This window comes from Dioscorea cayenensis, chromosome 17 (genome assembly GCF_009730915.1).
Source record: "Dioscorea cayenensis subsp. rotundata cultivar TDr96_F1 chromosome 17, TDr96_F1_v2_PseudoChromosome.rev07_lg8_w22 25.fasta, whole genome shotgun sequence".
Lineage (NCBI taxonomy): Eukaryota > Viridiplantae > Streptophyta > Magnoliopsida > Dioscoreales > Dioscoreaceae > Dioscorea > Dioscorea cayenensis.
This window is the reverse complement of record NC_052487.1, coordinates 4508248-4580336: the sequence shown is the minus strand read 5'-3', so window position 1 is coordinate 4580336 and position 72089 is coordinate 4508248. Positions and strand designations below refer to the sequence as shown.

At 33.8% G+C, this 72089-nt stretch overlaps 7 protein-coding genes across 11 annotated transcripts; 4 read left to right on the top strand and 3 right to left on the bottom strand.

Moving 5' to 3' along the window:
• Positions 1 to 8173: 8173 nt before the first annotated feature.
• On the top strand, positions 8174 to 9323 carry LOC120281041 (protein MAIN-LIKE 1-like). The gene is made up of 5 exons (XM_039287985.1): positions 8174 to 8182; positions 8281 to 8815; positions 8926 to 8983; positions 9067 to 9160; positions 9246 to 9323. Exons 1-5 carry the CDS (start codon positions 8174 to 8176, stop codon positions 9321 to 9323), a joined length of 774 nt encoding a protein of 257 aa, XP_039143919.1.
• Positions 9324 to 13347: 4024 nt separating this feature from the next.
• LOC120281040 (zinc finger BED domain-containing protein RICESLEEPER 2-like) lies at positions 13348 to 21640 on the top strand. Its single transcript, XM_039287984.1, has 7 exons — positions 13348 to 13408; positions 13557 to 13706; positions 13782 to 13815; positions 19341 to 19722; positions 19833 to 20541; positions 20605 to 20682; positions 21588 to 21640. Exons 1-7 carry the CDS (start codon positions 13348 to 13350, stop codon positions 21638 to 21640), a joined length of 1467 nt encoding a protein of 488 aa, XP_039143918.1.
• Positions 21641 to 22722: 1082 nt separating this feature from the next.
• Positions 22723 to 26920, top strand: LOC120280086 (plastid division protein PDV1). Its single transcript, XM_039286817.1, has 2 exons — positions 22723 to 23106; positions 26154 to 26920. Exons 1-2 carry the CDS (start codon positions 22795 to 22797, stop codon positions 26655 to 26657), a joined length of 816 nt encoding a protein of 271 aa, XP_039142751.1. The 5' UTR covers positions 22723 to 22794; the 3' UTR covers positions 26658 to 26920.
• A 3421-nt stretch (positions 26921 to 30341) lies between these two features.
• LOC120280270 (ethylene-responsive transcription factor CRF1-like) lies at positions 30342 to 31880 on the bottom strand. The gene has a single exon (XM_039287047.1). It carries the CDS (start codon positions 31524 to 31526, stop codon positions 30597 to 30599), a length of 930 nt encoding a protein of 309 aa, XP_039142981.1. The 5' UTR covers positions 31527 to 31880; the 3' UTR covers positions 30342 to 30596.
• A 7994-nt stretch (positions 31881 to 39874) lies between these two features.
• Positions 39875 to 43282, bottom strand: LOC120280041 (vacuolar protein sorting-associated protein 25-like). Of its 2 annotated transcripts, none has more exons than XM_039286740.1 (8): positions 43136 to 43282; positions 42902 to 42985; positions 41944 to 42083; positions 41574 to 41627; positions 41365 to 41453; positions 41205 to 41280; positions 40695 to 40830; positions 39875 to 40583 (listed from the first exon to the last, which is right to left on the bottom strand). In XM_039286740.1, the coding sequence occupies exons 2-7, from the start codon at positions 42958 to 42960 to the stop codon at positions 40709 to 40711; spliced, it is 540 nt and encodes a 179-aa protein (XP_039142674.1). In that variant the 5' UTR covers positions 42961 to 42985; positions 43136 to 43282; the 3' UTR covers positions 39875 to 40583; positions 40695 to 40708. The 2 variants fall into 2 exon arrangements, with proteins under 2 accessions (XP_039142674.1, XP_039142675.1); XM_039286741.1 differs by having other exon boundaries at positions 43127 to 43281.
• Positions 43283 to 45841: 2559 nt separating this feature from the next.
• On the bottom strand, positions 45842 to 49197 carry LOC120281315 (NDR1/HIN1-like protein 6). Its single transcript, XM_039288170.1, has 3 exons — positions 49051 to 49197; positions 48052 to 48925; positions 45842 to 46246 (listed from the first exon to the last, which is right to left on the bottom strand). The coding sequence occupies exons 2-3, from the start codon at positions 48864 to 48866 to the stop codon at positions 46231 to 46233; spliced, it is 831 nt and encodes a 276-aa protein (XP_039144104.1). The 5' UTR covers positions 48867 to 48925; positions 49051 to 49197; the 3' UTR covers positions 45842 to 46230.
• Positions 49198 to 59766: 10569 nt separating this feature from the next.
• Positions 59767 to 63739, top strand: LOC120280921. 4 transcript variants are annotated; one of them, XM_039287892.1, is made up of 5 exons: positions 59922 to 59962; positions 61302 to 61362; positions 61465 to 61520; positions 61619 to 63078; positions 63167 to 63739. In XM_039287892.1, exons 3-5 carry the CDS (start codon positions 61510 to 61512, stop codon positions 63565 to 63567), a joined length of 1872 nt encoding a protein of 623 aa, XP_039143826.1. In that variant the 5' UTR covers positions 59922 to 59962; positions 61302 to 61362; positions 61465 to 61509; the 3' UTR covers positions 63568 to 63739. The 4 variants fall into 4 exon arrangements, with proteins under 4 accessions (XP_039143827.1, XP_039143824.1, XP_039143826.1 ...); XM_039287893.1 differs by lacking the exon at positions 59922 to 59962 and adding an exon at positions 59767 to 59844 and having other exon boundaries at positions 61465 to 63078; positions 63160 to 63326; XM_039287890.1 differs by lacking the exon at positions 59922 to 59962 and adding an exon at positions 59769 to 59844 and having other exon boundaries at positions 61465 to 63078.
• Positions 63740 to 72089: the final 8350 nt, after the last annotated feature.

Genomic DNA, 72089 nt, shown 5'->3' with positions numbered 1-72089 from the left:
CTTCATCATTACCAGATGATTTCTTATATCTTCTTTCTTCTTCATATACTACACCCTCCTCATAGCGGACTATGCCATTGTCCATTTCAAAGACTATCAAACCATCATCGATCATCTCTCACATGATCCAGAAACATGCTCTTCTCTCATTCTTTCCTGTGTTTCTTATGGATAGGCGTTGGCACTCGGGTATGTTTGATAGGACAGTGTTGTCTCTAACTGTATTTTGACACCAAGAGTCTCATCTGCAAGATCTTTGAGTTCTCTTCTTCGACCTTGCCTAACTCTGTAGAGGCTGATATGCTGATATATCCTGTATGTCCCTATTTGGATGTAAATCATGGCCAATGAGGACCCTTCCCTTGATCATGTTTGTTACTTCCTTTTGTACAACCCAAAACTTTTTTTTTACATGCAGCAACCTGAGGCATGCACGAGCATTTCAATACACGTCAATCCAAAGTGCTTGAAAAGAATATCATCAAAATTCCTCCCGCCAAGAGACCGATCATGTGCATGTGACAAAAGTTTTAGCTGACCTTCTTGAAATTCGCAATACAAACTTGCATGCTTGCATGGCCGACATCAACTAATGCAACATTGACCCGGTCTTATAGATACTATAAGCCAAAGCTGTAGCAGTTATCTCATGAAATAGCTGCAAAGGATGCAACCTAGCAATAGTGGCAGCATTGATAACGGCTCTGCTCACTGTTTTGTCGCTTGATAGCTTCATGTTTGCTGGCTACCAGCCCAATTCATACTTTCTCTTCTTCCTCTATGTCTTCTTCTTGCCACCAATGGCGTGGTGCTTCAAGTATCCTCATGGCTTTGAGGACCTTTCCTCCTATCTTCTCTATGACAGTGGAGACTTGACCAAAAAGTTTTGCAATAGGCTTATCAACCACCAAGATGGTTTGATCTACAGACTGCGCTTCAACAACACCTAATGATGAGATGCTAGTCGACATTGGCTAGAGCCTCAAGCCGCGCCACGACAGCCTCCAAGCGGGCCACCAAGTCCTTCTTAGTCGGAAATGATAGGATGAGCTTCATGGCAACTCCTACGATCTCATTGGTTGGATTCCCTGTCAAACTTTTTTTTCCGCATGCTTTGCGGTAGAGGATTTGTCTCTTCTAATGGCATTTCATTTGCAACAATTAAATGAGGGCTTGCCATTATGATCTCCAATGGCAAAGCAGCAATCACACAAGCAGCTTACATCTTTATTCCCAAAGGTTCTTCAACTACCTTTGGCTTTTACTTGCCAGCTACCCCCATATCTTTTCCTTCTTCTTCTATTTTGTCTTCTTTCAGCCTTCTTCCTCAAAAACATTTCCCCCATCATCAGTTTTTTTTTATGTGAGAAAGGCTTCTTAGAGGCTTTCCTTGGGATAATATCATCAAAAGAATTCCCCCAATATGTCAACAGAGAGTATCATTAGGGAATGAATGACTTAATGACACAATGGAAGATTGTGTGGTCATAGTAGCCCTTGGAGACACAACTGGGAGAAGTTGCGGATGGCTTTGGGAGTTTCTTTGGGCCAAATCTTAATGTCGATAGGCCCGTTGTCATCTTGAGCACTACTTTCCCCTTCGTCGGTGGCTCCAAGGTGTACATCATCGACATGGTTGATGCTCACGAGAACTCCAATAAATGACGATGATCTCTCTCTTTCTCTTCATCTCATTTGGGCTTCACTGTCATCATCGGTTGGGCAACGATGGGCTTCAACTTGGCCTTGTCTTTTGGCTTTGCCGCAATCTTAATCTTCATGACAATTGCCTTTGATTTTGGCTTCGGCTTCATCGGAGCAAAGTAACAACTGCGCCTTCAATATTTTCTCAATGGCAGCGAGAAAGCAACGGCGACAAGACGGCTAGGAACGGTGGCAATAACGGCGACAACAACATTAGCAAGCAACCTTGGCAATGAGCAGCAGCAATGTTGGCAGCAACGACAACAGCGGTGACATCGACGGCAGTAGCGACAGTGGTGACGGCGATGACAATGACTTATATATATAGATGTTTGGTAGGGAAAGAAGGAAAAGGCCTTCTTCTTCTACTTTCTTTGCCTTCTTTTTTCTTTTTTTTCCGCCTTCTTCTTTCTTTTTCCTTGCTTGGGTTCGGCTGGTCCTCCTTTCCCTTCTGTCACGCTCCAGCCCCAAAGCCGAGCCCACTGACAGATAGGCCGCATCCAATGGGACTGGGTTCCACTGGGTGACAGGCCTCAGATTTCAGATATAGTCAGAGTCAACCCCAACATACAAAATAAGAAATAATAAAAAATGATACATAAATACAACACAGACTTACAGATATAAGAATCCAAAGTACAAATACAGGTTTTCAAAAATTTTCAAGAAAATGACAACCCTAGTGTAACCTTCCTAGCACTGGCTGAAGATCATAGTCATAAGCACAACAACCTTAGAGTCCAATACCTGAAAAGATAGAAGAAGAAAGGCTGAGTAACTTGGTTACTCAGTGAGTGGGGTAAAAACAAGAGAAAAACTCATAAATACCAACAAAATACAGAAAATGGTTATTTAAACCTTTCCAAAACATTATATTTTTCCAATTACACTAAAACAGGAAATTTCAGAAGTGTGGTTCAATAAATAAATAAATAAATGGAAAATAACAGAATAATAATGGAATGGAAATACAGAAAATGCTCATAATACAGATAGAATAATAATGGAATGGAAATACAGAAAATCCTCAGAATATAGAAATAATCAGAAATACAGAAAATACGTGAAAATCAGAAGTGTATATCTCCTTGACTAATAATAGAATCAACAGCTCGAGGCTGGATCTTCGACTGTGAAATTGGAACAAAACAGACAGAATATCAACAGTCGAAGTTGGATCTTCGACTGCAGTCGGAACAGACACGTAAGTCCGGTAGTGCTATTATAGAGAACATGTGCACATGGCTAGGACTTACTCCCTCTAACTGGGCGAGCCAGGAATGGAGATGTAATAAAAACCGCAGAAATACCGAGTACAGATAGATAAAATACAGAATAATTAATGCAAGAACAAAATAAATAAATAAATAAATAATCATACACCAAAAACACATAGTACAAGTTCAGAAATTTCTAAATTTCACAAGTTCACATATACTAAGAAATACTAATAAATTCCAAGATTTCACTTTGGGAACAAATAACTAGATAAACATAATAAATTATATAAAAAGTAAGCAAAATGATACAATAAATCATTTAAACAAAACATCATAGTCGAAATACAGAGTATTCGCAAATTTTTCCCAAATAGTCACACTAACAGAAATACAGAATTATTTCATAATCCCACTTTAGTGAAGAAAACCAGACAAATTTTTAAGATAACAAATAATTAACAATAGTAGTAATCCGGAAAAGGAATAAAATAAAATACTGAGTGTATGATCCATGATAATATGAAAGTACGTTCAAGGGACATGGTAGCCACATTGAGCAAACCAAAATACCAATGGAAGTACTTCCATCATTCTATAACAAAATAAGCCTATAAAGCCTAGAACATCAAAGTCCTTCCATCAAACTTCAATCACAATAATTAGCTCATAATTAACCTCAATGCCAAGGCCATAAACACCAACACACAAGTAAATTGGCTGGGTGTGCTACAATGATAGCTACAGTAACATTGACCCTTAATTCCTCACATACATACATATATCATCAATCATGTCTCTCTTCTATTTTTATACACTAGCATGCTCAACAATTCCATATTGAGAGTATTACATTGGCAATGGCTATAATTACATATCCAATCCACAACCATGGTTTTTCCCATCATTTCAATTTTATCAACAATGCATCTTATCATAATTGTCAATTTAAAACAAGTTATCAATTCAAAGACATAAACCTAGTTTTCCCCCTCCATTATTAAACTAACCTTGAAACATCATGCAACATCAACTATTGTATGCTATATAATACATTTAACACAATTCTAATTTAACATTATATCAAGATTACCTCCAAAATCAAAGATGCAATAACACTAAGGCATAATCACCACCTTTTCAATTCTTTACCGGGCATAATTATCATGTCACCTCACCCTTAAAATTTCTATGCATAATTGTCATGTCACCACCTTCTAATCTACATCCTAAGGGAGTTTGCTATGAGCTTTGTCTTGTATTTTTTGTATTCTATGCTTTCTTGTTTGTTGTAAAAAATGGTGTTTTGCTCTATTGTAATTGGGTTTCTCACTTGGCGTTTGGTTGGATGTAGTTAAAAATGTAGTGGATGTATTTACAAATCCTTCTATTTGAAAATTCATAAGAGTCAAATCTAGTGTTTGGTTAGATGTATTTGCAATGTTGGATCATATAATTTTGTGTTTGGCTGGAGAGATTTGCAAATTTGGATTTGGAAAACATGTGGTTGGTTTGATGTATTTTTACCTGGATTACATGTTATGGTCACCTGTAAGGGTTCTACCTTACATGCTCGGCATAGGGTGGTCCCTGGCCGAGGGAGATGGCTAATGAAGCCAAGGTTGGCCAAATTCCAAGTCCAAATAGGCGTTGTCCGTCCGATCATCCGATGCGCGGGTTGAGTCTGCGCATGACCGAGAATTCTAGCCGGGGGTGCCGAGTGAGCGGGTGCGGGGGCATGGTGTCGCGCATTGCCGAGGGCTCGCTAGGCAGCGCGCATGGCGTGATGCGCGTGGCCGAGGAATCTCGATCAATGGGTGGGTGATCGTGTGATCACGGTCTGGGGGCCGAGAATTGGCTAAGTATGGGTCAATTAGCCGGATCAGCGTAAGCACAGATGGTACGGTCGATCAAGGGACTTGTACGGTCGGTCAACTGATCGGGTGGGCGGAGCGGAGCTCTTAGCCCAGCTGTGGGCAGGATAGCATGTGGGCGCTGGGTCAGTGCCGAGCGCCTTTACCGAGAGGAATGCGCGGTAGAATACCGGACCGCCGTGCGCGCTACCAAGGCTGGATGAGCGCACCGGCTAGGGATGACCGGGAGAGGGCTGGCTGGATTATCAGTCCCATTGGTTGACACTGTAGAGCGATCCGGGTGTGTATAGTGAATAGTGTTGTGTGTTATTGGCACTGTAGCACTGTAGCACTGTGCTTGTCTTGATGTGACATGTGACTTATTCTTAGCCTCTTATTGAGATCCGGTTGATCTCATCCTCTCGTTGGTTTTCCCTATATATATGGCTCTCATTCCCTTAGAGAAGGGGGGGAGAGAAGAACTCTTGGTGAGTTTTCCTCTTGGTTGTGGGCTGGTTCCTCTTCATCCTTGGTGGGGTGGAGATCTTGGCTTTGCTATCCATGTTCATGGTGTAATCTTGGTTTCAATATAGAGAGTTTATGTTTTTCTCTCTAATCTCCTTGTTTGTGTGCATGGTTGTTTGTATCTTGTTCGTTGTAGCTCATCCTTGGCCGTAGGCTGGCTCGGCGCCTTGGTGGTGTGACGAGCGCCGCGCGGTGATCGTTAGGGCGATCGGGAAGGCCGTGACAAGGTCACCCATGGTGAGGTTATTCCACCCTGATATAATAAATAATTAATATATATTATAAAATATACATTTTATTTTATGTAAATATGAATTCAAATTTCAAATATTATGAGTAATAAATATAATTATTATATACATAATTTATTATAATAAAATATAATATATTAATTATTTATTCAAATATTTAATTTAATATAATATATCAATTATATATAATACTACTAATAAATATTAATTTCACTATAATTATATTTTATTTAATATTTTATAAAATAGTCACTAGTTTTATAAAATTAATATACACTTGTCATATTTGCTTTAATGAAAAAGAGAAAATTTTATTTTAAAACATAACAACATGAAAAAACTAAAATGCTGAAATTCTATATGATGAGAATGGGTATATAAGCAAAATGATGTTGTATATAATCATTGATAATTTGAGAAGAATATATTTTAAAAAATAATAATTTATTGGAGTTCCAAATTATGGAGTTGGAACTATGCCCAATTTAGATGTAGTTCCAAATTCATCCAAAACTATTGATAAAGTAATTCCAACTACAACACTTTTTTAAAATCCCCCGAACCAAACAGTTGATTTAGATGAATCATGTAATTTTAACTTTAATGACTTTCAAATCCTCCAAAACAAAGCCTCAAAGTATTCGTTTTAAAAAGAATTTGTTATCAAACCCCAAAATCTATGTAAAAATACATATATATTAAAATATTAATTGTACGTCTATTTACGTCTTTGGCTATTTAAAAAAAAAACACTTATCATCTATTTATTAAAAATAATTTTAAAAATCCATACTATTAATGAGAAAATTTTGTATCAACAATGAGAAGCATAAAAGATAAATGTTTGTAAGAATTATCATTTTCCATAAGGCAGATTGGTACTAATATGATGGATAGTGCATTCTTGTCTTTGTATTTTTATTTTTATAAAAAAAAAACATTATGACAGCCTTTGCGCGGTGTGTTTAAATTTTAGTTTACCCTACACTGCTTCCGTGGCATATTACATTATGTTTATATATTTTTAAAAAAAATTATTCAATATTGAGGTGAACACATTTGGCTTATTTTTTTTAAATATTACAAAAAAATTACTAGTGGAAAACGGTAAACCTTTCCCCGTTTTCAGCTTTTTATTTTTTATTTTTTTAATTAAAAATTATGAAAACGGGAGAAACTCTCCCGTTTTCAATTTTTTTAAAATGTTTTTAATAAAAAAAATGAAAACGGGAGAGTAACTCCCGTTTTCGTTTTTTTTTTTTAAAAAAAAAAAGTCTCAGACGGATTCTTTGTTCTTGGTTGGTGTTGGTTGATGTTAACTTTTTAAATATTCTCATTCCTTAGCATTTTCACAAATGCTTTTATTGAAAAGCAAAAACAAGAACACCAACTATATTAGCCTTTAGTAACGGATATAAATATATCCGTTGAATTATTTTATTATTATTATTTTTATATAATACCCACTTCCCACTTCCCACTTCATACTATCTCCCCCTCCATTCTCATTTTCTCTTCAAGTTCTAATTGTGCGGGTGTTTTCTATTTACACGTGTACGGGATTTCTGTTGATAATTTTTTATGGTGTTCTTAAGATTACAGAGTGATCACATTTCATCCATTTTGTCGGAAAAGGTAATATTTTGTATACTTAGATAACTTTGAAATTAATTATTTATTAATAATTATATTAAGGCATTAGTTTCACATAATAACTTTTTATGTCATAATTATTAATCGTATTAATAATTATCTTATTAGCGGCCGAAGCATGTTTAATTAGATAACACACTATATTTTTAGGATAATTTTTTTATTAATAATTGTATTAATAATTGTTAACCTCGAAGCATGTTTACTTAGATAACCTGGTATATTATTTGGTTATTTTTTATTAATACTTGTATTAAATCATTATTTTATATTAATGATTGTATTATATCATAATTATTAATCGTATTAATAATTATCTTATTAGCACCTCAATCATGTTTAATTAGATAACCCACTATATTTATAGGGTAATTTTTATATTATTAATAATCGTATTATGTCATTAAGTTTTATGAATAATTTTATTATGTCATAATTAATTATTGTATTAATAATTGTTATATTAACCTCGAAGAATGTTTATTTAGATAACCTAGTATATTATTTGGTTATTTTTTATTAATAATTGTATTAAGTCATTATTTTATATTAATAATTGTATTATATCATAATTATTAATCGTATTAATAATTATCTTATTAGCACCCCAATCATGTTTAATTAGATAACCCACTATATTTTTAAGTAATTTTGTTTATTATTAATAATTGTATTATGTCATTAGGTTTTATGAATAATTTTATTATGTCATAATTAATTATTGTATTAATAATTGTTATATTAACCTTGAAACATGTTTATTTAGATAACCTAATATATTATTAGGCTTTTTTTTTATCAATAATAGTATTAAGTCATTATTTTAGATAACCTAGTATATTATTAGGTTAATTTTTTATTATATTAATAATTGTTATATTATGGCTGAAGCATGTTTATTTAGATAACCTAGTATATTATTAGCACACCAATGTTTATGGTTTACTCTTCAATCATATTTAATTTTTCGATGGCATATGTTCGGATTTATGATTTTTTCGTGTCTTATATTATTTCAAGTCAACCTATTTTATTTTTCCATTAATATGAAATTGATTAATATATAACTTTCTACAGCCTGATCGGGTTCTTAGGTGTAGACATGTGTCTATCGCAGAGCCTCCTCCACAAATCATAGGCCTTTTAAGAGAAGCTGGGTTCTATCATGCGGCTCAAATTCTTAATTACCCAATTGATGCCGCTCTTGTGAGCGCATTAGTGGAGAGATGGCGGACTGAAAAACACACATTCCACCTTACATGCGGTGAGACAACAATCACGTTGAAAGATGTGGCACTATTACTTGGCTTACCGATTAACGGCCACGAAGTCATCGGTCAGACTTCCGGCTTAGGAAGTGCTGTCTGTGCAGAGTTGCTCGGAGTGGTCCCACCGGCAGAGCAAAGGAAAGGTCAGAGTATAACTCTAACGTGGCTTGAGGAAACATTTGGCATGCTGTCATACGATGCAGGTCAACGACAGATAAAATGTTATGCACGTGCCTATATCCTAAGGCTTATCAGTTGTGTCCTCATGCCAGATTTGTCTCAGAATAGGGTTCATCTGAAGTGGTTACCACTTCTGAGGGATTTTACAGAAGCAGAAAGATACTGTTAGGGTTCAGCATGTCTAGCAACCCTGTACAGGTCTTTATGCCGTGCATCCAACAAGGATATGAAAAATATCAGTGGATCTATGATATTACTTCAATCATGGGCATAGTACAGGATTTCAAGTATATCCCCTCAAACCCGTGCTATCGTATCATTTCCTCTGGCTCGTAGGTGAGAGCAAATTAAATTGATAATTCATTTTACACTTAATTATAATACATTGAAATTATAATTCATTCTCATTTTTCAGGTGGGCGCACATTGAAGTGGATGATGATAGCCGTAGCAACAAGCACAATGTGAAGATATATAGGCAGCTACTAGATCGGTTGGAGATACAACAGGTAATGTTGTTAAAAAAACTGATAATTCATACACATATTTTAGGTATTAATAATCATTGATTATTTGGTAAATAATTTTGAACAGTTTATATGGCGGCCTTATGATTCGAATGAGATAATTGCACAAGTGCCACATGACATTTTCGCAGACAGACCTTTATAGACTGCGTTTACATCATTGATTTGCTTCTAAGTTGTTGAGTGGCACCAAACAGATCGAGTGATAAGACAATTTGGCTTCGCCCAAGGTATTCCTCTCTATCCAGTTTGTATTGAACCGACCCATGATCATGATCTTCGTGGTAGAATTGACACAGATTGGGCATTGATGCACGGAAGATGGATTGGATACTGGAGAGATAGAGAGTCACGTTGCCTCAGCCTCCATGTTCCTGCCGGGAATAACGCAATGTCGGTGGAATATTATGACTGGTATACTACTAATACCATACTATTTTTTTATCGACTGATCGGGACTCGCTGGATCCTCGCATCGAGAGGGAACACTCTTCCAGACGCCCCTTAGAGCGCTTTCCAACAGATGGTTGTAGATGTGCCACGCACCGAGTCCTCCTGTACGACGACGTCGTCGGCATAGTTCTCGGGTCGAACACGACGACGCACATATTCCTCAACACCCACATCACGAAGGGTACCAGTCATTTCACTCATCAGATGATATCAACGTTACTCGATCATCTCATCTCCATGGATTTCCTCCAGTTGAGCCCAGCAGATACTCGGTTGATTTCGGGATGGATTTTGTGCGGAATTTATTTGAATATCAACCTCATCATCCACCTATGGAACGCGGACAATCTAGTCATTCAACTTCATTTCGGCAACAAGACTGGGAATCACCCCCAGACCCTTCTTACTTTTGTCGCGAACCCTCGAACACTCCGACCTCGATGAATACGCGATTCGGATGAATCATCTGATGATGACCCGCCACGAGAGCAAGCACGAAGACCCTAGGCCACGGGGACCGCCTCGACAGAGATATTCACCCACCTCAATGTTTTTATCGAGAGGTGGCAGCAGACTGTAGAGTAGACTCTTGTATTAGTTGTTGTTTTTTTCTTTATTGTCTCAGCAGAAAACTATCTCGTAGTATTATTTTTGCTTGGTGTTCTATGTTGTGTATTTTTTTAAATTTACTTTTTTTCTTTGCATTTGTCTTGTCTTCATATACTTTTAAGAAAAGGCTTTTAATGATAACTCATTGCATGTTATAATTATATGAAAGGCTTACATCATTAAAACATTACAACGAAAAAGACATTTAGACTATATTACGACCGAGTACTTGAACCGGCAATGTTGGGACAATTTCGGCGACTATGTCCTTTGTTGCGACATAAACCACAATGTTTTCGCTAAACACCTTCCCTAATATCCATCTCGTTATGAATCCTTGTAGATTTTGGTCTTCCTTTCGTCGGTCTTCTCATCGTAATATTAGGACGTAGACGTGGACCATTATAAGGGTTCCAATATCCCTCATTTGATACTGGCTCAAACTCTTTACGATATACATTAAAAACTGTTTGAAGCCTATACACGTTGTCAACATACTCCTCCCAATGTAGACGAATATGCGAGCATGCTGCAAGGACATGTCTGAAAAGCACCACAGTCGCACCAATGTGATCTTAGGTTGATACGAAAAGTGCTAGCTTGTCTCCCACATTGCGGGGGTGAAATCTCATCTACCATGAATGACTTCTCTTCACGGTCAAATTGATGAACGTAAATGTTGGACGCTGCTTGTTGATTTTCTTGGATTGCCTTCATTAGTGATTCCTAGAAGATAAGGCCTAATGCGATCTGAGCTTGCGCTTGTACACATTTCCTCACAAACAACTCCGCAAGTCGGAAGTACGTTGATTTAACCATAGCTGTTATAGGAAGGTTTCTTGTTCCTTTAAGCACTGAATTAACACATTCTGCGAGATTGGTTGTCATGTGACCATATCTTCTCCCTTCTTTATCGAACTCTTGAGCCCACTTCTCCCGCGGTATGTTATCCAACCATCTCGTCGCCTCTTCATCGTTGTCCCGTAGTAAACCATAGCAGTAGTTAAAATCTTGAATGGTTTTCAAATACCCTGCAACAGTGAACTTAAAAAGTTAAGATAACTTTAATAATTAACAACAATGTAAAAGTTAGATTAAAAAAAAAAGTTAATCTTGTAACTTGCCAATATTGACAATTATCCGTTGCATTTCTTTGTTTCTGAAACGACGCATGAAATTGGCCGAGATATGTCTAATGCAATAAACATGGTACGCATGAGGAGCACTCATCTCACGGCCAAGTGATCTAAAAGCTGATTTGATAGATTCATGGCGATCGATATAAAAGCATATTCCTTGTTGTGGTGTTACACTAGAACGTAAGTTGCGCAAGAAGAAAGTCCATCCACCCAACGCTTTCTCCTTCCACGATGGCAAAAACCAATCGGCAGGGATATTTTTTTATTACCGTCTTGTGCGATTGCCAACAACAAAGTGCCTTTTATATTTGCCATAAATATGGGTGCCATCTATCCGGATGACCGGTTTGTAATATTTGAAAGCCTCCACGCAGCGGGAAGCTCCAGAAAAACTCTATGAAAGATTCGAGCATCACGTACCAGGTAAGGTCCATTGTATGCTGGCTGGGTCTCAAGATCAACTATTGTCCCAGGAACAAACTGTTGCAACACTGATAGCCATCTTGGTACTTCGTTGTAGGACTCCTCCCAATTGCCAAATGCTGCTTCAACCGCTTTTTGCTTAGCTGTCCATACTTTCCTATATGTCGGTGTGTATCCGTATCGATTTTTGATCTTCGCTATTAAAACCGATACATTGATGCTTGGCTACTGTTGGACTAGTGCTTGTATTTGATGACAAATCATGTTTGAATCCAGCTTCAAATGATCCTACGAGATCATTGTTGATGAACACGTGTGAGGCCTAGTGTACTTTGTAATTTCCCAAAGCTGTCTTCGCTTGCTATAGGATGCGCGAACCCTCCAATTACACCCATCACCATATGACTTACATTTACCGGAGTATCGAGTCGGATCAGACTCAACAACTTTGTATTCGACAGATTTAAGTAAGCAGTAATGCTTAATTGTGGTCACAGCATCATCTTTACTTCGAAACCTCATGCCTACATGAAGATCTCCATTTGTCGTTGCTCCAGTTAATGTGTCGGCATACAATAAAGGGTACTCTGGAAATTCTTGTGCGGATATTGCTTCCAAATAAAGGGTTCGCATATGTGTTGGAGGCTCCATTAGTGCCATCATGAAATTATGGCTGGTCATTGGAACGTCTTCAAGATTGCATTCTTCTAACTGAATGTCATCAACACTTGCTTCAATGTCTTCCCCAAAGCTATCACCATCGTCGTCCTCATCATCTCCACTGGATCGGCCATACTAACCAAATTCGGTTTCATGAGTATCATGAAAAGAACTTGTTCAGCCTTGTAGATGTTGTGAATTAGTAAAATAATTATTGGATGGTGGATCATCTTATGCCCTCCACTCCGTACAGAGCCATTCAGGTTCATTAACTTGGCATGGTGATGAAATCCTCTCCCGTCTCAAATTGAGTTGAACTTCGTCATTTGGGGCGGTTTGTTGTTGGGAAGGAGCACTCTCGAAAGTTGCAGCGCTGAACTCCACGTACAATTTAATAATGCCAATATCTGGATTTCTTTTGTGGCAGTCGAACATCATCCGAACATCTCGGTCATTACGCAATTTGAATGACTGATAGCAAATCTTATCGGATCCTGAAGAAATTGGGAGCCGGTATTTGATATATGAAACTCCTTGGTTGTCAGCAGTCTCAATGCTTTTCTTTAAATTTTCGTAAGAGATGTCGTCTTCGACATAAAAATATGATTGATCCTCCGACGAAAATATAATTGTGTCTTCACTAGCAATGATTGAACCATTGTAGTAAACCAATACAAGTGAAGTCTCTGCCATTGTTGAAGATAAGAAAATAAGTATGGGTGAGTGAGTGAGTGAGTAAATAGTGTGCAAGAGTGAAAATGGGCTACTAATGTTGGTTTATATGAAGAACTCAAACTTTGAAAATTTCATTTATGAACATTGCAGGTTTGACTGTCATACTTTGTCCTAATCACTGAGTGGTGCAGGTTTGACCGGTGTACTTTTATGCTCGACCGCGCAGGGTTTGACCGTCTCCGCTTTGTCCCAATCACTCGAGTGGTGCGAGGTTTGACCCGTGCCGTCTTGGCCGAGTGCGAGGTTTGACTGTCCTACTTTGTCCCAATCACTAAGTGATGCAAGTTTGACCGGCTTACTTTGTGCTGACTTGTGCATGTTTGACTGTCATACTTTGTCTTAATCACTGAGTGGTGCAGGTTTGACCGGTGTACTTCATGCTGAGTGGTGCAGGTTTGAATGTCCTGCTTTGTCCCAATCACTGAGTGGTTCAGGTTTGACCGGCGTACTTCGTGTTGACTGGTGTATGTTTGACTATCCTGCTTTGTCCCAATCACTGAGTGGTGCAGGTTTGACCGGCGTACTTCGTGCTGACTAGTGCAAGTATGATTGTCCTGTTTTGTCCCAATCACTGAGTGGTGCAGGTTTGACCAGCGTACTTGTTGCTGACTGGTGCAGGTTTGACTGTCCTACTTTGTGCTAATTACTGATCGGTGTAGGTTTGACCAACTTACTTTGAACTAATTACTGACCTGTGGAAGTTTGACCAACGTACTTTGTGCTAATCACTGACATGTGCAAGTTTGACTGCCCTACTTTGTCCTAATTAATTACTGATACAAGTTTGACCAAACTACTTTATACCAATTACTGACCTGTGCAGGTTTAACCGACCTACTTTGTGCTAAATACTGACCGGTGCAGGTTTGACAGTCTTACTTTGTGCTAATTACTAACGGTGTAGGTTTAACCATCCTACTTTGTACTAACTACTTACCGTTGTATATTTAACCATCCTATTTTGTATTAATTAATTACTGGTGCAACTTTGACCGTTTTATTTCTAATATTTTTCCGAGATTCATAGTTTTTTTTTTAAATAAAAGATTAATATATATATATCAACAATTATTTTTTAATTAAAAAATTAATCATATAAAAAGCATTCTTTTAAAACCTAACAGCCAGCACTAGAGTTTTAAAATAAAAAAAAATAAAAAAACAAAAACGGGAGAGTTTCTCCCGTTTTCATAATTTTTTAATTAAGAAAAATGAAAATGGGAGAAACTCTCCCGTTTTTTATATTTTAAAAATAAAAATAAAAAGTCGAAAAGCGGGAAAAAGGTTTACCGTTTTTCCACCAACGTCATGTATTTTTGGTAAATAATCCCAAACATGCGTAATTTAGTAAATTTTTTTGTAATATTTTTAAAAAAAGCCAAACACATTTCAACACGGTAATAATGTCGTGAGTCTGGCCATGACTAATGTGTGTATGTGTGGCATATGGCACATTAACCGCTTAATTAATATTGAAAATATATATATATATATATATATATATATATATATATATATATATATATATATATATTTCTTATAACCAACCAATGCAATGTAACTTATTATGTCAGCTGCAATTTGGTCTTTTTAAGTTTTTAATTTAAATTTTTTTATTAAATTTACGAAAAACTATAGAATTTTTTTAATTTTTAAACTTATATAAAAAAAATTTTAAATGGTTTGGAAATTTTAGATTTTATGAAAATTAAAAATATTTAAAAAATAAAAATACTTCTAAAATTTTTATAAATAAAAAATTGAGTTTTACCCAAATAGCCTGCACTTACATGGCGAACTATGCGAACACATCAGCCATAAAAAAAATAAAAAATACTTTTTTTTTTGTGATGATCGATGCGAGATTGTGAGGTACCACATATCACGTGGAAATATTATAGTGGAAATTGCTAAAAAAACACTCCCCAAAGTTCTGATATGCACATATTCTCCCCTAAATTTGAATATCCATAAAAACCCCTTCCTTTTAAATACAGATGATTTTTTAAACCTCCCCCACCCAAGCATCTAACAGTGATTGATAAAGTTAATTTGGAATTTTTTTGGACGAAATTGTCCCTTGCATGGGAAGTTGTAGCAAGTGTGACAGGGTTTGACTATAATGCCTTTGGGTGCAATGAGTTTCTATTTAAAACATGAGGCTTCTGTTTAAAATATGAGGTTCTATTTAAAAAATAAGTTTTCTGTTTAAGAAATGAGTGCATGCATTACTCTTCATGCTAACCTAAATTCTTTTGTTTGAAGTTATAATGTAATCATGCTAACCTAAATTTTTTTCCCACAAACTTATTAAATTGTTAATGTAAATATCGTTATCTCCATATAATAAAGAACGATCATCTTTATGCTTGTTTGTCTTTGTTTAACTATCGATGTTTCTGTTTAATATATTGCGTTTACGTTTAAAAAAGTGCTTGAATATCGTTGTTTCTATTTAAATATGTACAAGTGGCCAAGATTAATTAGTTTTTATACCAGGATTAATTTGTCACGTAAATATTGGTTTTTCTGTTTAAATATCAATGTTTCTGTTTAAAAAATGAGTTTTCTGTTTAAAAAAATGAGATTTCTGTTTAAGAAATGAGTTTTCTGTTTACGAAATGAGGTTTCTGTTAGATTTCTGTTTAAAGAAATAAGCTCTGTTTAAGAAATGAGTTCTCTGTTTAAAAAATGAGTACATGCATTACTTTTCATGCTAACCTAAATTCTTTTGTTTGTAGTTATAAGTTTGTTTGTAGTTATAATGTAATCATGCTAACCTAAATTTTTTTCCCATAAACTTATTAAATTTTTAATGTAAATATTGTTATCTCCATATAATAAAGAACGGTCATCTTTATGCTTGTTTGTCTTTGTTTAACTATCGATGTTTTTGTTTAATATATTGCGTTTACGTTTAAAAAAGTGCTTAAATATCGTTGTTTCTATTTTAAATATGTACGAGTGGCCAAGATTAATTGGTTTTTATACCCAGGATTAATTTGTCATGTAAATATTGGTTTTTCTGTTTAAATATCAATGTTTCTATTTAAAAAATGAGTTTTCTGTTTAAGAAATGAGTTTTTTGTTTAAGAAATGAGATTTCTGTTAGGTTTCTATTTAAGAAATGAGTTTTCTGTTTAAAAAATGAGGTTTCTGTTTAAAGAAATGAGCTCTCTGTTTAAGAAATGAGTGCATGTATTACTCTTCATGCTAACCTAAATTCTTTTGATTGTAGTTATAAGTTTGTTTGTAGTTATAATGTAATCATGCTAACCTAAATTCTTTTTCACAAACTTATTAAATTTTTAATGTAAATATCGTTATCTCCATATAATAAAGAATGACCGTCTTTATGCTTGGTTGTCTTTGTTTAACTATCGATGTTTCTGTTTAATATATTATGTTTAAATATCAATGTTTCTGTTTAAAAAATGAGTTTTCTGTTTAACAAAATGAGGTTTCTGTTTAAAAAATGAGTTTTCTGTTTAAGAAATGAGGTTTCTATTTAAAAAATGAGCTCTCTGTTTAAGAAATGAGTTCTCTGTTTAAGAAATGAGTACATGTAAAAATGAATGCAAAAAGAATGAAAAAATGTATGCAAAAAGGTTTACGGGCAATTATGGAATTTCATAATGCAGGGGGCAAAAAAGAAGTGAAACAATAAAGGAAGGGCTGTCTGAGGTATTCAAAACTCACAGGGGCTGTTTGGGAAGTTTTGAAATTCTTGAGGGGTAAACAGTAATTTTCCCTATATTATATGTAAACACCATTTAAGAGGTAAAAAAGTCTTTATTTGTTTGAGCTTAATAATGCACTTCAATCAAAAGAAAAGTGATATGGCACATGCCACATATTATATGGATATATTATTTATATCACATATTATACGTAAACTCTCTAGTCTAGTCATATAACTTTAAAAAAAATAAGAGATATTTCTTACATAAAACTCCCACAAAAGACTCACAAAGTAAATTGTAATATGAAAGATTCAAACTTGAGACCTCTCAATCACAAACATGGTCTTGCACATAGTTTCTCTTTTAATTTTATTAAATATTATAATTTTATAAACTTTATTATTATGAACCGAATTAAAACTAGAAAACATTTAATTTTTCACTAGCATATCACTTTATTGAATTAACTATGATTTTACCGATAACGACAACATAAGTTGAACAAAAATCACCCATAAACATCATTAAAAATCTAATTACGCAAACATTAAACGTTAAATGTTTGAAACAATTATTGATGAAGTTATTTTAATGCGATTTCAAAATATGCAAAAAAGAAAGATCCAACTCTATCTTGCAATACAGTAGTAATTAGCAATATTTATATTTTATATATTTTTAAATATTAATTATTAGGTATAATATCCGAATTGGTCCCTTTACTTTTCTCTTTTTTTCCTTTTGGTCCCTCTATTCAAAATTGCTCCTAACTAGTCCTTGTACTCTTGAAAATGGGACCATTTAGTCCCTCTACATTTGAAAATTGACCAACTAGTCCCTATATTTTCAAGAGTAGAGGGACTAGTTGGGAAAAGATTAAGAGTAGAGGGACTAAATGAATATATTTTTAAAAGTAGAGAGACTAGTTGAGAGAATTTCTGAATAGAGTGACCAAAAGGGAAGAGAGAATAGTAGAGGGACCAATTCAGATATTATACATAATTATTACTAGGGGTGTATTTGAGCCGAGCTGTTCGTGAGCTGCTCGGTGTTCGGCTCGGTAAGGGCTCGTTCATGTTCGGCTCGTATTGTAAACGAGCCAAGCTTGAACTTGATTCTCAAGCTCGATTAATAAACGAGCCAAGCTTGATCAGCCAAAAGCTCGGCTCGTTTTGGCTCATGAACATAGCTCACGAACACAGCTCGTGAACAAGCTCGTGAACAAGCTCGTATATATATATATATATATATATATATATTAATATATATACATGTATATCACATATGTTGTTGTTGTTGTTGTTGTTGTTGTTATTATTATTATTATTATTATATACATGTATATTAAGGTGTATATGTGACTATGTCATTATTGGCATCATCATTATGATTATGATTATGATTATGATTCTTATTCTTATTATTATTATCATCAATATTATTACTTGACTCACATACTTGTAAATTGTAATATTTAATTAATAAGATTTCGGTTTATATCATATAACAATATGTATAAACATACAATGATGAGTAACAACTTAAAATAATAAGTATGTACAGTATATGATGTAATACTTTAAACGGAAATGGCAAATGATAAATAAAAGCATAAATTAAAGTTATTTGGCTTAATTATTTAAGTTTCTAACTTTCTATGTATTGTTTGGTCAATACTACTTGTTATTCTAATAAGTTGGCGTATAGTTATTTAAGTGTTTTATGTATTATTTTGTTATTCCTGCTTATTATTCAGAGTTAGTGCTTAGTTATTTAAATTTTTGTTTATTATTTGGCTTTTCAATTTAAAGTATTACATCATATATTGTACGTACATACTGATCTTTGATGTATTAAAGATTATTTAAATAAGATATGACTAACGTATTGAGTATGTGAAGTTTGTGATGTTTGCCACCTTTGTCAAAAAAATAAAATTAAGGATATCCCATACATAATAATAACAACAACAACAACAACAACAACAACAACAACAACAACAACAACAACAATAATAATAATGATAATAATAATAATTATATATTTAAATGATGTATGCCCCTGATGATACATGGACGTGTCGCATGCGGGAGTCCGAGGGCGCGAGCGCCTCGGCAGGGGTCCCATAATGGAATTTTTAATTTTTTTTTACAAAAAACCAAAAAAAAATACAAAATCAGAACAAACCAAACCCTAGCATCTTTCTTTTCTTTCATCAACCCTTTCAACCTAAGCCGCCACACCAGTCCACCACCCACCCACGACCTGCTCTTGCGTTCTTCATCATCGGCCAGCCTTCATCCCAACGAGCTTCTCATTCCGAAAAAAAGAAAAGGTAAGTCTACCTTCTTCATTCTCTTCTTCTTTCATCTTTCTTTTTTTCATCTCCGATTTTTATTTTTCGGATTTTGCGGAATGTCTACTCCTCGCATCAATTGATGAATCATCTGCTAATGTTAGTCCCATTGGAAGTGTGGGAAATTTTGATAATGTTGTTAATGAGGCTAACATTGAAGTTAATGAATCTCCCATCGATGTTGAAGATAATGAAGTAGAAGAGAATCCATTTGCAGCCAAGAAAAGAAAGAAGACCTCCAAAGTTTGGGATGAATTCAAAGAAGTTACTCTCTCAGATGGAACAAAAAAGGCAGAATGTATTCATTGTAGGCATCAACTTGGCCTATTGAATTCTGGAACAACAACTCAGTTTATCCGCCATTTGAAGGTGTGTGTGAGACGACAATTAGCATTGAAGGGACAAAGGCAGCTGACTTTCTCAACAAATTTGGCAAAATCTGAAAGTGTGAATGCAATTCAAACCTGGAAATATGACCAAGCAAAGGTGCGGCAAGTTTATGCTCATATGGTTTTAGTGCATGATTTAACATTTTCATTTGTTGAGAATAAAGTTTTTAATCATTTTATGAGAACTGTTAGCCCTAATTGGGAAAGAATAAGTACAAGCCTGTCAAAAAAGACTGTATATCTGCTTATGACATTGAGAAAAAAAGAGTAACTTCATTGTTGAAAGAAGTTGATCGAGTTAGTATCACTACTGATTTGTGGACATCTACGGTGCAAGATGTAGAGTATATGGTTGTCACTTGTCATTTTGTGGATTATGATTGGAAATTGCAAAAACGTATGTTATGTTTTCGTTCTATTGTCCCTCCACACACTGGTGTTGCTGTTTGTGATGAGTTAGCAAGATGCATAGCTGATTGGGGTCTTGGGAAAAAGTTGATGAGCGTCTCAGTTAATAATGCAAGTTATAATGATGTTCCTGTGAATTTGTTGAAAGCTAATCTGAATTTGAACAATCAAAATGCACTTGTGATTGATGGGAAATTATTTCATGTGAGGTGTTGTGCACATATTTTAAATCTCTTGGTTCAAGATGGGCTTGGTGAAATTAGTGATATAGTTTGCAATGTGCGTGCAAGTGTGAAGCATATTAGTAAAAGTGTGTCTCGTCTTACTATGTTTAGTGACATTACTAAGCAATTAAATCTGTCAAATAAAAAGCTTGTTCTTGATGTTTGCACAAGATGGAATGCTACATATTACATGCTTCAAGCCGCTCTAGATTTGAAGGATGTCTTTCCTAGATATCAACTAAGAGATTCAAACTACCATTACTTGCCATCCGAAGAAGATTGGAGTAAAGTCCAAACTATTTGCACATTTCTTAAAGAATTTCATTATGTTACAAATGTTATTTCAGGTTGTGAGTATCCTACTTCAAATTTGTTTCTCCTTGAACTCACAACTGTGAAGAAAGCTTTGTCTAAACATGTGGAAGGTGATAATGATTTTATGAGACAAATGGCAGCAAGAATGATTAGAAAGTTTGATAAATATTGGGGGACAATAATTTGTTGATATCAATTGCAGCTATTTTAGATCCAAGGAATAAAATGACTTTAGTTGAGTGGGCTTTCCCTTTTTTTCTATTCAGTGGATGATGTTCCAAACAAAATGAGTTTTGTTTGATCATCACTTTACAAGCTTTATAATGAGTATGTGGAAGCTTTCAAGGCCAAGAGTGACATGGATACTTAAAGTCAACTTTCTGCTCCTACAACTTCTTCTTCATCCAGTGCTAGTGTTGGTAGATCAAGAGGAAGGACTGAATTTGATAATTTCATTAGAAATGTGGGTTCTTTTCAATTGATAAAGTCATAATTAGATGTGTACTTGGAAGAAGGTGTTCACATACACAATGAGAGCATTGATCCTCCATTTGATTTCTTGGAGTGGTGGAAAGCTAATTATTTGAAGTTTCGGGTTTTGTCAAAGATGGCTTGTGATGTTCTATCCATACTAATAACCACAGTACCTTCTGAGTCGGCTTTTAGTACGGCCAAAAGAGTTATTGAGTCGCATCGTGCTTCATTAGCACCGGCTACGGTTGAAGCATTGATGTGTGGTGGAGATTGGTTGAGAGCTTATTATGGGATCCAAAGAAAAGAAAAAGTAAGTAAAAATAATTTATGTTTCCTATTTTTTTTAAGTTAATTATATGTAAGACCATTTTTAATATTTTTTACATTTTGTAGGAGAAGAAGGAAGTCCTTGAATTTCTTTTAAAATGAAGGCATCTTTGACAAGAAGACTATTAGTAATCAATATCGGTACGAGTACTACATTTTGTTTTGAATTTTACATTTTCTATTTGTGATTAACACTATTTTATCTTTTTTTTAGGTAATTATGCTTTTGTCAAGATGCTTAGAGTTGTGAGTTTGTTGGGAGGATGATGAGTTTGCTTAGAAGAAAGGCTCAAGTGTTCTTATGCTTTGTTATTTAAGTGATTATGGACAAAATGCTTGTTATTTCAATATGGATGAATTACTTGTATTGGATTTTATGTTGTTGTTTTATCTCAAGATTGTATTTGAATTTGTCATTTCATATTTTTAGTTTATTTATTGCAAATTTGCAATTGGTGATTTATTTTGATGTAAAAAATGCATAAGTATATTATTTGTGAACATATAGGTTCTATTCTTCATAAACGAGCTTTTCAAACGAGCTTCATGAACGAGCTTCTAAACGAGCATTTAGCGAACATGAGCTCAAACGAGCTTCTAAACGAGCAGTTAAATGAACTCGAGCTTGAACGAACTAATAAACAAGCTTTCTCGAGTCGAGCTTGAGCCGAGCTCGAGTTCAATAATTCCTCAAACGAGCCGAGCTCAAACAATATTTAAAGCTCGATTCAAGCCACGAGCCGAGCTCGAGCTCATCTTTTTAGTCACAAGCCGAGCTTGAACACATCAAAGCTCGGCTCGGCTCGAATACACCCATAATTATTACAATCTTGAGTTTGAATGAATATAAATTTTTTAATATTTATAATTTTTAAAAATTAAAGATACCATTTCTTTAATTTTGCCCCTGATTCCACCCCTTGTTCATAATGGTGCATTGTATAAACCAAAAGTTTGTGCTTAATATAATTAAAAAGTCTGGCCACACAACTGTGCCATATGAATTACTTACCATTTTTAAAATTAAAAAAAATCACGGGTTCCAACTTCCAAATACAATATTTAGAACAAATGTTGATCTTTAAAAGATAAATATCAATTCTTTCTTCTTATTCATTCATGATTTGATCAACAAAAAGCAAGAACCAGCCAAAATTATAGAAATAAAATATTATTTTTTATTAGATAAAGCACATAATAATTTATTTATATTACAAGGCCATACACACACACACACACGTTGAGGCTGTTCACAAATATAATAAAATAATATTTAATTTTCAAAATTCAAAAAATATTTAATATTAATAAAAAAAGGGGCGTATAATTAGCAAAGTCGATGTGTTTCCTTGATTTTTGCTTTCCCTCTCTTTTTCCCCTGCGGAACCCTCTCGGAGCTCCAGAAACCCTAGTTTCTCTCAATGGGATGGGAGATGGAAATGGAGGAGATCGAGGCCGTCTTGGAGAGGATCTGGGACCTCCACGACAAGATCAGCGATGCTATCCACGCTATTTCCAGGTCTCACTTCCTCCGCTCCGTGAAAACCCTTGGAAAGCCCGAGATGAAGCACCGGGAGACGGAGGAGGCTGCCGGAGGAGATGATGACAGGGGTGGGTTTGTTTTCGTTAAGGGCTTTGGTGTTGCTGATGATGCTGCTTTGGCTGAGGCCAGGAGCCTCAATAACATTAGGAATGCGCTTGAGAGCCTTGAAGACCAGCTTGAGTTCTTTCATGTGCGTTCTTTTCTTTTCTTTCTTTTTTCTTTTTTGAAATTATTCGATTTGAGAATTTTGATGATGATTGCTTTGTTTGATGAATTTACACATTTGGGTAAAAATGGTTTTTGTTAATAATTTTGTGATTTTTTGGGAATTACTGTGATGTGAATTCGAATTTGGTGGCTGTGATTAGGTTTTAATTGATTAATTTTCTAGAGGATAGATTTTGAAAGTGCTGTATGGCAACTGGAATTATGGATTTTTGGTTTTAAGAGTGGAAGAGTCTTTTGTATTGAGTTGTACTGAAGTGCTGATGAGAACAATGAGTTTAGCTTTAAACCATATTTTACATGGCTAAAAGGGTGCATGGTATTGGATGATACATTTATGACATGGTAAAACCTTTGTTTTGATTTTGATGGACAAAACCTTTTTATTGATTTTGTGAATATTATGAGATGTTGAGCGTTAGATGATTAGATTTGAATTAGGAAAAGGGATTTTGAGGTTATGTGACTAGGATGGGATTGTAAAGATGAAATTGAGCTATATATAGGTAGAAGGAATGTATAGCGTATTAGAGTTCTGTCATTTTGCGGATTATTCAACAACTCAAATATTTGATATATCGTAGCATCTGGGATAGCGTATACCACCATTTTGGTGACTACAATCTCTGTACTCACATTTGTAATGCATTAATCACTTCAATAGACAGCTGTGTTACTTGATGGAGTGCTTAGCTCTCTGATGATGTTTTGATATTAAGATTGAAGCATTGCTTGTTCTTAAGCTCTAGTATGAGCAACTAGGGAGAAGAAGCAGAATGTAGAAACTAAATGGGCAGATGGAGGCAGGTTCTGTGCCAAATTAGGATATTATAGCTGGCCAAAATTGATAGATGGGTTATGAGTATTTGAAAGAATATGCCTTAGAATAAAAGCATAATGTTTTTTGTCTATGTGATCTATAATTTTGTACATCCGCTTGTGTCCTTGTTGAGTTCATCTTTTCTAGTCTGGTTGGTTTGCTTTCATGCGCCTGATGATTATGTTATGTTCATTGCTTATTTCACGCTTTGAGGCAAATCTTTAAGCATGCAGCACCTTTTATTTTTTGCATGCTAATCATTGTTATTTGTTCAAGGAAGAAAAAATCCACACTTATAAGATGAGCATATGATTCTTCAATTAAACTATGGGGATGGGGATGTGTTCTTGGGTCTTTGTATGATTCAGAAATGGCTTTGAACCTAAAGAGAAAAATCAATATTGTAGCAAGGTGATGGGATAAGGGGTATTACAGAAGTTTTGGATAAAATTGAGTCTGCCATAGATGAGGATCTTGTCTTGTGCAAAATGATATTAACAACAACAGGGTAAGTATATAAGTAAGTATATAACTGGGGTACACTAATAAGTAGTTCAAGTATAGCATGAAATAAGTATACCAGAGTTTCATTGAAGGTATCAACCTATGGGCAAAAACAAAAATGATGGACGTCTTTATGTAGGAGTGGAACTTTTTTTTTTAATTAAAAAAATGGTGATTTAATGTGTTTGGAAAAAAAACAAACTTTTTATACTTAGTAATTGAGATTTAAGATTGTTGGGTCAATTGTGATTGTTTCCTTTTAATCATTGATCATAACCAATATTTTCAACCTGAAGATGGACACTTCTTATATGTGTATATGTTACTCTACAATAAAATAAAGGTGTCTGGCGTGTGTGATCTTGATGAGTCCTTGCATTGTCAGGTAATTTGAACTCCTTAGAGTTGGGAACTTGATCAACAGTCTTTAGTCCATTTGTTGCACGATGAAAGGAAATCTTGTCAACTCTTAAATCTGGCAATCTTATTCAAGTAATTTTAACTTAGGAATTTGGTAGCTACCTTATTTGGCTCAACTTCAAAACTTGAAATTTTGTCATCTAAAGATAAATGATTCATCCAAGCATTAAGACTAGGAAAGTTTGCTCTGCAAGGGTGGACAATTCTGGCCTAGCAGCCTTAGTGTGGTAGACTACTTTGCTTTGCAAAGAGAGGAACACTTATCTTGGAAATTTCACCCATACCCATTTTAGTTTTATTTTCCTTATTCTTCTTATACTTCTTTTTCATCATGAGAACCCTCATTGAATACCTATCCAAGCATGTTGACTTAAATTCCTAACTATTTGGCAATTATCTGATTTCTCATGACCCCTCTATGCTTCATAGTTTGTTCTTTTAATATCATATAATAGGTTTTTCCTGATGAATTAATGCATTGTGGCAATGTTAAATCTCAGGATGGCCTGACTTCCATTTTCTCTTCTCTTGCATTCTACTTAGTTTTTCCTTTATCTCTTTGCTTAAGATAGGACTTTGATCGTGAGTTTTTTAGAAATCATATGCATTTGTAATGTTAGTTGATTACATGCTTATAAATGCATACTTGCACACTTACATAGAAAGTATTGTTTGGAGAAAGAAATAAATGTGAGTAAATCACAAAAATCACCTGAGCTATCTTTTTGAAAAAGCAAATAATAACAAAACAAGAAAAAAAAATCTATGTCGTTCAGAACATTTTTTAGTTCCTGATATTTTCAAACCTACAACTTATTCTTTGAAGTTATCAATGCACTACACATTTGAGTCCCTAGGTCTATTAGATATTAATTTTCCACTGACCCAAGCCTGTAACATGAATAAATTTCACTCCGAGTTTATTTGAATAAATTAATGAAATGTTTCCTTTGGAGTAAAGGTTCCATTAAATGTAAATTGTGGGCACATATAGGATCATATGGATTTTTGACTTATGGTGTTTTTTATTCCATTTTGTGATTTTCTCTTATGAAATTGATGAAACTTATCTGTAAGATGAATTCTAAGGAAATAAATTCCTTTTTCTTTCATGTTCTCTGATTATGCACAGTGATCATGACCTTCAGAACAATTTGGTGTTAAGTGTTAGGTCATTTATCATGTTGGACCTATATTTAATGTGATACTTGAATATTGATAAACTGTAATTCTAATCCTCGAAGTTGATCATTTAATGTTGTTTACAGACCGTACAATCTCAACAACGAGCAGAACGAGATGCAGCCGTGGCAAGGTTAGAACAGAGTCGTATTGTTCTTGCCATGAGACTGGCTGAGCATCAGGGGAAGAAGTACAAAGTCATCGAAGAAGCTCGAGCATTTGTTGGTTATGTGCATGAGACAACTGGTCACTTTGTTGCACCTGAGAACCTGTTTGAGATACCAAGAAACAATGACAACCACGATGAAAAGCAATCGAATTTCTTGATGCAAATGTTGATGTCCAGTCTATCAATAGCAAAACGGACCTTCAGATTGGAGAATTTCAGTGGTTTAGTGATGAATGCTTCCGTCTTTGCCGTCAGCATGCTCGCCTTACTACAACTGCATCAAATGGCATTCAAGAGTGAAACTGAACATGCCAATGATCAAACTTTTCCAAACAAGAGAAAAAACAAGAATCTCTTTCTGCCAGATCCATCCTCCACAAATCAGCAAAAGCAGTTTAATGTATTGTCTGCTAGGGGTTAATCTCAGTCGAAAATCTTATGCTTATGCTTGTTTATCATGTTTGTTCTGACACTTGTTAGGAGAACTGAAAACCTTTCTCTGCAAATAGCTTCGCCGAGGCTTCTTGCAACTGTTGTATCCTGCCATCTGTTCAGTTTTCTTACGTAGGATTAGCGGGTTTTTTTTCCATCTAATCGCACTTAGTATTGTCCTAGAATTATTTATCAGTGTCCAATACGAATTCGATAAATGTAATACGGTTATTCTCAGCTTTGTAAAGTCAATATATACATGTTCTCTGTTTTGGTTACAATGCTGATGAAGTTATGTTTTGACTCTTAATTACTGTAATAAGTTGATGCAGTAAAACAGTAAAGTTTTACATGTATTTATTTACTTTTTATCTTTTTTTCTATCTACCTCTCTATTTTCAACAACAAAAAAATAAAAATAAAGGGGATGAAAACTTAGATTTATATTCATCCTAAACATTAGGCAACTAGAAAATAAGATGCATACCAACCAGCATACAAAACTGGAAGGTAGGAGACCAGTAAGTAATCATCAAAAGAAAACATAAAGACAACATCTGAAATCATACCTACATTTTCCACTAGCCATTATTAAATCTATCACTAGTAATCCTCCATATTTTATTTATGTTTGAATTAAAGGAAGAAAGAAGGACCTCATGATTGTATGTATGATTCAAACTTAGATTTTTTTTTTTTCAGATTAATCATGTTTAAAAGAATAGAGAAAGGTTGAGAATGAATGAAACCAAAAGAAAACAAAAACACAAGCTGTCCATTTTTGTCTTAACAATGACTACACTAGACCACATACAGCTGTGCATCATCTCTCTAAAGCAAGTGGCCTTCATTCTTCCAAACATTCCCCATTTCATTATAATCTCCTCCATACTCATGACTCCCATGAATGCATGCATGCATGTATGTTTGCATTTACATCAAACTTCCCCAAACTCATTTACTAATATACCTTTTAATATTTCAGTAAATTAAATACAAGAACAAAAACAGGTTAATCCCAACTATTTAGAGTCAGTTATATAAATCCTTTCTTTCCACCACTGATTTTTAAAGGTAAAAAGACTAAATAAACCAAACTCAAACATGTTATTTTATTATGTTTCTAATCAACACGTAGAATATGTTCATACCATTTTAATCGTATTTCAATATTTATTTTTTTTAAATGGTCAACCTACTCTTTAGTCTGGTGACTCTAGCCCCCACTATTTGCATGTACTAGAGTGACAAAGATGTGTGCATGAAGAGGTGGTGATAAACCCTAGGAAATGTTTGTATTTATGATATTAAATTTAACAAAATTGAGTGATGTATAAATAGGGAGGGATTCAATCAAGGGAAAGCAACCCTACATTGTAATGTGGCAGTTGTAAGTTGTAAACATTTACCAACTTGGTCTGCTACTTCAGCAACACCCTTTGAATGGTGACAAACTTCCCTTTCACTCTAATATAAATGGTCAATTTTTTTATAATAATATATACATATATATATATATGTATGTATGTATGTATTTGGAAGAGTATTATTACTATGAAATAATTTTAATGTTTGCTTGAATGTGTATTTATTTTTCTTTTGATACATATTTGTTGATATATTATGTTTTCTTGGACCACTTGGGACAGATTTCCCTTTCCCTTTCATTCAGATATCATTGGGCATTATTATAGATATATCAAAGAATTTTATATTTAATAATATTATTATTAAAAAAATTATGCTTAAAAAATAGTCTTCTCTATAGAATTGTTCTTTTTAGCTTATAAGAAATTATTGATAATTATCATATTTTTTTTTTCTTTTTTCTTTAATTTTCTTCGGCCATTTATGAGAAATTTCCCTTTTTTTTATTAATATATCATTTGGGAAATGATCTCAATGTTAAGTTGTATTATTATAAAAATAAATCAAGTATAGAAATTAGTAGACTAATAAAAACATGTACTCATTATAAAAAAACAAGCGAAAATATTTTTTTTTCCTGTCCAAATATCAATGACAATGTTTTAAATTTTTGTAAAAAATATATATAAACTTTATATTAAATGGTAATTTTATCATACAAATCACTATGCTTAGAGAACTCTTATCTACATATATAAACACTACTTCTTAATTACCAAGAAGAACAAATGTTCTTAGAAATACAAAAATATAATTAAATTACCATGTAACATTAAGTGTTTGTTGACATGATACATTTTCATGGACCACATTGTGGTCCATAATGAAGAAACATGGCTTTGTCTCCTTTAAGAAATCAAGGTGCATATCTATTGACAAAAGGCAATGTTTTAAAGCTTGTTTTGAAGGAGAATATATCTACGTATAAAGCATTTCATGAAATGTGACTTGACTATATAACTAGACAACAAAGATGCAAATCCTTTAGATTTATATGAAAGCTTCAATGATTAGCTACACTTATTTGCACTTCTTCACCGGCCATTTCCTCTTTAGAATATGTTTTTTCTGTTCTTTATTTTAATTTTTCGTTTTGTCGATGATACTTTTCTAGTGATTGCATGTTTTATTCAATCAGTCCTTATATAGAAATGTTATTTTTCTCAAAAAAAAAATTTTAATTCTTTCTTTTATTAATATTATCTTTATTTTTTTATTTTTGTATCATTCTCATATGTATAATCATGGTATATATATATATATATATATATATATATATATATATATATATATATATATATATATATATATTGGGGATTAGCAAAAGCTTTATTTGGATGTTTGTGATTAGAGAATCTCTTGCAATCTTAATACCTCATTAAGGAAGAAAACTCCAAATGCAAAAATAATTTTTAATCTTTTGCTACATTAAAATAGGGTTTGTTATATATCTAAATATAATTGTAACATGAGATTAATTATGTCATGAGATTCTAATTGGACTTTTTTGCCAAATAAGTGAAGATCTTGATCCCAAAATCCTACCTATATTAAAAGAAGTCCATAATACTTAATTCAACCCTTTTTCTAATATTTTCAATATATACATAAATATAGAATAATAACATAGTTTATAAAATATTTAAAATTAATTTGAAATAAAGTACTGAGAGCCATAACAACCTAGATCTCTCCGATCAAACTTTGAAAAACTATTTATTTTGTTTTTTCATAACATAGAAAACATAAATCTCATTGTAAAAGTACGAAAGAGAAAGTTTGCTAACCTATAAACATTCTCCAAATAAATAAAAAAAATTTAAACTAATAATAATAACAATAACAATATTATTATTATTTTTATTATTATTATTATTATCTTGAAGCAATGCTTAGAGTTAGAAACTTAGAACATACATAAAGACTAAAAAGTACCAACAATGCATGACACGCGTTCAGGTTCAATGGACGTATTTATATCTCAAGCATTAGGAAACAGCTACACTAGACAATCTTTGTCCTCTCATAGTACACGTTGCACGCTACTTTTGTCTCCAATCTTAGACATAATATATATTTTTTTATCCTTATTATATTAAATAATAATTCATCTCCATAAATCCTTTTCACCATATCTTTCTCTCTATCAATTTCCATCCATCTTATCAACATCCTTTTTTGAGTTTTTCCCATATATATATATATATTTAGTCCATAAGCTAATAAAGAGGTAGAATTTAGAAATATCAGGGTGGGAATATCAAGCCATATGTAATAAGTTTGGTACCATAAATAACTAAAACAAAACATTTTATATTACTTAAAGGAAAAAAAAAAACTAATTTTAGTGGAAAAAAAAAACAAAATAATTAAAATAAAATAAAATAAAAAGAGCCGGTGTTTGGTTGCCGCTACAAAACCGGCCGATTAAATCGGCGCGCGGCGGGGGAATCCTCGGTGGAAACGGGAAAGGAAACGGAAAAAAGATTCTTTCTTTCTTTCAAATCGCAGGCAAGGGTTCGATGGGGAAAAGATCGGCGATGTCTTTGAAAAAATCGTCACCTTGCCACGTGGGCAAAGACGAGTCGCCGAGATCTCTCATTAAATCATCGGCGGCGGAGATGAAGCCGATCTGAGCCGAGTCGTCGAAGATCATCATCGGCTCGGCTTCACCGAAGCCGAGGAAATCACTGTAAAGCGGCACCTCCTCAAACGGCAACATAAACTCACCCAACTCCTCCTCCGGTATTCTCACCGCTGCCCCGGTAACATTACCGCCACTCTCCTTCTTCTCCGATTCACCTTGATCACCCGAGAACGGCCGGAGCACGGACGTCGGCGAAGACAACACCGCATGTGACTCATCCCCGGACTCGTACCCGCCGGAGGTCGACGTCGCGTTAACAGTCGGCGGTGATGGTGATGGTGATGGTGACGGTGATGGCAACGGAGGAGGAGGGTGAGAGAAGTTGGTGGTGGCGTCAGGGCCACGGAGCTGGATGGCGGCGGAATCGTAAACCATGGCGGCTTCTTCGGCGGTGTTGAAAGTCCCAAGCCAAACACGAACTCGCCGCCATGGATCTCGTATCTCCGCGGCGTATTTCCCCCATGGACGTCGTCGGACACCACGGAACCTCGTCGTCGTTGTGTCACTAGCCAACGCCGGAGACGGGGTTGGCTTCTTCTTCTTCTTCTTCTTCTTATTATTATTATTCAGCTGCTGCTGCTGTTGTTTTCCTGCGGGTTTCGCCGTCTCAAACCGGATCTCTTGAACGTATCTCTTGACGCGACGGCAAGGTTCATCGTCGTCGTCGTCGCTGGAAGAGTCGGTGGCTTCGTAATCGTCGCACGATATTCTTAGCATTCTCGGACATTGCGCCGGCGCCGGCGAAAGAGGTTTGGAAACCATGGTGATGCGCTTGAGCTTCATTCGCGAAGGAAATGTTAGATTGGGAAACAATCAGGAAGATATTGTGAGAGTCATACTTTAATTAAGGGTTTCAGGTTTCTTCGAAATAATAATATATTATAATAATATATAATAATATAAAAGAAAAAGGAGAAAAAGAACAAATGAATACGGAGAAATAGATATGGGAGAGAGAGCAGTGAGAAATTTCTTAGAAAGAAAGGCCACTCTGAACTCAAGGAACAACAACAACAACAACAACAACTGAGATATATATATATATATATATATATATAGTTTGAACTTAAAGAGAACAGAACAGAACAGAGTGTGTGTGTCCGTGGAGAAGGAGAAGGATAAAGGCTATCCTAAAAAGAAAAAAGATATAAAATGAAAATAATAGAGAAAGGGTGTATGTCTTCAGTGGTGATGTGTGGGCTAAAGGGTGGTTTTTATAGGATTTTTTTTTTAAAAAAAAAAATTACCAAAATAAGGGTTTTGAAACATGCTAAAAATTTTCTTTGAATTCAAAAAAAAAAATTATTTAAGGAGATTTTTGTTTTATTTTTTGGAAAGAGATTTGGGAATGGGGAGAGTTTTTCAAAAAAAAATTTTTTTAAATTAAAAAGATCGCTGTTATCGCGGTTTAGATTTTGTGGACCGGAGATTCCGGTTGGGATCCGGTGGAATGGCACGAGGCGCCGCGTGATTCGCTGGGGAGTGACCCAGTGTGGAACCGACAGCTGGCGGTGGCTGGACGGTCGAGTTAACTCGGTGAGGTTGGGTTGAGGTGAGTTAACTCGTGTATCATGTGTGGGTCTGACCTTTTCTTCAGAATCACATCACCACAAACGTCCCATCCTTTGACTGACACGTGTTCATCTTCAACTCATTTGCATTATTAGTTTCTCTCTCTTTTTTTTTTTTAAATAAAAAAAAATTAGTCTAATACTGATAACTTTCATTTATTATTAATAAATAAATAAATAAATGGAGAATTAGTTAGTGTTGAATGAATGTTGCTTTTTGGGATGACGATGGTACCAATACTACCTTGGCCGGACACTATGCATGTTCCGTGCATTGCACCACGGAATTGCTATTTATTTATTTATCTATTTATTTATAATGAAAAATAGATAATTTACTATGGTAATTATAATATTTAATTAGGTTTGTGTTTGAAAGCAAGTATTATGTAAGATAATGTGTTTGGTTTGGTTACTGTTTTTTTATTCGTATTTGAAATTAATAAATAAAGCAATGAATATTAAATGAAATAAATAAGGAATTAATCACTAAAAACAAACAAATTATTAATATTTATAAAATTATTTGGATGATATCAATAATGAGGATAATAGGAAAGGGAACATAGTGTTTCAATAATAATAATAATAATAATAATAATAATAATAATAATAAACACTGACAATACAAGCGCAATGAAAAGAAATAACGAAGGGAAACTGATCATTAATATTACTCTTATTATGATTAAAAAAAATCCATCATTTATTCATGGCATAAAAAATTAATTTTGAGTAAATTTATGAAAATAAAAAACAATAAAAAAGTACAATATTAAATGGAATTGGATCATGATATGTTTCGTTTTCAGAGCGAGATTTAAAAACAATTAAAGTTTTTTTTTGTACGGCCATTCTTCAAAATTTAATTTTCATGATCCGAATCATAAGTACCAAATTATTTCATTAATTCCTTTTTATATTTATAAAAAAACCTTATTAAATACACAAAGTACATTGCACCATGCACTAGGATTGCATGGAGAAATTTCATGAGAACTTGTGGATTTTGTTTTGCAAAAATAAAAATTAAAAAAAAAGAAATTAATAAATGAGTGCAATGAAATTCCAATCTTTATATTCATTATTAATACCTTTATGAATTATGTTACTATAAAAACATGTGAATTTTGTAAGATATATTTCTTCAATTATTACAAATTATAGAGCTGCAGTAATTATAATAAAAAACACTTTATAGGGATTTGCAAAAAAAAGAAGAAAAAAAGAACCAATAATCTAATACATTATTAAGTACTTATATTCAATAATCAACATCATTATGCACATTAATCACTTGATCAGACTTTTTAAATTCATCCCACTTACTTAAATAAATTTTATAAAATAAGTACTTGGTATCCAATATTACATCAAAATTGTTTTCATTATTTTATATTGATTTTAGATAAATTCATATAACACTATTTTAAATACAGTTTAATAATAAAAACCGTGGTGGGCTAGCCCAGTGGTAATTACCATGTATTGTGATTGAGAGGTCTCGAGTTAAAGGCTTTTAAGTCGCATTGTATTTGATCCACTGTAAGAGTTTTTTGTAAAGAATGCCTCTCGTTTTCTCCTTTCTGGTGTATGACAGGGGAATTTATCCTTACAAGGTCATTAAACCAGCGTAATTGATGCCTCCCATGCTTATAAAAATTTTTCATAGTAAATAATTATAAAATAATAAAATTATATTATGAAAATTTAATTTTGATAAATAAACATTAATAATACTCTCTCTATTTTTTTTTATATGTCATAAACTCATGTTCCTTTTTATATGTTATTTTAAACATCAAAAATTATTTTTTTTTTCTCTAAAATTACCCTCACTCTATTCAATTTTTTTTAAAATTTAATATGAGAGAGAAATGTGAAAATATAAATTAGAGATAATTTTGATAGATAACTAAATTTTTATTAAATTATGTGAGATTCGGTTATTCTATTTAATAATGTTTAAGAAATGTTTGGGGATCCATTTTGCATGTAGGCCCCTCATGTTTGCTAAAATTATATAAGTCCTAGATTGCTCTCCCACTGACCTACACCAAGATCCGCATCCGGTCAGGTTCCGTACTTGGCCTTTACTGGGCCCCACTTACTTTATTACCCTCCATATCGTTTGGCACCTGCCCCATTAATCATAACTATTTTTTTAAAAAAAAATATTTATTTATTATTAATTATTTAATTTTAAAAAAAAATAACCCACCACCACTAGAATAAATAAATTACTAATTCATTGGAATCCTTCCAACTTTCAATTCGAAGGCTCAATTCCGTAATTTATTACATTTATAAAAAAAATAAAAATAAAATTTATTTTTGGGTCTTATTTATATATACATTTTAACTTATTTATATTGATTTAAAAAATCTGTTAAATTTGGTTGATAATCTTAAATTTACAAAAAAAAAATTATACAAACTTTTCAAAATTACTTTTATTTAAAAATCCATCACGATTTCATCCTTTTTTTTTTCTATTTTACTTATACCTTTTATTCTCTTTCTTAAAATGATACTTTACATATTTAAAAAAAATATTAAAAAGTGTAAAAATACATTAAAAATAAAAAAAATATTTTTTTTAAAAAAATTATTTAATATTTCATAAATTTTCAAGATAAACATATAAATAGGAATTAGAAAAGCTCCATATTGATGACATGTAAATAGGATAAAAAAAAATAATATGATTGGTCTAAGTGGCAGCGATTTGGTTCGTTTAAGTAACTAATATTTAAATTCGAAATTTTGTTTATATAAAAAACAAATGTTAAAAAGAGATCTAAATTCCCATTATATCGTTGTCATCTAATTTTAATAATAATATAAATAAATAAATAAATAAATAAAAGAAAATTATTAATAAAGTTAGGGAGAAAAAGAAAAAAAAAAAGTGAGGGGGGGTCAAAGATGTAGAAGAGAAGTTGGGTTGCATGAGACACAGTGGTACAAGTGTCCATACATGTCGGTGCAAACTAAGTGATAATAAAATATAACAACTTTCACCAAATTTTTTTGGGGGTTTCTTTCCCAATCTTTATGACTTTTCAATTACATTCAAATCAAATGGTTCAAATTTTCAAAACCCTTTTATAATTCCAAACTTTTGAACTTGATGCTCTCTACTCTTGTTTTCTTCTTCTTCTTCTTCTTCTTCTTCTTCTTTTTGCATTCTTATAATTCTTATAATTTGAAAAAAATGAGAATGAAAAAACAATTTAGAAAAAAAAGGAAAAGCCAAAAAAAAAAGGCAAGTAGTCCCATCAATCACTCCGCCATTCTTTCATTCATACATATATATATATATATATATATTTCTATACATTGATTCCTTTCATTATCCTCACACGTGTGAACATGCTTGCTTCTTGTGTGTGTATAACACTTGTGCAAATTTAACACATATTGCTGAAATTATACCACGAATAATAAAAGGTTTGAAGATTTATGTCGACAAAATTAAAGAAGGGGATTGCTTAAATTCATGTTATGTATTCTCCTATTTATGATTTTATAAAAAAAGTGCATTAATGAAGTCAGTTGGGCGGTTGAAATAGATAAATTTTATCATATTGTTTATATTTGTGAATGTAATCATTTTTTAATGAAGACACAGTGAAGTTCGTAATATGATTTTGCCTCCAAAGTACATTGAAAAATTAATCTATCAAGTTATTGAATAATTAAAAAGGACATTAGTTTCTAAGGGAGATGAAGACTGGATTGAGGGCTAAACATTTTTTCTTTTAAAATGTATGGGAAAAAATGGTTTTATTTTCTTATTATTTTCTTATAAACAATGAAACTTAGGAAGAGAATAGTACTCACTAAGAATAAAAACATTTATTTATTAAAATTGACTGATTTTTTAACTCCTTTTTTAAAAATAATTATCATATTTTATACAGTGTGAACTTTTGTAAATTATTAACCCTTAATTTTACAATAAGGTCCAACATCATCCTTTTAGATATATTTAATGAGCCCATCAAATACAAATTAATTTAATATCAAACTAATATTCATGAGAATTTTATAGAGTTTTAAAAACAAAAATATAATCAAATAATCACTAATTACCATTAAACAAAATCAATTTTGAAAGCTTATGTAAATTATTAAAAAAAAATCATATTACTAAACAAATGAAAATTAGTCTTACTCGATTTTTTTAAACATGTGTTACAAATAAATTGATTAATTAATCCGATTAAATACAACCTCATTTATATCCAATATTCGAACTCACCAAACACAAGCAAAAACATTAATGAGTTCATTAATGAGTGGCTAACAAAGTATAGTTTTAAAGTCCGAAGTATTTAATATTGACAAATAGGTCCTTAGAACAAGTAGACAGAAAAGTCAAGTTGGGAAACTCATGTTGCCTTGTTTCATGGACTTTGAACTTTGTGTGCATTTTAATATTTATGAGTTCATTAATGTTAATGACAATCACTTTTGGTTTCTTCCCATTAATTGCATTCATCAAAACCAATAATGTTAAGAATATGTGAGATTATTTTACATTAATGATGAAAGGAATTGATATATTGTAACTAAATAAGGAAAATTGTACAAATTTCACTAATATAAATGATGTAATATATGAGATTAAATATTTAAATATTAAATTGCTCCATTTACAATTTTTTTTTGTTTTTTTTTAATTAAAGAAAAACTCCCATAAATAATTAAAATTTATTTTTTAATATGATGGATAAAAATACATGTCAGAGTTACACACACCACCAAAAATTGATTATTCGACTCATGCACATTCACTTGAAAAACACAAGAATTGATCATTTGATTCATACATATTCACCTGGAAAAACATAAGAATTAGACTGTAAATGTACTACCATAATTTAACATGTTTTTTTTGGCACTATCATATTAAATATTTAATATGTTTTGAATTTTAAAAAATAAAATTATAAAAAGCCCCGTAAAACACTTTTTTGAAAGGGACCAAAGATCTTTACGTTAATGTCCAATTTTTTTATAATTATTTTGAGGATGCAAAATATTTAAATAGAATACAAACTTTAGAACATGTTGGTTAAATGCTCACGAGGGGGGGTTGTACGGAGACAACTTTTTAATTTAGGAAATAAAATTTAAAATATTTTTATTTTTAAAAATATTTTTTTTAATATTTTAAAAATCGAAAGGATAATACCCTAACGGGATGTACGGGTGGTATGTCACGTGACTCGAGAGCAGTGCGTGAGGGATGGGGCCCACTGGCACGCGCCGGGCAATTAATGGGTAACAGGTGAGCCGGTGCATGGGATGTGGACACGTGTCAGTTGCTTTTTCTCTGATCATGTGCTGGTCACGTGTCAGTACGCGGATCTCGAGGCAACCACAGAACCAAACACTCACCGGCCTTCGTGACTCCATTCACACTTTTGCTTCTTTCATCCGTTCAGACTTCAAATGAAACAAAAATATAAACCAAATATATTTTTTAAAAAATATAAATAAATCAGAAAAATAAAAATAAAATATCAACTCTTCTGATTAAAAAAATTGATAATTTCATATTTTTTATTAATAAAACTTTATATATTTAGATTTATGCTTAAATTAAAATAAATTGAATATTATAAAGAAACCTACACAAGACGAAGACAAAATACTGTTAAACTTATAAGTATGTTCCATATCTCTGATTTAAACTTTAAATAAAGGTGTTTGTTGCTGATGTCAAAAAATAAATATTATATAAAAAATCACTTAAAAAAAGTAACAACAAAATTTAATAAAAAACAGGATTAAAAAGCAAATTGATTAAAAAAAATAATATATTAGATTTTTGCGGTAATTTATGAGAATTAGGTGTGTTATATTATTTGAGGTTTTATAGTTTTCATCTGGCTGTATGCTTGTTCACAATGCACTGACAAAGTAACAACAGGGGATTATTTTCAGGGACCTGAACTGTTATTATTAGGGTTTGGTTTGAGTCACTAACACGTGTGCATGATCTGATTCTTGTTTTGTGTTCATGTGAGCAAGAGGGCCTACACACGTGTGACTTTTAATATGAACAAGCACCACCCTACTACTCATTAATTAATACATGTCTGAGAATAATAATATCTAAAGTTTTTGTCACTTACTTAACCTTAATTAATATATATATATATAATTAAATTAAAATGATGGTTGATTTGGAGAAAATTAATATTGCCTTCAAAGGTAGTATAATACACTGTTAATGAACGTGAACTTAAAAAAGCATGACATCAAAGTTAGTGCCCAAAAAACAACTACAAAAGAAAACATGGTCAAAGAGCATCATCATCAATTCAAGAAGATGATTTTGATTTAGTAACTATTTTTTTATATTCAGATGCTTTACTTTTCTTTTTTCTTTTTCTTTTTTCTTCCCCCCAAAAAAGGCCAAATTTTTTTTAAAAAAAATAAATAAAAATAAAAAAAAAGGTCCTTGTTCTTTAAATCTCACTTTAAGAATAGTGCATGATAAGGCTGTGGATAACATGCTTAATAAAGTGTAAGCAACTAATGAAATTCAATGCATTGTTAGAAAAAGTTAGAAAGAAACATTTTGATCATCAAAGCTAAATGGTTTTAGGTACCTATTTGTGTGATAAACACCGACACCGGCACAAATGATTATATTCCCATCTTTATTGAGCAATAATAAGTGTTATGTAAGTCGAAATTTTGACCATGAATGTCATATTGTCCGAACAAATGGTTGTTATATATATATATATATATATATAAACAAAATTAACAAGCCACGTCAGAGGTCTGTGCAAATTTTTTTAATTATATCATACACCCTCATCTTGCATAATTTTAATTCAGTAGACTCAGTTCTGTGAACGTGGTTCATTCTTAGCCATAGATTTATAAATTTTATTATTATTTTTTATTATATAATGTAAGAATAAATTAATAAATATATTAAAAGATCCATGCGCTTTACTTTAGAAGTTATTAAATCGAAGTAATCCAACAGGTAAGATCAAGCCACATTTCGGCTCTATAGTAATTTTCACGAACCCATTTTCATTGGATATCTCTCATCTTGAGAGGGCGAAAAGGGAATCAAACCTATGACCTCATCCATACCCAGGGCACACAAATGCCAATAGGACAAGAAGTTGCCATTGTAAAATATATATTCATTTTGATACCCGAAAACGATATTTATTACCATTATTATTTAAAAATGTTCTTAACAATATTTTGTTTCCCGAATCAAAATTGCAATTATATCATCATAAATATCGCCATCAATTTTTTTTGAGTATAATCGTAAAGCAATAAAAAAATTTCATGCATATCTCTAAATCATAAGAATGTGTAATAGTAAAGAGCTAAATGTGAAAAAATAAACATACACACACAAACCCTAAATCACAAAAGGTGTTCTAAATGCTTGATCATTAGACCAAGCATGAAGCTTAAGGTGTGTTCAATTCAAAATGTATGGAGATTAAAATTATAAAAAAAGAAGGGGTGTAAACCATAAATGCATCACTTCATTCAAAACAAACATGAGACATCCACCATACTTCACCACCTTATATTTATTTCATTGAAAACAAACATGCCTTACAACAATGACCAAGAGAAGGACCACAATATCTTTCACTACCACAGACCATAAAGACAAGATTATAATTTAGTCCACCAACATGGAACTCAAGTGTTAAATCTCAGTTTCAGTGTAAATCAAACATACTTGAATTAGAAGCATACTGATAAGAAAAGGAACCAGAACAGATGATAAGAGTGCAGACACAGCACTGAAACATCAAAATGTTGTAAAAGGTGGACCCAGATAAGGCAGAGCAATCCATGAAGGCAAACCAAGTGGGGTGGGTTTCTCAAGTGGGATGGCAATGCAACACAGTACTAGTTATACACTTTGGAAGGTGAAGTCTACCCTCAAAAATAATGGTCCCATGAATGGACCCAAACCAACTCATCACAGGTGGAACACACTCATGAATCTCTGGTTCATTCTAGGAGTACCAGAGTTCTTGAGATGCTGAAATGCATTTAACACTTTGGCTCTTGATAATAAAGTTGAAGATGTCACAGCGAGGACGCAAACAAAATTCATAATATTATTACTCAACTCGGTGAATAGTTAAATATTAGTATTACCAGGTGAGCATGGGTGTGTACTGAACCAGCAGAGCACTCATTCACAGCCAGCTATGTAGATGGTTGTCGAAAGAATTCGAATGGTGATAATGAACTGCATGGGATTTTATCATGACAAAGCTTCAGAATTTTATGGTGGAAGACAGTAAAAAATGAAAGAGTGTTAAAGGGGAAATGATATGGCAGGGTAAATAGGAAAATTTACCATAGTGTATGCAATTAGACAGAGAATTTTACTCCTTCATCATCAGTTGAAGTTCCCCTGAAAATTGCAGCTTTACCCTTCTGTTCCAGTAATCTCAAAGCACGCATCAGCACGGTACGGTCAATGCCAGCAAGATCTTCAAGTAAAAAAGCAAAAAATGACATCAAGAATAGATAAGCGAAGCTTTAAAAGAATAGTGATTCACAATCATTGTGCATCACCTAAAGATATAATACATAACCATGAAATTACATTGTTTATGCAAATCATGTGAAGTTTATCCATGAAATGTTCTAATTGAGAGTTGGGAAAGGCTAACAAGAAATAAATAATCCATAATGTATCATCATGAACTGTCATTGAGGTAGATTAATTGGATGATTTAGTTGCACCAGCAACATTTCTATCCAACAATTCAATGACAGATCGTGGAATATGCTTTTAAAAAATGCACTTAAGTCAAATTGGCATGAAGGCCGTGTATTCGAACAATGATCAAGCTGAACATACCAGTTCCACGGGACTCGAATCCTGAGCGGATATCTTCAACAGTCATGACACTATCTTCAAATCCATTTTCTTTCACCTAAACGTATTTTGGGAGAAATTACTTATGATTGATTAACAAGCACCATTGCAAAAACTTGGGCTTCAGTCTGAGTGGACATACAAAATTTACGATGTAATCAGCCCAATCTTGAATCCTCATCCAAAGGATAAGACATTTTTTATGTCCTTTATCCATCCATTCAGCACGACCTGTGACATGGTGGAACTTTAAAGAGCTACTATTTCCATTGGCTTCCTAGCTATTTTGCTGAAGGCAGGAACTAAAGGCACAGTAAAACTTGAAAGAAAAGAGAGAAAATCATAACTTACCTTCATTAACTAATGCAGAAAGAAATAGCACCTTTGCTTCATGGCTGAGAGATCCTGCAAAGGCGCCACAAAAGTATAACAAAACCACACAACAAGACAAAGCTTAAATGATCATGGAACATGTATTTATATTCACAATGCATCATTTAACACAAAATATAAGCAACTAAGTCCAAGATGAGTTAAAGAATCTGGTTAAATGCATGTAGAACAAAAGCAATGCCAATTTTGAAACACTAATCAGGATTTAAAATTTTCTATAACTTGTCCAGTTCCCATCTAAAACATTACCAGTTTAATAAGACAAAGATGAACCTTTACATGAAACAATCAATGATAAAAAATAGAATAACATAAGAGCAGAACTTACTCTCAATCACCGGATTAGAAAATAGAGGAAAATCTTCCTCTAATCCTACTACAAAAACCTTTTGATTTCTGCAATAATCAAGAATTAGTTCTTTCCACAACTGCACTTGCTTCTCACGAGTTTCCCTCACTGGCTGCAGGCTAAAAGAATAACATGGTCTAGACTAAATTAGATAGTGTGTCAAACACATTTAATTGCATGTAAAGCAAAAACATTATCAATATAAGACAGTACAGAGAATTAGTAAATAATAAGCACAGGTCCAAGAGATGTTAATCCACTGATCTAGCAAGCATTTAGGAAAAAGGATTGGAATGGAATAAGCTGCAAATCTTTCAACCTGATCTATCATTGCAAAAAACATAGACTTGTTCATCTACTACTATACAAGAAAGATAAGAACTTTCATAATATCATGCATTATGTGTTCAAACTTAAAGCCTATTATTCAACTTAACAACATACTGTGTGAAAAATTATTAAATGTGTTTAATTAAAAAAAAAGTGTAGGTAAAATGTTGGTAATCAACACTTTTAAACATAACTTCTGTTTGATCAAAAAGCCTAGCACACTGACACCCTTAAACATATTATGACTAGAAATTCTTTTGGATTATGATACTATCTCCAGTTCTTGCAAAAGCCAATTTCAGCCAAGCTTTAAAACTATAGCTTAACATATGAAGACAAAATAATAGAATTCCAGCTCTTTTGCGAACTAAACACCACTTCAAAAACTATGGTCCTCTAAGTCCACACAGGCAATTCAAGCAAAACATTAAATTTCATAGCATAATTCATGCGAAATATCTCTACCATCTCTACCTATATATTGCAGTAACATCAACTGGTCAATCGAATTTTGTGAACAAAATATAACACCATAAATCTGAAAAACAACAAAAAAACCTAAAATTTCTGATAAATAATCAGTTCAAGGGGAAAAACACAGGCTTACGTGAAATAAGGGGGATAGTTGAAGAAAGCCGGCAGCTTGAATTCTCCCAACCTCTGCATCTCCAGCAAATAGAAATCAAAATCCCTGTATGAAAACAATCAGAAAATCATAAAATCTAAGAACAAGAAGGCTTCTGATCGAGAAAACCCTGAGATGAGAAAAGGGAAAAAAAAAAATCATAGGATTTGGAAGGAATTCAAGAGAGAGATGAAGAGAGTGAATCACGCCTCGTACCAAGAGCTCGACGGTTGACCCTGGTTTTCGCTGCCTCGCCGTCGCCGGCTCCTCGTCGTCGGAGAAGAAGCCGATCGCCGGAGAAAGGTACGGGGAAATTGGGAGATTTTGGATTTAATAAAAATGAAATCTTGATCAGCACTAAAAGTTAAATTAGGTTTTATTTTTTTTAATAATAATATATATATTTTTTTCATATATATATATATATATATATATATATATATTTATATTTTACCTATTCAATGGGTGTTTTTTTTAGGTGCATAAAATGCGAACTCAAAAGTTAAAACTATTTAAAATCACTTATTTTAAATAGTTCTGATAGGTTGAGCACGAGCTCAATTCTCTAGAAGAGCTCCCTATGTTTATGTTTGTGATTACAGGCCTAGTCAAACCCAGTATTATTTATCATTTATTATTTTTAATCAAGAATAATCAGATATCTTTTCAAGGAGCATACAAAATAATTTTTTTAATAAAATAGTCAATATTTTTTGTGCCAGAGATATGGGCGGGTATTCACCAGAAGATATAATTATTGGAAAAGGAGAAATAGAATTACAGAAACATATAGCAAGCAGTATTTTAGAAATGGCGGATAAATTGGAAGGATTAAAACAAATTCAATCATTCTTAGGAAAATTAAACTATGCAAAAAACTTCATACCAAATTTAAGTAAATTGGCTGGACCATTATATAACAAAACAAAACAAAATGGTGAACGGAAATTTAACAATGAAGACATTAAATTGGTTCAAAAAATCAAACAAATTGTAAGCAACATAAAACCTTTAGAATTACCACCATTAAATTCATACTTAATAATCGAAACAGATGGTCGTATAGGTGGTTGGGGAGCTGTTTTAAAATTTAGACCAAAAAAGGAATCAACAAAAAATGAAGAAAAAAATAAGCAGATATGACAGTGGAACTTATAATACTAAAGTAACAAGTACAGATGCAGAAATCTTAGCATGTATTAAAGCCATGGAAAAATTTAAATTATTTGTTATAGAAAGCAAAGAATTTTTATTAAGAACTGACTGTCAAGCTATTGTATCTTTTTATCATAAAAAGTCAGAAAATAAATTATCTACAAATAGATGGTTAACATTCATAGATTATATAGTTGGAAATGGATTCCATGTCATTATTGAACATATTAAAGGGAAAGATAACATTATAGCAGATCAATTAAGTAGAATTATATAAGAAAATAAACTTAATTGAACACGAAAGACTTGTCCATCCGCATAGTAAGACTGTGGCTGCAAAAACCAGCAGGTCCATTCGCGTTCTTGCTATGGTGGGAGTCTGGGTTATCATCATCCAAAAATATAAAAAATAAAAATTTATAAAACTAACAAGATTCTGTTTTGCAGATGTCTAAAGTTCCTTCAGCACAAGGAAACCTTTTTCCTACCCTTCAATTCTCAACTATCCCACAAAAACATTTCCCAGTACCTATTTTGAATTTATAAGTCCCATCCTCGACTTCAGACCCAAACCTAAATACAGGGGATTTTTTTTCCAAGTTCCTACCGGGATTATTCAAGTTCAGGGATTCCCGCCCTTAATTAATTTTTTACAAATTAAATTATTATTATTATTTAAAATAAAATTTATAAAATATTTATTAAAAATCTCATAAATATACTTTGATATAATTGAAAATACATTTACAAATATTAGTAGTTGATATGTTAAAGGCCCAACACCAAATACTATCAATATACACAATCATTAGATGAGATATATATATTGAACACCCATTGGCCCAACACTAATGTTCATTTAATTATTAGTAATTTATTTATTAAATAAACATATGGGTTTCTGTTCAATTTTTATATAGATATTGACAACATGAAAGGTAACATATTATATATATATATATATATATATATATATATAATATTTAAATTAAATATTTAATATTTTGGGGCTGGGCTAGGGAAGGCATTTCCTTGACCCCAATGAGTCTGAAAATCGGGTTCCCCATTGGATCCGAGATTCATTGACAACCTTACTTTGTGGCCACCATATGCCAATAATTCAATGAATATAATAATGTATTTAAACGTTAAATGAGAATAAAATAAAATAAAGTAAAACAAAACAAAATAAAATAATGACGAAGTTCTCAACGGTTTATGTTGTGGAACTGTTATAAAAGGTTTTATAGAAGCGCTTGAAATGGTTTAAGCTTTACAATGGCAAGTTAATTAATACGCACACTTTTTAAAATTTTGGAACTTATAACAACCAAAACATTGGTGTAGCTTGCATGGAATTGATATACTTTGAACACCTACAATTATGAAATAAAATAAAATAAAATACCATAATAAAAGATAAAAAAAGATTAATCATATAATTAAGACTTTTTTATCCATAAACAAAATAACGGGGGAATAAAAATTTATTTTAAATGTATATGGAAATTGTTTCATTTCATTAGAGTGATAAATAAAATAATGTGAAAAATAACATTATTTAAAATGTAATTGGTATATCGCAATTAAGTTTTTACAAACAGTTGAACTAAATTAGCTTGCAAAATTTTGTTTGAGCTCAATTTGATATTAATTTTGAAAGCTCAAAACGATGTAAATCAAAATTAATATTTAAACAATATTTATCTCAAACAAACTTCAATGATATCTCTTAAATTAAATTCTACTTATGCAACCATAAACCTAAATAGTGTAGAAAAGAATTATTAGAACAGAAACTGAATACATCACTATTTTTATTCAAAAAAAAAAAACACATATAAGTATATCAAAAAAACATCAAATTATTTTGTATGTCTTGGAAAAAAAAACAAAAGGCCTAAAATTACAAACACTGCCTTCTCTCCCAAAAATAATAAATAAAAAAGAAATGAAAAAAGAATAAATAATTATACATACAATCTTCTCTGCACCAATAAATCAAATCCATGAAAATCAGTCCATATCAAGTGGCAAGAAGACCTTTACTGACATGAGAAGAATGGAGGCAATATAAATACACTTTTTCTTCTATACATGATCACCCAAAGAAACACTTCTTTGGAACTCCACCATGTTTGATCTCATTTTTTTCATCAATGAAGTTTAATCCTGCAATCCATGTATGTGTATAAATCAAGATGTATTCCAAAAATAATAATAATAAAGTAATAGTCCCACCCACAATAATCAAGCTGTAAAATATGCATGAGATTGAGAATTCCACTGTCTCTCAATACATGATTGAGAAGTACTGAATATGTGTGTGAAGTGACTTGTCTGTATTATCAAAAACATAAAAAATAAAAATAAAAATAATTATTAGGAAGCAAAAGAGCATCAAAAGGAAGGATAGATGTTGAGATGAGATTGAAAGGTTGGTAATATGTCCCAATCAAACAGCACAAACTGCATGCCCTACCATAAACGAAACAATGATAGAAATCTAAAATTTTCTTTATCCATTCATGTCCTTTTATAATAGAAGCCAGACAAGATTGCTCATCTGTACTTGTCATTGTTGTCTACACTTATCATCTATGGCCATCCATGAAATGGAACCTACTCAAGAAATTTTCATTCTATAACCATTTTGAATGAGAAACAATTAAGGCATGAATGGTTATGATAACAGAGCAATTCAAATAATAACCCATGATTCACTATATGAATAGAACAAGGGACTGTCATGATTAGAGCAGTGTAAGTGTTCCTTTTATGGATATTCTTATCAAGTATATCATCTCTGATGAGGGCATTAACAGTAAACAAGCAATTGTTGTTAAGATAAAGGCAAGAATAAGAATCTGCATGATTGATTAAGCGGGTATTCCTGAAGGATAAGGCAACTTAAAGTTGAAATGTGGCATCATTATAATTTTATAAACAGTCTGCCCCATTGCCAGATCAAAGCACAACATGGCCTCCATGAGGACCATGACTACTGAGAAAAAAAATAAAGTTAAGTAGCAGAGATGCCAGAAAACAAATCTTTATACAAATCAACCTAAAATATACCTTAGTATTATGAGACATATGTTGGTGCAGTATCAGTCGTTTTAACCAACTAACTTTCTGAGTCGGTAAATCTTCTTTTCTTCAATTTTGTAGGTCTTAATAAAATCTAAGTGCTAGTGCTACAAACTTATGTTCAGAAACATTAAATATGAAGGCCAAATCTTTTGTTTTGCCAACTTTATCAAGTATTCTCAGTATAACTCTATGTTACCTGTGATTGCATAGTGTTAGTCCAAGTATTAAGTTAAATCCAAATGATCATATAAACAAAGTCAGTTCAAAAACATAGTTACAATCCATCTACTTCCTATTGAAATAATCCTTTCTTGAATTACCTTGTTATGCTTTTTTTGCACATCAATATCATGGTTTTTGTTACAATTATGCATCTGTGTATGCATATAAGAAATACATTTATCTCATGCAAGACTTCCACAAATCATGTTGCTAGTAAATATAGAGTTAAAAAGCTCTCCAAAAAGATAATCTAATTTTCATCTCAAATCATGTATAGCTTCAAATGATTCAAGATAACAATTTTCATTCCATCAAACCCTAACTTTAAGTGGCACATCGGATGCAAACAAATCAAAATCTACAAAGAAAAAGCATCCAATTCAACATCTTTTTGGAGAACTTTTCAAAAATCCATCTTAGACTTATTATTCTTAGTATATAACACCATGAACTTTTTCACAACACTTATATTCCTCTTCATCAACCTCACTCACTTGCAAAGATTCAAAAATTTAGTTTCATTTTACTTTCAATTGACTTAAAATCAAAAATTTGCTTGAATTTTAGCTCAAAATTCAATAAATCAAAGTATTTTTCATGGAATCACTAAAAATAATGAATCAATTAAAGGAACTTTTTTGCAAATAATGAAAGAAACTCACCATCTGAACAAATAAATGGAACACTTTGGCAGCGCGCCGCCGTGACCACCGGCGCCGGCGCCGGCGCCACCCTGCTTCAAGCTCACAGCATCGCAGACTACCCGGATCGGGACCTTCCCGGTACTCTTACCGCCCACTCTGAGACCCACCTTCGTCCTCAACTCCACCCCAAATCTCAGTTCCTTGCTCTTAAACCTCACTGCCATCCTCCTCCCCACCGCCTCATCCACCATCATCCCCTTCTCGCTCGCCGAGAACCTCGTCACCGTCGAGTTCCGCTTCCCCTGCACGAATCCCGGTGCGCTCGACGAGCCTATGGTGAGATCCCCATCATCATCGGCCACCGAGACCCACGCTTCCAGATCCGCATACGAGAGCCCCATCTTGCCATTGTGGTTCGCCGCCTGGACATCGACGGCGGCGGCGGCGTCAAGGTACGACGACCCATCGGATCTAGACGAGACGTTGAATCTCGACGCCCGGAGAGACTCGATCCGATACGAGGGAAGACGAGGCTGGAACCAAAGGTAAGCGAGAAAGCCGACGATGGCGAGGAGGACGATGAGACAAAGTATAATAATGGTGACCCAGAAGCATGCTCGGCAGCAACAAGATCGGCGCCGCCGCCGTCTCGTCGGAGGTTTGCCGGGGTGCCGCAGTGTCGGGGGGAGCTGAGACGGTTTCCGCGCCACCATTGGCGGACGAGGACCATTGCCGCCATTCACCGCCGCTGGTTCTCGGTATCCTGGTGGCCTCTGAAGCATTGGCTTCGCCGGCGCTGCCGCCGGCGCCGGTCCCGGCGGCTTCTCCGCCATTATCTCTTATCTCAGTGTCTCAGATCTAGTGTGTTTTTTTTTTCTTTTTCTTTTTCACCCTTCGAATATTATAAATTATATATCAAAAATTGGGAAAAAAATAAATATTTTTTTTTTAAAAAAAAGGATTGAAATGAGGTTGAAATTAAAGAAAAATTAAGATGAGATGAAGATTGAAGAGTACGTGGAACACTGGCGGTGCAAGATAAGAAAGAGATCGGTGATGGGAGTGATATGATCGGACGGTGGAGAAGGAGAGATGGATGTGGAGGAGAAGATGTAATATTGTTCCTGCGGAGAAGGGGATGGAGGAAGAGGAGATGGGGAGATGAGATGGAGAAGAATCAGAAGATGGAGGGGGAGGTGGGCTTAAATGGCGGGGTTTATGTCTGGATGGTGACGTGGCGAGTTATGATTGGGTGGTGTGGAACTAGTACTTATGTCGGTGTTGTTGGATCCGATCCAATAATGGGATGTTTATTGGTTGTCTTAAGATCATAGTTAGATGTTGATAGATTGGTGTTTGTTAAATCTCAACCGTTTAAATTTTTTAATTGAAAATTATTAATATAAAGTTTTCTTTATTTGAAATCATACCGTTATTTAATATTTAATCAAATCTTTTTACTTTTTAAGTTTGCTTTAAAAATTATTAATGTCGACTCTATTAAAATCAGGTTCTCTTTTTTTAAGATGTTCATCTCACTAGTTGTAAAATAAAGATACTTTGTTGTTGAGTTTACAATTGTGCTTCATGCATGTATTCGTCCCTAACACATGGCTTGTCCACATTTGTCAGAAAAAAAATTAATTTGTTATACCACCGTTGTAATAAGTGGTGTTTAAAACACTTAACTCTCACTGTACTCCCAGATTGCATAAAAAAATATATTTATTTTTAAATAAAAAAAATATATTTTTTTTGATATGTTAATTGTGCCCTTGTAAACAAGTTTACTAAAGTAATAATAATTTCATCAACCAATATTAAATTGGTAATTTTTGACATAACATATAAATTTTTAGGTGAATATAATGATAATTAAGAATTAAAAATTTAAAATAAAATAATCAAACTAACTTTGTTCGATACGTGCAAGAGGCAATTAGTTCTCAAGTGCTCCCTTTTTTCTTTTTTTGGTACATTTGATTGATAAAAAATTGATTAATAAAGTGTAAGAAACATGCACTTTATTTGTTGAAAGTAGGGCTTGTTTTACTTTGATTCTTTACTTGGATTTTCTTCTTTCTTCTTTTTTACTTTTTTTAAGGAATAAAAAATCTATGATCAAACTATGATGAGGGCATGAAGTAGGGAAGGATAAATGTGTTGCTTTGGTTGTTAAGTTTGCACGTATGGTGGAGTCCCTTTCTATTTACTTTTTTTTTTTTTAATGTTTGTTTAAACTACTAATATTAAATTAAATGACCGGTTTATACTCATTTTAGATTATAAATGTAAAAAATAAGTTTTCAAATATTATGTTTATATCAACTATCATTGGATGTTAAAAATACTATGTTATTGTTGTTAACTTTGATCCAACGTTACATTATAAGAACATGTTTCTCATCTTTAAATTTTGTTTTATGGAAAAACAGAAATATAAATCACCTAAAATATATTAAAAAAATAATTATATGTATAAGTATATAAGTTAAAATAAAGATATACAATGTAAAAGAATTGGCTTCACTTAAAACTGAAGAAATGATTAGATGACCTATAATGATTAAAGAAGAAATAAAAAAAGCGTAACAGAGCTTCCAAGAAATGACCATTAAAAAAAATCATTATTGTGTGACCGCTCAATTTCAACTGAGCATTAAATTTTTTGAGTAGATCTACGATTGAAGAAGAGCTTTGAGTAATACTAAAAGATGTGTATAAAAAATCAATATTGTTTTTGGTAATCATGGTAAAATCTCTCGTCTCAAGTCTGTTCAAATCATGGGTTTTTATTTATAATAATAATAATAATAATAATAATAATAATAATAATAGTAATTTTTAAATTATGAAGAACTTGAGGAAATTTGGTTTTTTTAAAAAATAACCTTTAAAAATAAAAATAATTTATTTTATTTCATAGATTAAACAAAAATGTAAGGACCAGAAATATTCTTATAACATATTTTACAACTTCTAAAATAAAAATTGAATGAATAATTAAATCTTTAACATTAGCTACTATGTTAACTCATAAGCTTCATCCACCATTTGAAACCAATATTTAATATCTATTCTTTAATTTCATCGACATCGTATCTTATTGTATTTAATCTAATGTAAAAGTAATTCATTTAAAATTTTCGGTTATCATTAATCGGTGTTTAAAAAAAATTATCAAAGATTTCCTAAAAAATAATTAGACCAAATTTTTGTATCTAAACTCTTATTCCATTTGATGTATAAGACATTCTTCATTGGTCTTGTCTTTGTTCTCCAAAACTTGTATTAATTTTCATAACATGAATGCCACCATCTAACCTTACATGATTAAGCCTTCAATGGATTTATATCAATAAAATTTTCAATTAAAAATTTTTATTGATTGATTGCAATATTGAGATAAATTTATATAATACATGCAAACCATTACTAGATTCCATGCACCTTCAGAGACAAAGATGTATGGCTTTAATTAATTTGTTTTATGCTATTAAATGTGCAATTTGTATTAATTTAGTCATAATTAGTTTAAGTTTAACCATGAATATTAATTGGATTTTCCATATAATTCAAAATTGGTTGCTTATCATGAAGCCATGACCTGTTTAAGACTATTTCAATACTAGGTTGTTCCCTGTTTGTTCTATTATTGTTTCCCTTGTAAATGATTGAGCCTATATTAAGCACATCAACCAAAAGACATAAAATTAATAACACACGGTGCTTATACCTAAACTTGACATAATTAAATAGGTAAAAAATATCTCAAGGCATGAACCAACTCTTTCTATTGCATTTAACGAAATAACCCAATGTCTTCTGGAAGCGGGGATATATTAAGTACATTAACAACGCTCTTTTGTGTGTACCGTAAATGCATGAGTTTGTCGAAGTAATAATACCTGGTGAGTGGGTAGTCGAATCCACATGGAATAGTGATTAGAAACACAAAGATTCCTATTAAACTAAAACGAAAATGAATTAATAGTGATGTCAATAATAATCAATGCAAATAGAAATAAGAAAAAGAAGAAGGAGGTGCAAATAAAAAATAGGAGAGACAATTGACGATAAATGGGGCACCCGGACATTGCTCACCCTAGGATTGTTGTTTCAAGTACAAGACAAATTATTATGTTTCCTAACTAATGTATAATGAGTCATGGAGATCCTTAAACACACGGTCCCAAAACTTAAGGTCAACCGTGACTAACCCTACATTATGCCCCGGTGGAGAAATCTCTCAGTCTCGACACCTCACACTGTGTTAGGTTACTTTAGGCTTTAGGGATTCCAAGTGATAAACCCTATTCCCTAAAATAGATCTAACCCTTTGGTCCAAGCGAAAGACCCCTAGTCACAATTAAACCCCCAGATACTAAGGATTACTTCAATGCTTTCACTCTGTTGCTTGCGCAACTAAGCCCCAGCGGAGTTTGTCTCTTAGCACTTCACTCTATTTTGACCGCAAAAAACTCTTGGAACGTGGAGGTAGGATAAATCACACCGGAGGGGAAAGGGGACGTTCCGCTACCTCTCGACTCACCCTCTCAACCCTCTCCAATCTAGTATTGTCTAACCCTCATGGTGTGTCACTCATCCACAAGGATTACCAAAATGGATTCTCAACCCTAGTGTCACTCTAAGGGAAAATCAACTCAACAAGTATTCAAGATTGGAACTCAAATAAAACATCAATTAAAGAAAGCATAATAAATGGTCAAAGAAACAACATCATCCTAAGGTTTACAAGTCCAAGTACCCACTAGAGGTTTAGCTCTCTATGGAGTAAAATACAATTAATAATGAAATAAAAAGTAAAAATATGCAATCCATGAACAAAATCCCCTTGGTGTTTGTGTTGATGGTCTTGTGGAGTGCCCGCGTCTTCTCCAAAGGTCCCTTCGTCAAGTCTAGGGCACACCTTGCCAGATCGGTGCCGACGAAAGCTCCCCCAATAACTCTCTGAGAGGAAATGCGATGTCGAAGGCCGTAAACCCCTACAGAAGCCTAGCCAAAGCCTCTCCAAACCCTAGCCACGAGCGCCTCCAAAGGTGGAGAAAAGATAGCCAAATGATGGAAAGAAGGATTATGAAATCAGGCTGAAATCATGACTTAAATATGGCTGGAGTCGGGCATCCACATGAGCGTGTGGAATTTCAACACGCCCGTGTGAATCTTCAGGAAATCGATTTTCTGAGGCATGTGAACAATAACTGCTACAGTGATTTGCTACAGTACCTACTATAGTACTCTGCCAAAATACTCCCGAATCCACACTTTTCATCGAGGCAACATAAACAGGCACATGTCTACGCTGTAGATTGTATTGTGTCTTCAAATAAAAGCACATTTGACGATAATCTTGCTAGTTTTGCACAAGTCGGAACACATGAGTGTGACTGTCTTTGTGCCCCTCCAATTTACAAATTTCCTTAAACACCACTGAGGTTGGCACACCACTGAGGTTGTCTTTGAACACAACTTGTGTCTTCACGTTTGTTCACTTCAAGATTTCATCAACTAAGTGCACTCGCAATCTACTTTGGCTTCTTTTTTCTGTATTTGTCTCCACAACCCTACATGCACAAAAGAACACTAATACTCATGTATTAGCGATAAAATCTGAGAAAAGTAATGCTCATCGTAAGAAAAGAATATTTCATATTATTAATACACAAGCACTTATCATACATCAATCAAAATACATAAAATTAATAACACACTAGGCTTATATCTAAAATTGGCATAGGTGAAAAAAAACCCTCAAACTCTTTCTATTGAACTTGGCAAAATAGCACAATGTCTTGTGGAAGTGGATATTTGGGGAGTAGCTTATTATAGTTGATATTCCCAACTCTTTCTATTGAACTTGGCAAAATAGCCCAATGTATTGTGGAAGTGGATACTTGGGGAGTAGCTTATTATAGTTGATATTCGAAAAAGGGCTTATCCTAAAAGTTTTTATATTAGTTAAATTTTATTTTTTTTAAGAAAATAAAATAAAATAGTCCAGTTACTTTAAAGGGATATTTGGTTGTCAGTAAGTAAATTTACATGTAAATGAAATTACAATGTAAGTGGAAATGTTCTATTTTAACATACATCATAGCTGTTTAGTTTCCTGTAATTTGAAATTTGGTTTGACTAGACCCTGTTATGTCACCATTGGTCAGATAACTTGGTCAACTTGGGGGTTATATATAAAATTTAATTTTAAAATTAAATATTATATTTTGTTTGAATTTGTATTTTAAATTATATTAGATTATCATGACATGTTTATTGGATTTTATTTAAGGTATTAAAATTTAATATTTATAAGAACAGGTTATTTGTTTTTAAATTTTTAGTAATTTATAATATATCTTATATATTTATATACAATTAAAATTATAAAAAATATATATTATATTAATTTCTAGACCCTTGACCCTCAACTCAGGAGCCTTCTAGGGCCACACCTCCGGGCCAGGTTGAAGGACATTGGTTGGCATTGACAGGAGTAAATTTTTTTGGAGGTTACCAAACTTTAACCTTTTTTCTTTAAGGTATCCAAACTTTGATTTGTATCAAAAAGGTACCCCAACATTGACTTTTGCTTCACCGGCTGGTCACCCAGCCAATTCCGATAGGTTATTCATTATGTGGCTTCCAAATCAGCACCATGGCACGCGCGCTTTCCACATCAACAAGGGAGTCACATGTCCAACAGTGTTTGCCACGCGTCCGTAAAACCCCTTCTCACGTATTCCAAGCTGGGACAATTCATTCTCATCTCCGAGAAGGGGACAGTGAGTGAGGGAAAGGGAAGTCATCGTTCGGCCTGTGAAGAGAGCCGAAGTTGCTGCCCGGAGATCACTGTTACCTTCGAGAAGGTCGTTGAACAGAGGTGAACTCATCGGCGAAGATGGCCGTTAACTGGGAGGTTCGGGGTGAGGGGAAGGTAGCCCCAGCATATTGTAAGTGCTCTTCTCGGAAACCCTAACCCCTCTTAGCTAGGGACTTGTTGTTTATGGTAGGAGGTTTATGTTTTCCCTGGTCCTAGTTAATTTTATTGTAGGACATTCGGTGTGAGGGAAAGGTAGCCCCAACATTGTAGGTTGCGTTGTGAGTATTTGGGTGTTCACATCATTATTTTGCTATGATACATATTTACTTTCAGATATTTTGCTTGTTTACATGTGTGTGTCACTTTGGTATTGATCTTTCATTGTTATTGTTGTTCAGGGTTGGTTGCTCATGTTGTGGCTCTTGCTAGAGGTTTTAGTTTGGATTTTTATTTTCATGTTGGTTTTGTTTGTGGGGATTTGCTTTTGTTGTTACTGTTCTTCATGTTTAGCTTCTTCTATATATATATTTTTTCCTTCGGGGTTATTGAAATTTGTATCTTTGCATAATTAACTTGTTTGTATATTTGGAGATGATGCATAATTATATATATGTCATCTCAAACTATATATTTTGTTAAATAAACTGTGTTTACATTACTGTTGCTTGTTGAGGTTTTAATATATAAGAATTCTGAGGATAACATGACTTTTAGAGTGGTTTCCTTAAGAAAAGATTGAAATATCTGATTAGTTGCATTATAAATATATGAAGTTATAATTAGAGATGTTGTTTCAATTAATTCAATAATTTCCTCCTATATATATCATGGATCTCTTACCACATCACTGCAAGATAACAACAATTTGACATGGAATAAAATCATTCCAGAATTTTTTTATGCCATTTAGCATGAAATGAACAGACAATGCCAAACTTTTTTGTGGCATTTTAGTTTGGATTTTTATTTTCATGTTAGTTTTGTTTGTGGGGATTTGCTTTTGTTGTTATTGTTCTTCATGTTTAGCTTCTTTTATATATTTTTTTTCTTCAAGGTTACTGAAATTTGTTTCTTTGGATAATTAACTTGTTTGCATATTTGGAGATGATGTATAATTATATATATGTCATCTCAAACTATATATTTGGTTAAATAAACTCTGTTTACATTACTGTTGCTTGTTGAGGTTTTAATATATATGAATTCTGAGGATAACATGACGTTTAGAGTGGTTTGCTTAAGAAAAGATAGGTTAAGAAAAGATTGAATATTTGATCAGTTGCATTATAAATATATGAAGTTATAATTAGAGATGTTGTTTCAATTAATTCAATAATTTCCTCTTATATATATCATGGATCTCTTACCACATCACTGCAAGATAACAACAATTTGGCATGGAATAAATTCATTCCACATCTCTTCTTCATGTTTAGCTTCTTCTATATTTATTTATTTTTCCTTCAGGGTTATTGAAATTTGTATCTTTGGATAATTAACTTGTTTGTATATTTGGAGATGATGTATAATTATATAAATGTCATCTCAAACTATATATTTTGTTAAATAAACTCTGTTTACATTACTGCAAGATAATAACAACAATTTGGCATGGAATAAAATCATTCCAGAATTTTATATGCCATTTGGCATGACATGGACAGACAATGCCAAAGTTTTTGTGGCATTTGACACAAAAGCAACACATGGTGCCAAAACATTATGACAAACTTTGAAAATGAAATATTTTATTACGTAATATGTTTTGTTTGTGTATTCATTTTTTTTTTTTTGCATGTTTGCTCCTGAGATGCAAGGAACAAAGGATTTGCCATTTACTATCTCTTTAAGCTAACTGTTTCCATGTAATATGTTGTTATCTTTTATGTTTCTTTATATATGTACTATCTTGTTGTTTCGTTATAGATAGCTATATATGTCCTGCCATATGTTGTGCTCCTCTATATGAGTTATTAATTCAATTTGTTTTTGCCATCCACATGAATTGGTCAATTTAATTTAGTTGCTTATTCATTATCTAGTTAAATGTGGCATTAATTTAGTTGCTTATATATATACACAGTTTTTTAATTGTACTTTACCTTGATCACTAATTTGATACAATTGCCCTGTTTACAGTGCCAAAAAGGAGAGGCATCTGACTTAGGAATACCAGCTCAGTCAAAGGTGAGTGTTGGTAAACCTTCAATTGTTTAGATTTCTGTTGATTGTTTCTGTTTGATATCTTAAATTATGACAATTGAAATCAATTGATTGTGTTTGGTGTCTTAGGAACACCAGTTCTGTTTGATGCCTTGAATAGTTTACAATGCTTGTATTTGATCCCCTTCTATGCAGTTTTTTACAATTCCTGTTGGCACAACATATGGGACAACACCTTGCTCCCAAACACAAGAGCACGTGTCACAAGTGAGTGATTCCAAAAACTTCACTGAATTCAGTTTTTGGAGTACTTAAAATAGTTCATAATATGTTTACCCTATCAACCTTTGTAATGTCATGGTAACATTGCAGGTGGACATTGGACATATGCAAACATTTGACATGGGCTCATATAGAAATGTAGATGAGTTTAGTAGCCTAGACCATGTAAGTGCTTCTTTAGTTTTTCCTTGTGGATAACTTTAATTGACCATCCCAATTTTAAAATGTTCAATGATGGTGTTTTTTGGGAGGAATTGATAAAATAATTTCTAGGATTGATTTATATAATGTTTAATCAAATGTGTAGATGGCAGTGAAAGAAGTTGCAGGAGGGAATGAACAAACTTCAAACCTTGTAATGGAAGCACAACCTTATGGAAGAAAACCTACCAACAAATCATCAACAACTGCTTCAGCAATGTTGAAGATTCAAGTAAAAACTAAAGAAGCAGGGCCATCCAACAAGGCAGGAGGTGCTGACAAAAGGAGAAAGATTTGGTTGCCACCAGGAATTGGAGCCTATTCTAGTTCAACTGGTCCTTACAAAAAACCTTCTTAAGATGCAAAATTGCTTGCCTGATTTTGTACATCTGCAGTTTTAGTGAAGATATAGTTTTAGTGTTGACATTTTTTGAAAATCACTATTCAGTAGTGTTTTTTTGTAAAGTCTGCAGTTTTACTATGCAAAGCATTGTTCTGCAGTGCCTAATTTTGTAAATCTGCAGTTTTATTGAAAATATAGTTTTAGTGTTGACATTTTTTGTAAATCACTATTCTGCAGTTGTTTTTGTAAAAGTCTGCAGTTTTTACTATTTTTGTAAAGCATTGTTCTGCAGTGCCTAATTTTGTAAATCTGTAGTTTTAGTGAAGATATAGTTTTAGTGTTCACATTTTTTTGTAAAAGCACTCGCTTTCTGCAGGTGTTTTTTTGTAAAAGTGCTAGTTTTAGTTTTTAATGAAGATATGGTTTTTAGTGTTATCAAACAACAATTTTTGTAAAAGCTTTGTTATACAGTGCCTGTGTTTCTTATGTAGTAAAATCTCAATTTGAACTTATTGTTTCTTCACAATCTTTGCTTAAATTTGTTGTGTGGAGGAGCCTGCACTTGCAATCTCATTTCTCTCTTAACCTGCAGAATCAAAAAAATTGAACCAACTGCATATGTGCATATTCACAGCTTCAGTATATGTTCCTATCTCACAAAGCTTCATTAAACTTGTAGCGCTTATTAAGTGCAATTTGTTTTACATGTAAATTCAACTTTTTTGTTATAGTATTATTTCCCACATATTTGATCAATCTATGTTTACATCCAAAAATTGAACAATACATTCAAATGCATCATTACTGCCATTACAGTAGAAAATACAGAAAAACTGATGCAGGAGTTGAATTTACACTCCAAATGGCATTTTAACAAACACATAATATGCCAGGATAAAGTTGTAAATCATTAACAACCTCTCTAACAACCCATACCTCCTAATTACAATTATTCATCACCATGTAATTAATTCAATGTTGAATAAAATTAACTTTACATTTCATTATATAATTATTATATAATCATTATATTTCAGTCTTGCGAGAGCTCTTCTTGTCAGCTATAAAGCCTTCGTCTACAGGCTCTTTCACAACAATAACAGAAACCTCTTAAACCCTGTCTACCAACTCCCCGACCAAATCAACCAAAGAGATAAAAAAAAATCCAAAAAATAAAAGAAACTAGAGCCGTCTCCTTTCTCTGGCGAGCCAATAAGTTGGCAATCCTGCGCGGTTGGGTTCTTCGCTCACTCCGTCTCTCCCCGAAATGGCTAATCATGTTTCTCTTTTGCTAGATCTCCAATTACTCCGTAATTTTTTCGCTAACTCCTGGCCTTGCCTTCGCCGAGGTGTCAAACAAACCCTTACCAACCGGTGGAGAAAAGGGGATGGACTTCTTCTTGATGTGTGTGTAATGACATTATAACCCTTTAAGTGGTGACATGGAATTGCTGTCGTGGCAAAAGCCTGTGATGACAATGAAATCACAGGCTCCACATCAGCATTAAGTTGTCGGAATTGGCTGGGTGACCAGCCGGTGAAGCAAAAGTCAATGTTGGGGTACTTTTTTGATACAAATCAAAGTTTGGATACCTTAAAGAAAAAAGGTGAAAGTTTGGTAACCTACAAAAAAATTTACTCGGCATTGACAGTTTATTGTTGTTGCTGTTTAATGGGCCAAACCAACATTCATCAGCCCAAAGCCCAATTCAGACCAAGCCCAAAGCCAAGCCTACGCAAACGTGGCATTTCGTCAATTATTCGTGAAAACAACAAACGAAATCCAAATCCATCTCGCTAAACACCAAGTTTCCATCCAACCGCACACGTGTCCAAATTCCTCAAGATCCACACTACCATTCCAAAAGAGAACGAGAAAAAGGGGATCGCCGAACTAGCCCTAAAAATCAGTCCTGATGAGATCTCGCGATAAATTTCATTAAATAAAAATTTCGCGAATTTTTTTTTTCTCCCGCGATAAATTGTGAGTAATTTCTCGCTCTCACTCTTTTTTTTTTTATTAATTTAAATCTTTCTATTTATATCGCCTTCGTTCGTATTCTTTTTCATTGTATTGATTACTTTCTCAAATCCAAAACAATGTAAGCTCGCATTAATCAAACCCTAGTTCTTTGAATTCAAAGATTGATTGCTTCTGTTATTTGTGATTTTGTTTGAGTTTGTGGTAGTTCTTTTTGTGTTATTTTGATGCGTGTTGTGCATAGTTTTTATTAGATTCGTGTTTGTTTGCTTGTTGCTCTGTTGTTGTTGTTGTTGTTGATTTTGTGGGAGTTTATATCTTGTTTTGATGATTTTTGAGCTTAATGATATGGTTAAAAAGTTCACATTTTTCATTGCAAGATGATGGGTTTTACTTTTACCTAAAAGCTTTAGCTGATGAAACAATGTGGAAATTTTATGGATTAAAGTGAATTATTGTTCATTTTGATCTCTAAAGTTAGTGTATATATATATATATATATATATATATATATATATGTTTATTTTGTTTTGGTCTGTTAATAATCGCATGTCAATTAATTTGGAAAATATAGATTTGAATATATAAGCCTTGGTCTCTCATTTTATCAGCTTAAGTTTTTAGGTTGAATCAGCATGGATAATAAGATTGGTATGCATCGAAAATGAAGGTTGTGTGGTTTAGGGCCAAAATTTACGGGTAATGACTCGAATTTTATCTCTAAGTATTTGAGCTTTGCATGAGAAGGGGATAATTTGATAGGTTCATTCATTAAAATTGCTTAAATGTGGCAAATTTAGACGCAATATTCTTGTGCAATGAAGATTGGGAGTAGTTCTTATTTACATATGGTTTGCTAAATATGAGTTGTTTTTATTATGGTAAATGTTAAATTTATTTCTTATGAATGATTGTGGAGTTTTTCAACACGGGCATTCCATTTGGTTGCAACTATCAAGCAAGATATGGAGTTAAATTTTAGGATCAATAATTTTTGGAGAATGGATGACTGTGGTTTGGAAATCTTTTTTTCCTCCTTTTATTTAGATAACTTTGTATTTGATGGAATTTTCATGATTTTGCTCATCTTATTGAGTGTTTAAAGTCATTATGAATAGGCTTATTTTGGTGTTTGCTCTAATTTAGTTCATAGGCAAGTGAGACTTTTGTGGTTTACTGTTTAAACCCCTAAGCTCTTAGACATAGCATAACCGCCCAAACTCCCGCACTGCTACATATGAACTTGGCAGCTAGAGCTTATTGAAGTTGGAAATATCACCAATAAGTTAAAATGTAATTTGATTGCTATATTGTATCCGTTTTGTGGCATACTGAGATTTGAGCTTGTATGTATGTTAGACCTGTTGCCTTCTGCATGAAATTTTCTGAAACATAAAGTAGTTACTGTAATTACATTTTCCTAGTAGACCTCTTGTAAAATTTATGTTGCATCTCTGCAGGTAGCTTATTAGAGTAGGAAGAGTGATCCTGGATCAGCAATAAGTTCTCTTGAATTGCAAAGTGGGTTTTTTTTCTTTGTTTTTATTTTCTGTTTGCATTATAACATCCAAAGATGTGAGCTTTTCCATGACCATGTGTTTTACTTTTCAATGATTTTGGCAGTGGTCCGGGAGAGAGATGTGTGTTGGGAGTACTGTGAGAAATTAGATGGGAACAAGGTGAAATGCAAATTTTGTCTAAAAGTTCTAAACGGTGGCATTAGTAGATTGAAGTTCCATTTGTCTCGATTGCCTAGTAAAGGTGTGCATCCATGCAGCAAAGTGAGAGACGATGTTACTGAGAGGGTAAAGGCTATAATTGCTGTAAAAGAGGAAGGAAAGGAAGCTGCTAATGCCAAAAAGCAGCGACTGTCCGAAAATAAGCCGCCTGGAATAATATCCAACACCAAGGCTCTTATACCCTTTGAGGCTGTATCATCATCAACAAAGCTTTTTCCTAGCAGTAATGCGAATGTTCCTCAAGCTTCCTTGGATCCGGAGAGATGTATTGCTGAGTTCTTTTTTGAAAATAGATTGGATTTCAGCATTGCATACTCTTCCTCCTTTCAGCAAATGCTAGAGGCAATTGGAGGTCCAGGATTCAGAGGCTTGTCACCGGAAACATTGAGGACTACATGGCTGCAAAAACTCAAGTCTGAAATCACATTGAAGATAAAAGAGATAGAAAAGGAGTGGGCAGCCTCAGGTTGCACAATAATAGCTGATACCTGGACAGATAATAAAACCAGATGCTTGATAAACTTCTTTGTGTCATCTCTGTCAGGGACCTTTTTCCACAAATCAGTTGATGCATCTACCTACTTCAAAAACATTAAATGCCTTTATGACTTGTTTGATTCAGTTATTCAAGATTTTGGACATGAAAACGTTGTGCAAGTGATTGTTGATAATGCTTTGAATTACGACAGTGTGGGCAGTCTCATCATGCAGAACTATGGTACTATATTTTGGTCATGTTGTGCTTCTCACTGCCTCAATTTGATCTTGGAGGATTTCTCCAAGGTTGATTGGGTGAACGGATGCATCTCACATGCACAATCTTTGACGAAGTTCATATACAACCACACTCGGGTGCTTGATTTAGCGAGGAAATACACCGGAGGCCAAGAACTCATCCGCCCTGGCATTACAAGGTATGCCACAAATTTCCTCTCTTTACAGTCCTTGCTGAAACTGAGACCAAGGTTGAAGCATATGTTCAATTGTCCTGAATATACCTCTTCTCCGTACACCAACCGGCCACATAGTATCTCATGCATTAACCTTCTTGAAAATAATGAGTTTTGGAGAGCAGTCGGGGAAATTGCATCAGTTTCTGAACCTGTACTGAAGGTTTTAAGAGATGTTTCTGGAGGGAAACCAGCGGTTGGTTCTATCTATGAATCCATGACCAAGGCAAAGGATTTAATAAGAACTTATTACATCATGGATGAAAGTAAATGCAAGACCTTCCTAGACATAGTTGATCGAAGATGGCAGAATCAGCTTCATTCGCAACTCCACGCCGCAGCAGCCTACTTGAATCCTTGCATCCAATACAATCCAGATGCTAAATTTCTTGGAGTCATAAAAGAAGAGTTCATTGCTGTTTTAGAAAAGCTATTACCGACGCCCGAATCAAGACATGATATCACGTCGCAGATATTTGCATTCAAGAAGGCACAAGGGATGTTTGGTTCCAATCTAGCTCGGGAGGCACGTACTACCACATCACCAGGTATCTTTTATGTTTGTTCACAAACTCAATTCCTGTTTTTTCGTATTCCTGCTCCGGTTTACTTGATGTTTTCATTTGAAGAATGTAGGGATGTGGTGGGAACTATATGGTGATTCTGCGCCAGGACTACAAAGAGCTGCTGTTAGAATACTCAGTCAAGTTTGCAGCACTTTGAACTTCGAACGAGACTGGAGTTCAATTCAACAGATTCACTCCGAAAGGCGAAATAAACTCGACAAAGAAACATTGAATGACCTTATATATGTACACTATAATCTGAAGCTCAGGGCAAAAGCTAAGCCTTCTGATGAGGACCCTATAGTTCTTAGAGACATAGATATGACTTCAGATTGGGTCGAAGGAACGGAGATCCAAAACCCGACACAGTGGCTCGATCGGTTTAGTTCAGGATTAGATGGCAGTGACTTGAACACAAGGCAGTTTGGAAGTTCTATTTTTGGTCCTAATGATCATATATTTGGATTGTGAGGTTGACATTGTGTATCTTAGATATCGATCTTATGTACATTACGGTCTGTTTCTGTTGTACCGTGTTTCTGCTTAACTGTAATACGTATTAGTTCAGGTTTATGTTTGATCAAATGCTGTAAATATTTGTAGGATTTCTTGTTGAAATGATAGATCACGAGGTCATGTTCCATGAGATGTTCCCAAATTTTGCACTAATTTGCATCCATAATTGTGAAAGAGTTGATTTTTAGCGTTATGCCTTCACAAAATTTCATTGCTGAACAAATGTAGTATTTTACTCTTGAAAAAAAAAACCCATACTGAATCCTTTCAACATTTCTGAAGGCCCTTCTCCAGAGAATACTAATACTAAACCTTATATATGTATATATATACATATCTCGAAGAGCAACCAGCATTAATAATCACAGTTGCATGTGCACAAGTGGAGCCGGGCGGGTCAGCCACTTGTCACGGACTCAGTTGAGAATTAATAGACAACAAAAATATGTTTTTATGTCTCTTCTAGTTAATGCTTGAAATCTCTCACTTTGATTTATTCTCATTTCATGTTTTATTTATAAGTTAGTTATGATAATACTCCTATTAAAAATGAATCTTGTTAAGTATTTTCTTGTAATTAAGCTTTGTCTTTACAATCAATAAATAATCCCATTCGCATTACTTTTTATGGTATTAAAGCCCTTTATCTTATATGAGTTTTTTACATGCCTCACGCACCAATCATCCCACACATCCAATGGTCTCCTCTGCTTGGCAAACTCCTATTCTCAATACTAATAATACAAACACCAACAACTTTATTGGTCAATCCAATCCTTCCTCACAGTTGATTATTAAATTACAAGGTAGCTCCAATTTTTTTACTTGGAAGACCTAATTGACGTTGCTTCTCGATGGCCATGAACTCACTAAGTATCTCAATGGGTCTACACCTTGCCCAACAAAAACAACCGCTCTCAACAACACATCTGAAATCAATCCAGCGTATCGCCTTTGGGTTTGTCAAGATCATCTCATTCACCAAGCAATGATGGCCTCTGTTGACAGTACTATTGCATCCACAGTCGCTAGTGCATCCAATGCTGAGAAAGCTTGGGCCCTTCTTCACACTACCTATGCCAATAAAATTCACACCCGCATCTATAGCTTATGGGATCAACTCAGTCTCATCATCAAGGATGACAAGAGTGTCTCTGAATATCTTCATCACGTTCGCACCATTGTCGATGAGCTTGCCGCAACCGACTCACCAATGGTCGAAGCCGAACTCACATTTACAATCCTTAACGGACTTAGTCTTGATTTTCGCAACGTATCAGCAGCAATCCACAACCGTAGTATTCCGATTGAATATCCCGAGTTTTACGAAAAGCTTCTTGATTATGAACTCTTTCTCCGCCATCAAGTAAAACATTCTTCGTCACCAATAACGTCCGCCGTCACCAGTATGACCAACAACAACAACAACATGATGGGCAATCGCAACAACCCTCGGAATACTTGCCGTTTTTACAACAACAATGGCACCTCTCCAGTATGGCGTCCTAATCTCAAGTACAATCCCCAGCCTCAATGGCGTCAACAAAATTCTAACACCATCAATAATGGTGTTCGATGTCAGTATGCAATCGGCCCGATCATGCCGCCTCAATTTGCCTAAGCAAGTCTCATAACCATCTTGAGGCTAAAGCAAACTTTGTCGCTAGCTCTCATGCATCTACAACCATATGGATTCTAGACATCGGTGCTTTACATCGTATTATCACCGAGCCACACAATATGCCCAAATACAATGGCTTTGAGGAAGTTACACTGGGAGATGGTAACAAAATCCCAATTACTCATAGGTTCAACTCAGCTATTTGCATCTAACACTACTTTTCAGCTGTCTAATACACTATGTGCATCTCGCATTGAACACAATTTAATTTCTGTTTCCACTTCTTACAACGATAACTAATATCTATGGAATTTTTTCTTTCTTATTTTGTTGTTAAGGATCTGGCAACGCGGACGCCGCTGGTGCACGGTTGGAGTAGTGGAGTAGTCACAAGTTGTATGAGTGGCCGATTGTTACTTCCCTACCTTCTCCACAAGTTCACATCGCCTCTTCCAAAGTATCCCTTAAAACCTGGCATTATCGACTCAGATATCCTCATGCTCGAATTTTAAAATTTATTTTAAATAACTTCTCTCTTCCTTTGTCAACACGAGACAAATTTACTTTTTCCAATTCATGCTTATCAAATAAATCTCATCGACAACCATTTTCTCAACTTACTATGTCGAGTTCCAAACCTCTTCAAACCATTTTTAGTGATCTATGAGGACCGTCTCCTCTGCTTTCTCTTGACAAAAAAATTATATTATTACCTATTTGTTGATCACTACACAAAATACACTTAGATCTACACTTTACATCGTAAAAGTGACGTCAATGCAACTTTTCAAAAATTTCATCCTTTAATGGGAAAACATTTCAATTATCAAATATTATCTTTTTACATTGACGGAGGTGGTGAGTTTCAAAGTCTTAATTCCTATCGAAGTTTTAATGGTATAGAACATATCATTGCTCCCCCATACACACCACAAAGAGTTGCCCTTGCCGAACGTTGTCATTGACACATTATAGAAACAACAAGAACATTGCTATATGAAGCTTTTCTTCCATCCACACTTTGGTCATTTGCTTATCGCCATGCAGTATATCTCATCAATCATCTACCAACTTCCATTTTACACTATCGTTCTCCTTTTGAAACCCTATTCCAAGAAAAACCAAGTTACAAATCTTTTAAGATTTTTGGGTGTCTTTGTTATGCGTGGCTCAAGCCATATTCTCAGAACAAACTTGCACCACAATTAACTCCTTATGTTTACTTGGGCTTCTGTCTCACTCATCATTGTCATCAATATTTTAACCTTCTTAAGTCTAAAGTTTATTTGTCTCATGATGTGTTTTTTTGTAGAAAATGTGTTTCCCTTCTATACCATGTTTTCAAATATTTCAAATAAATTTCAAAATTTAGCATGGGATGACTTGTCCTCTAACGATCCTCACCAACCTCAATCACCTCATCACTCACCTCCATAACTAACCACCCCAATTCAAATGTGCCCTATTCACAAATATCCACCCCAATTTCAAATTCCCCAAATTCAAATTCACCCGTCCTCACATAACCACCCCAATTTCAAATTCGCCAATTTCAAATTCACTCTATCTTCAAACTTATCCAATCCACAACTACCCAACCCAATTTCAAACTTACACAATCCACAACTACCTATGGTAATTTTTGATTTACCCAATCCAATTTCTCATCCTCCAACTCCCATGATGACTTCTTTGTCCTTGATTTTAGTAGTATCAAATCTGGTCACTCATCAACCACATAACAAATATTGCTGTTCACTAGCTGCAGGCGACCTAACTTCTGCGGACTCACTTCCTCTTTCCACTACCGCCCTACCGAAACCTCTAATGCCTTCTTCTTCATCCTTCACAGTGACACTCCCCTTTCCACCACAATTTAAACCACTTTTAGTCTACTCTAGGAAACCTCCGCTACCACTGCTGTCACTAATTTTACATCATGTCGTTCCCCCCACTTCACCTGTACCAACGCCTTCTTCTCACCCCACGAACCAAAGTGCTCCTGCTCTACCATCTCATCATATGGTTACCCGTTTTCAACATAATATCCACAAGTATTTATTTATTTATTATTTATTTTTTTGATTTCTTAGCTCAAGTTCACTCTAACATTCTTCCCCACACCTATCACCAAGCCAACAAAAACCCAAAGTGGATGGCAACTATGCAAGTAGAGTATGATGCATTACTGAAGAATCAAACATGGGAGTTTGTGCCACATGATCCCTCTCACAACATTGTTGCTTGCCGATAGTTGTACAGAATTAAAAAGAAACCGGATGTTACTGTTGACCAATACAAGCCTCGGCTTGTTGCAAAGGGCTTCACTCAATGACCTGGTGTGGTAGTTCAACCATTTTCCTACTTACTTGCTTTCTTTTTGACTCATTCCTTGTGTGTATCTTTGGCGTGTGAGCTTTCTTGCTTGTCTTTTGGTGTTAGGAGTTGAGTTTGGGTCAAGAGAAGGCTTGAAAGTGTGGAGAAAACCCTTGAGGGTTAGACTAGGGCCTTGTGGCTTCCCTTGGGGGCACAAGGGAACCCACAAGGGCTTCTGGAAGGCCTCACGGCCTCCCTTGCGGGTGCAAGGGAACCCGTGAAGCCATCTAGTGATTCTTCAAGGCCTTCCTTACAGCCGTGAAGCAACCTATGAAGCCCCTCGAGGCTAGCATCTTCTGGGGTCTTCTAGGGCTTTAAAAGGACCATTCTTGCTCTTTCTTTTGCCCCTTCTTCTCATTCTTTTTCTCCCCTTCTCTTCTCCTCTGTAGAACTTCTTTTTCCACTCTTTAATCCTCTATTACCTTGTCTTTGATTGGAGTTAGAAGCTTGGAGACCTCATCCATCTTCTCTTGTGAAGGGTTTCCTTGAGTTTTAAAGAGCTTGAAGATATGGTTCTCCTCCTTCTTCTTCCCTTCTCTCTTGTGGTATTTCTTTCAGTTTGTTTGGTTGGAAATCCTTGGTTTGTATTGTATTTTGAGTTTGGAGTCTTGATTTGTTGTATTTCCTTGGTTTGATGAAGGATTGAATTTCCTAGGTTAGAGCTACTGTAGCACCAGTGAGTTTTCTTGTTTTCTTGATTTCTTTGGCTTAGAGTGAGACCTAACCCTCTAGAACTTCATTAGTAACTTGATGTTTAGCTGAGCAAGCCCTAGAGTGGATTAGGGTTGTTTGGTATAAGAAACCTAGGGTTTCTTTGCTTGGTTTATTATACTAATTTTTGATGTTATTTGTTGTGCTTGGCAAGGAGGTGAAGCGTTGGGTTGAGGCAAGAGTTAGCCAAGGATTAGCTTGCGAGGAAGAGAAATCATCAACTTTGTGAGTGGGACTATTAACCATGACTCTATTAGAATATTACCAATATTTATATGTTTATATAATCTATCTTGCTTAATGAGATTTTGTTGGTTATTATAATCGATTTTTAGATGTTTATTGCCCTAAAATGAGTTTATTGCTTGATGCCTTTCTTATGCAAGTTTGTGTTCAAATGGCAAGATTTCCGGGTTGTCACTTAAGTTTCTTATTGTGTAGTAATTTATGTTAAACTCTTTCGAGTCTTGTGTGCATCAATCCCTTGCGGAATGCATTAATGGTGATTCTTGTTTCATTTGAGTATTTCGTTGGTTATTTTTGGCTATTGTACTCCATGTGGAGTTGTGCTTATTATTGAGTTTGTATGGTGATACCATACTGTAGTAGGTGGTCTCTATAGCCAGCCTTTTGAGGTGGAGTGGTAGACTGATTGATTACTACGAGGGCCAATTCAGGTGGGAGTGTAGAATCCTGACTGTATATTCATCGGATAGCCATTGTCATCATGCGGTGAACCAATGGGTCAATGTCAAGAGCATGAGTACTTTAACGGCTCTGAACCTAGCCATGGCTGCGGTGAAAGTTTAGGAAGGTTTTTAGACTATATGCTGAGTTAGTGTTGGGTGTTGTTTTATTCTGGGTTTGAGATCCATTCCCATTGTTTCTTTTGTAGTGTCATCTCGAATTGGTGGTGAGCGGGCAAAGCCCAATTGTCTCTTTTAGAAGGGCAGTCTTCTATAAATTTGATTTAGCGCTAGTATTATGATTACTTATTGTGAAACTTATGCTATTTACTTTATTATACTTATAATTGGGAACTATTTTGATTTGCATGTTTATTTGTGGAAGCTTTGCTTTATGATTAGCTTATTTTTCATAATTTGGAACTCTATATTCAGTATTTTTACACTTTGATATTTTAAAACTCTAATTGAGGTAGAATGCCTTCTTACTCTATCTTTTTGTTGCATTGTATTAATGTTTGCTATTATAAGTATTCATGCTCTAAACTAGCTATTTTATTAGTAAAGTATCATTTTGGAGTTTTATGTTATTATTGTGGTATATTTCTATTAGAGTTGTGCTAACCTCCACTCACTGAGTAACGTTAGTTGCTCACCCCTCTTTCTTCTTCCTAGTCTTTTGTAGGTAGTAGGTGCGGGTGTGTGACAGCGTGCTGAGCATCTGCTACTGTTCTCTCTATTGCATTCCTTTCAGTTCATATATTTTTTTTTGGTCATGCATATGTTGTTGAGTCTTGGGATCCACTAGTATGTAGAAAACCTTGTTGTCTGGCCTGTATTAAGAAACATGTAAACTTTGATTTACCAGCTTTGTTACTGTTGTTAGTGTTGCTTTCCTGTGCATTTGTAAACCTCTTTATTTTTGTATATCCTTGTTTTTGTTGTTACTACTTCCGTTGTATATTATTGTATTTCCATATCTTCTAGTAGAATTAAATATTGTTGTTTCCAGGTTGTTGGCTAGCCTAGCGGTGTCCCAAGGGTTGACTGACCGGGTGTCTCTCCATGGGATGGTCGGGGTGGTAGTCGCGTGTCGTGGGCCCATGGGCCGGGGTGTGACACCTGAGGTTGATTATCACTCCACATTCAGCCCCGTTGTTAAGCCAACAACAATTCGAGTGGTGCTCTCTCTTGTTGTTCAGTACAATTGGCCAATTCGTCAACTCGACGTCATCAATGCTTTCCTTGAAGGCCGTCTTGATGAAGAAGTGTACATGACTCAACCTCCCTATTTTGCAAATCCCATGTATCCTTCTCATATTTGCCGATTAAGGAAAGCCATTTATGGTCTAAAACAGACCCCTCATGCCTGATACAATGAACTCAATGCTCATCTGGCTTCTTCAATCTGAATCTGATAGCTCCTTATTCATCAAGCATGTTTCTGCCATTACTATTTATCTTCTAGTTTATGTAGACGTCATCATTGTTACTGGCAGCAATCATGTGGTGGTTCAACATGTTATCTCATCACTTGCTACTCATTTTTCCCTTAAAGATCTTGGCCCCCTTAATTACTTTCTTAGTTTCACCAAACTAGACATATCATATTCGGTAAATAAGGTCTCACAATTTATGCATGCTCTCTCTGCGCTAATCTGGCAATCTGTTAAAAGAGTCCTTCGGTATCTCCAAGGCACCATACATCATGGTCTATATTTAAGGAAAAGTGACCCCTTAAACTTGGTAATGTTACTGAAGCAGACAGGGTTGCTGATATCAATGATCGTACCTCTACTACGGGTTATCTATAATTTCTTGGTCACAATCCAATCAGCTTGTCCTCCAAAAAGCAAACTACTATTGCACGATCTTCCACTGAAGCCGGGTATCGCACAGTTGCTAGTGCTCTAGCTAAAACTTGGGTAAAATCTTTTCTTTGAGCTTGGTATTCCCCTTCCTAAGTCCCCTATCATCTATTGTGACAATATCAGGGTCACATACATATGTCAAAATCCTATTTTCCATAGTCGCATGAAACACATAGCTGCTGATTCCCATTATGTTCGTGACCAAGTCCAATGCAAGCTTTATACTGTTGCTCACATTCAGGTTGCTGATCAGCTTGCAAACTCACTCATTAAAGCTTTGTCCAAAAACACTTTTGATCTCCATATTCATAAGTTAGTCATTCTACTACACCTCATTTGAGGGGGGTGTATTAGTACACTTGTCTCTCTTAATAAATGCTTGAAGTCTCTCATTTTGATTTATTCTTCATGCCATGCTTTATTTGTAAGTTAATTATGATAATACTCCTATCGTAAAGGAGTCTTGTCAGGTTATAATTATATTTTATAAAATATAATTATATTATAATTAATATTATAACTAATTAATATTATTAATATAAATTCAAAATTTAAATATTATAAGTAATTAATATAATTAATATATACTTCCATGTGAATCCCACACATGCAAGTCATGTGAGGGATTCATTGGATGAGATTTTGAAATTCGGTCATTTTTGCCGAATTCCATAATCCCATGACTTTTAGATTTGAAAATATAGAAGAAATTAAAATTCTTTGAAACAAATAAATGATTTCTCAAATTCAAAGATTTTCAAATTTTTTGACTTTCAAATCCACTCAAACAAACACCCCCTTTAACGACCAGTTTTTAAGTGAATTGATAATTTAAACATTTACCAAATATAAAAGAGTTAATAATGATTTTTTCTTATCGGACAAATTAAATATCTTGATAATGAAAAAAAAACCTTATTCTCTATTTCTTGCAAATTTGACAAATCACAATTTTTTTTTTATAAAATTTCTATTTATTTTAGTGAGATAATGTTTGGAGTGTTTGGTTAGAACTAACCATGATGTGAACCAGAGGTTTTATATGAAAGAGACGTAATTAGCTACCGACATCGTCATGCTGTCACCGTACCATCGGTTGATGGATTGCTAGTGGGTCCCACTTGAAAAGGACCCACTTTGAGAATGACGTGGCATCAAGACACGTGTCAGTTAACCGATAATAAGCATTAATCTTGCGTACTTATAATTAAC

Bases quoted from the DNA above. Each gene is read 5' to 3' on its own strand.
- LOC120280270 (XM_039287047.1), bottom strand. From the start codon at position 31,526: ATGAAGCTCAAGCGCATCACCATGGTTTCCAAACCTCTTTCGCCGGCG.
- LOC120280921 (XM_039287890.1), top strand. The intron at 63,079-63,166 runs GTATCTTTTATG...TGAAGAATGTAG, and splicing joins ACGTACTACCACATCACCAG to GGATGTGGTGGGAACTATAT.
- LOC120280041 (XM_039286740.1), bottom strand. From the start codon at position 42,960: ATGCAGAGGTTGGGAGAATTCAAGCTGCCGGCTTTCTTCAACTATCCC. The intron at 42,084-42,901 runs GTAAGCCTGTGT...TTATTCTTTTAG, and splicing joins AACTATCCCCCTTATTTCAC to CCTGCAGCCAGTGAGGGAAA. The intron at 41,281-41,364 runs GTATGTCCACTC...AAATACGTTTAG, and splicing joins CTGATTACATCGTAAATTTT to GTGAAAGAAAATGGATTTGA.
- LOC120281315 (XM_039288170.1), bottom strand. From the start codon at position 48,866: ATGGCGGAGAAGCCGCCGGGACCGGCGCCGGCGGCAGCGCCGGCGAAG.
- LOC120281041 (XM_039287985.1), top strand. The intron at 8,816-8,925 runs GTTAGGGTTCAG...TCATGGGCATAG, and splicing joins TACAGAAGCAGAAAGATACT to TACAGGATTTCAAGTATATC. The intron at 9,161-9,245 runs GTAATGTTGTTA...AATTTTGAACAG, and splicing joins ATCGGTTGGAGATACAACAG to TTTATATGGCGGCCTTATGA.
- LOC120281040 (XM_039287984.1), top strand. From the start codon at position 13,348: ATGCTCGACCGCGCAGGGTTTGACCGTCTCCGCTTTGTCCCAATCACT. The intron at 13,707-13,781 runs GTTTGACCGGCG...TGAGTGGTGCAG, and splicing joins CCAATCACTGAGTGGTGCAG to GTTTGACCAGCGTACTTGTT. The intron at 19,723-19,832 runs GTGCGGCAAGTT...TAATTGGGAAAG, and splicing joins GGAAATATGACCAAGCAAAG to AATAAGTACAAGCCTGTCAA.
- LOC120280086 (XM_039286817.1), top strand. From the start codon at position 22,795: ATGGGATGGGAGATGGAAATGGAGGAGATCGAGGCCGTCTTGGAGAGG. The intron at 23,107-26,153 runs GTGCGTTCTTTT...TGTTGTTTACAG, and splicing joins ACCAGCTTGAGTTCTTTCAT to ACCGTACAATCTCAACAACG.